At 33.1% G+C, this 72089-nt stretch overlaps 3 protein-coding genes across 4 annotated transcripts; 2 read left to right on the top strand and 1 right to left on the bottom strand.

Annotated features, from left to right (window-relative positions):
- Nucleotides 1-16517: 16517 nt before the first annotated feature.
- LOC120122070 (sec-independent protein translocase protein TATC, chloroplastic-like) lies at nucleotides 16518-19623 on the bottom strand. Of its 2 annotated transcripts, none has more exons than XM_039141314.1 (4): nucleotides 19349-19623; nucleotides 17993-18300; nucleotides 17199-17489; nucleotides 16518-16936 (listed from the first exon to the last, which is right to left on the bottom strand). In XM_039141314.1, exons 1-4 carry the CDS (start codon nucleotides 19593-19595, stop codon nucleotides 16727-16729), a joined length of 1056 nt encoding a protein of 351 aa, XP_038997245.1. In that variant the 5' UTR covers nucleotides 19596-19623; the 3' UTR covers nucleotides 16518-16726. The 2 variants fall into 2 exon arrangements, with proteins under 2 accessions (XP_038997245.1, XP_038997244.1); XM_039141313.1 differs by having other exon boundaries at nucleotides 17993-18306; nucleotides 19349-19622.
- Nucleotides 19624-39322: 19699 nt separating this feature from the next.
- LOC120122095 lies at nucleotides 39323-43667 on the top strand. Its single transcript, XM_039141337.1, has 7 exons — nucleotides 39323-39440; nucleotides 39723-39862; nucleotides 40370-40419; nucleotides 40497-40978; nucleotides 42462-42539; nucleotides 43263-43325; nucleotides 43557-43667. The coding sequence occupies exons 1-7, from the start codon at nucleotides 39387-39389 to the stop codon at nucleotides 43611-43613; spliced, it is 924 nt and encodes a 307-aa protein (XP_038997268.1). The 5' UTR covers nucleotides 39323-39386; the 3' UTR covers nucleotides 43614-43667.
- An 18533-nt stretch (nucleotides 43668-62200) lies between these two features.
- LOC120122207 (zinc finger protein 5-like) lies at nucleotides 62201-62810 on the top strand (the record flags this gene model as incomplete). The annotated part of the gene is made up of 1 exon (XM_039141407.1): nucleotides 62201-62810. A coding segment is annotated over one exon (432 nt), but the record flags the coding sequence as incomplete, so codon positions are not given.
- Nucleotides 62811-72089: the final 9279 nt, after the last annotated feature.

Here is a 72089-nt window from a genome sequence, read left to right as displayed (position 1 = left end):
ATTATTTGAGTTAAAGACATGATTGATCCATCTTCTACCGAAATTTCATGGCCTACAAATTGAAAATCCACACAAGCATCTTAAGGAGTTTCACATGGTTTGCTTAAGCATGAAACCAAAGGGAGTATCCAATGATCAGTTTAAACTTCGTGCTTTACCTTTTTTCCTTAGCCGACTAAGGATTGGTTATTTTACTTACCAATAGGTTTAATTGATACATGGGTTGATATTTCTCGATTGTTTCTTAACAGAATCTTTCCTGCTGCGAAAGCAAGTGAACTGAAGGGAAACATCTTAGGGATTCAACCGAAGGATGAAGAGTCATTATATAAATAATAAGAATGCTTCAAGAAATTGTGCACCAATTTTCCATAGGATGGTGTAATAGAACATACCCTTATCCATAATTTTTATGAATGATTGTTTACTATGAAGATAAAAATGATTGACACAGAAAACGGAGGAGCTATTGTGAACATGAATCTCATTGTGGTTAGAATTTAATTTCAATTATAACCTCCAAGGCTCAACAATTTCGTCTATCCAATGAACCTGCTCGATGTGTTCACGAGATAAGTACTCCCTCTATAGAGGACAAAATTGATAAATTAACCAACGTGGTTCAATGTTTTCTTGTAGACAAAACAAGTACAACAGGATTATGTGAAATTTGCGCAATATTTGATCATCATACAGATTATTGTCCAAAGCTTCAAGAATGTAGTACAGCCTACGTAGATGTTGCAGGGAATTTTTTGGGACCTCCCTATAGGCTATATGATCCCCATAGAAACACATATAATCTGGGGATGGGGGACCATTCGAACCTTAGTTTTGGGTTAAATGCTCAGTTCAATCAACCTTATCAATCGAGAGCACAGTATCAACCATAAAAATAATCCTTAGAGTCGATTGTTGAATGATTGACGCTATCCCAAAAGAAATTTTAGAATAGGACCGAAGCTCACTTTCAAGAGCTAGACAAACAAATAAGGCAACTAGCACAAGTCATGAGTTGATTGGAGTTCCAGAAGAAGCTATTGTTGCAAACTAAGTAAAATGTGAGGTAAAATGTTAGTGACATCACCATTTGAAGTGGCACTATCATCGAAACCAATGTCCTTGAAAAGGTAGGCATAAAGTCCCAAGAGAAGAAGAAAGAACTGAAAGCTCATACGAAACCTCCTACTCCATCACCTTATGTCGTATCACCTTGTTTTCTAGAAAGGTTGGTTAAGCGTGAAAAGAAAACTTAAGAAAAGAAAATACTCAACATTTTTTGAAAGGTCGATATAAACATACCCCTCATTGAAATAATCCAAAAAGTTCCGAGGTATACCTGATTTTTTAAGGATCTTTGTACGAATAAAAGAAAGCTTATCATGAATGAAAAGGTTAACTTAGGTAAAAACGTTTCTACCGTCATTCAACGTAAAATTTCACCTATGTACAAGGATCAAGGTATGTTTGCAATCCCTTGTAAGATTGGAAAGTTTGGTATAAAACATGTTATGTGTGTTTTTGGAGAATCAATTAATGTCATGCCTCTTTCGATTTATAACTTACTAAGTACTGAGCCTTTAAAGGAAACAAGTGTGATTGTCTAGCTTGTTAATAGATTTGTGGTGTATCCCGATGGAGTTCTTAAGAATGTGTTCATAAAGGTAATCTATTTGATTTTTTGGTGGATTTTTACGTCATTGACATGAAAGATGATCATTCCAATAACTTCCTTGAAATTCTGCTTGAAAGACCATTCTAAGCATAACTTAGACTAAGATCAACGTTAGGAGCAAAATTCTTACTACGGAATTTGAAGGTGAAGTAGTAAAATTCTATGTTTATAAGGCTATGAAGCATCCTAAATGTTAGCTATGTTAATATAACTGGACCTTCTGAACATAATTGTTTTGATAAGTTGTTGTTATAATTAATAAGGCAAAAAAAGTGGATGTCGCTTTTAACACTGATTCACGATCATCTGGCAAATATCTAAGTAAAATTTTATTTTGATGTCTTCTTAATCTAAATTTTTCATCTATTTTAAGGGCATCAAAATCGGAATTAAAATCGCTTTCGAAACATTTGAAGAAAACATTTTTCGATGAAGGTGATAATTTATCTATTCCAGACAAGCATATGAAGCTGAAAATATTTGAAGAAAAACCTATGAGAATGACAAAATCTACAATGATAAAAGAAAAAAATTCTATATTCATAAAATTTCTAAAAAGAATATCTAAGTTGGAAAAGCGTATAAAGTGCAAATGTCTCTCATAGAACATGTAGTTTGAATCAGGTCGTCGAGCAATCGACGTTATACAAAGCACTCTAATGGGAGGCAACCCATTTTATATTTTTTCTTCTTTTATTTTATTTTTTATTATTTTTTATATTTGTATTTCTAATTATTTATTTATTTTTGTATTTTTTTAGGTACATCAAAGATCTACCATGCTTGATCAAATTTGATTGGATGGCCATGTCATTGGTTCGTGTGGAAACTTGAAATTTATCACAAGCAGAGAACCAATCATGGTTCCCAGGGAAACTTCCATCATGTGCATTTTAGCAAAACTTTAAAACCCTTTTAACTCAATTCCAAAACTGACCCAACATGCATGAGAGATGAGAGATGAGAATCACCAAGTTGCAAAGAAGTCGAGGTTGGGTTTGAAGCACGGCGGGGGCGAGTCGTTGAAGAAGGTTGAAGGTAGTAGCTTCTTCTTCTTCCACATTTGGCTTTTTTGCTGTGATAATTACCTGAGTATTTGATTTATCTCCCATGAAAAGCTTTCTTCCTTTTACTGTCTCCTCTTCAACTGAACCAAAAAAACCAAACTTCAGTGTGTCTCAAACACTAAACAAAACCAAAGACCAAAAGGAACAAAATCTCCATGGGCTTTATGATACGACCAACATTTTGTTCAGAAAAAATCAATAATTTAGACCAGAAAATGCTTCAAAAATCATGGGTTACATCCTTATCCAGGACTTGCCTGACAGGGATTTGTTGCGTTTAGCCATTGGTCCTGAAACCTTTTTGCAGTTCCTTGTGTTCAAGGCTAAAACTTACTTGGGACTTTATTCAAGCACTTTCTCTACTCCTTTGAACCTGATCTCAAGACCAAACAACTCTAACAATTCACAAAACCCACTTCCTCCATTGTCTCCTAGTTTCATTCCATGAAATGGGTTCTTGGAATTTTCGAAGAATGCGCCTTCTTGGTCTTTTGCTAGTAGCCCAAACTCGAGTCCTTTTCTATCTTATGAAAATATTCATTCTAGGTCTCTCTTAATTCCTTCGAGGACTGGGGATAGCAACATTGATTTCATCGATGATAACCAAATGAGTGATTTTTTCTTTCTTGAATGATTCTTCATCTTCTAAGAACGAGGACTTAGTTGGTCATAAGAGGAGTTTTTCTACAAGTGAAGCATGTTTTAAGATAGCCGAAGAAGCTGTGGATTTGGTAGATTTATGGGGGGAAATTGACGAGATAATGCTTCTAAAATAAAAAATTCACGAGATAATGCAGTTGAAGGATTAATTGCTGGGATTAGATGATTTCTACAGTAAAACAATTGGTCGCCAACTGCTCCAGCAGGTCACCATGTCCTCCATGCGTGGATGTAGGTTGCTAAGTGTTCTGGGCGACCATGCACTACGTTGAAAATTTTAGCCGACTTTGGGAGTATTTTAATAGGAAAAACTAATTCCTTTGCATTGAGTAAATCAACTCAAAAGAGGATTGATTATAATTCCCTTGGCTTGTGAATTGAGGAATTAATTAATGATGACTTTGGATAGAGAACATTGGTTTCGGTGTGGCTGAAAATTGGTGTATTTTTGTCTTTACCAATAATGATTTAATAATTATTATTAATCTAATGATTTGATATTTAATTATTTAATAATGATTACTAATAATTATTTATCATAAATATTTAATGATTTGGATTTGATACTAATGATTTAGTAATGATCACTAATAATAAAATTATAAGATTTGATAATTATTTGATAATAATGTTTTAATAATGATTATTACTAATTTTAAACAAATAAAAAATGAGTTTATAATTGTTGTCTATGTCGGGATCGTTGCATCACACATTTGATGACTCTATTGTCCCGACATACGTACCAGAGTTTGCGCAGCCTCAAGCACCCATCTACTCTTCCATGTTTGAGTCGACGTATGACTTTGACCAAATGACATCTATGATGTCAAATACCAGCATTTGTCAGTCTTCGTTTCCAAGTGGGATGGAAGAGAAAACTAGTGGGATGGAAGAGCAAACTGGTGAAATGGTAGAGCATAGTGGTTGGAATATATTTACAACACCAGTTGAAATGCCCCCAATGAATGAGAATGATGGGTATCATACTCCTGAGCAACCGCAATGACCACAACGCATAAGACGTTCACCCCGACATTATCATTCAACAACACCCCGACATCGACAACAATTATAAACATATTTGTTATTTGTTTAAAATTAGTAGTAATCATTATTAAAGCATTCTTATCAAATCATTCACCGGTAACCTGAAGCGGGATCGTTGCATCGCGCATCAAATGACTCTATTGTCCCGACATACGTACCAGAGTTTGTGCAGCATCAGGCACCCATATACTCTCCCATGTTTGAGTCGACGTATGACTTTGACCAAATGACATATATGATGTCAAATACCTGTATTTGTCAGTCATCATTTCCAAGTGGGATGAAAGAGCAAACTGGTGGAATGGTAGAGCATAGTGGTTGAAATATATTTACAACACCAGTTGAAATTCCCCCAATGAATGAGGAGGATGGGTACCATACTCCTGAGCAACCGCAACGACCACAACACACCAGACGTCTGCCCCGACATTATCATTCAACAACACCCCGGCGTCAGCAACAATTATAAACTAATTTGTTATATGTTTAAAATTAGTAGTAATCATTATTAAAACATTCTTATCAAATCATTCACCGATAACCTGAAGCGGGATCTTTGCATCGCGCATCTGATGACTCTACTTTCCCGGCATACGTACCAGAGTTTGTGCAGCCTCACGCACCCATCTACTCTCCCATATTTGATTCGACGTATGACTTTGACCAAATGACATCTATGATGTCAAATACCAGTATTTGTCTGTCATCGTTTCCAAGTGGGATGGAAGAGCAAACTGGTGGAATGGTAGAGTATAGTGGTTGGAATATATTTACAACACCAGTTGAAATGCCCCCAATGAATGAAGAGGATGGGTACCATACTTCTGAGCAACCGCAACAACCACAACGAATCAGACGTCCGCCTCGACATTATCATTCAACAACACCCTAGCATCGACAACAATTATAAATTCATTTGTTATTTGTTTAAAATTAGTAGTAATCATTATTAAAACATTATTATCAAATCATTATCAAATCATTATCAAATCTTATAATTTTATTATTAGTGATCATTACTAAATCATTAATGTCAAATCCAAATCATTAAATATTTATAATAAATAATTATTAGTAATAAGTACTAAATCATATCATTACTAAATCATTAAATATAAAATTAATAAATTAATAATAATTATTAAATCGTTATTGATAAGGACACAAATACACCAATTTTCAGTTTATAATATATTTTTGTGTTTGCCACAAATCCTCATATTTTTCAACCACACCGAAACCGATGTTCTCTATCCAAAGTCATCATTAATTAATTCCTCAATTCGCAAGCCAAGGGAATTATAATCAATTCTCTTTTGAGTTGGTTTCCTCAACGCAAAGGAATTAGTTTTTCCTATTAAAATACTCCTAAAATTGGCTAAAATTTTCAATGCAGCAGCAACGCAGTGCATGGTCGCCCAGAACACTTGGCGACCTACATCCACGCATGGAGGACATGGTGACCTGCACAGGTCACCCGCAGCAGCTGGCGACCAATTGTTTTACTGTAGAAATCACCCTATCTCAGTAATTAATCCTTCAACTGTATTATCTCGTGAATTTTTTATTTTGAAAGCATTATCTCGTCAATTTTGCCTTTTATGGGTGGTTACAAGCTTGTCTTATTTTACTAAAGAAATTGCACTACCTAAAACACTTTTTTATGAGAGATAAATCAAATACTCAGGTAATTATCATAGTAAAAAAGCAGAATGTGGAAAAAGAAGAAGCTGCCACCTTCAACCTCCTTCAACAATCTTGCCCCCGTCATGCTTTAAACCCAACCTCGACGTCTTTGTAGATTGGTAATTGCTATCTCCCATCCCTCATGCATGTTGGGTCGATTTTGGAATCGGATTTTGAAGTTGAAGATGGTATCTTTGAAGAAGAAGAGAGAAGGAAGAAAAAGATACAGAAAAAGAAGAAGATGCCACATCAGAAAAGTTAACGGGGTTAAGTGCCACATCAGAAAAGTTAACGGGGTTAAGTGCCACATCAACAAAAACTAATGGGAGATAATGGTAAGAACTAAAATGAAAATAAACTATAAGTTCGATGACTGTCTTGCAAGTTTCAAAAGTTGGGTGACCAAAATGTAAGCGCCTTAAAAGTTTGGTGACTATTTTATATTTTACCATTTATTTAATTCTTTAAATGCCACCTTTTGACTATATGTTCAAACCTTTTCTCATCTTTTCATATAACCTAAGCCTCATCTTTTCTCATCTACAACTTTTTCCAATTAAAATTCTATTATATTTTTCTTTACAAAAACCCCCACCTAATAACCCCTCATGCTCCTCTAAATTAACAAAACCCAAATCCCTTTATACCCTATCAACTGCTCGACAAACTCCTATTCTTCATTTTTTTTTTATTATCCCTTCCCCACTAAATACCAAATCACCGTAGCTTTCTCACAACCTTTGGCTCCCATAGCTGTCATTTTTCATCAGATCTGTCACCACCAATCGTCGCTCAACTTTTATTTCTATCTTTGTCGTTCTTGAACGTTTACAAGCCACCACGGTCCAAATGCAAAACCAAGGCACCAAAAATATCTCTCTTTGGCTAACTGTGAATATCGTTATCCACTGCTCCGTCATATCCAATGCTTACTATCGGAACAGAAAATTTTGAGGTAAATAAGGAGCTTAGTTTTATTACTCCAATACCGATGTACTACCTTTTGGCTTTGCAAGAAACTTTGGCATTAATTCGTACTCTAAATGCTTCTCTTTTGAGCAGTCGACTCTAGTCGAGCACTCATCACGCATAACAACTCCCCTTCGCAACCATTTAAGTTAAGCTCAATCATCGATAGACACAGGGAATATCTTTGTTTGTCCCTTCTCTTATGCTTTAAATTTTTAAATTTTTAGATTGGGGCAATTCGCTTTAAGTGAGGGGTAGAGAATTAAATCAAAGTTTTCCTTGAATATTAATATACATGGAATTTAGTATGCTTCAGTTGGGTATGTTGAGTTTTCTGTTGAACATCCTTAGTTTTGTTGAATATCTTAGAATGCTATGCTTGTTTGGGAGCACACTTTTTTTTTGTTTGAATTAGAATACATGATAGTGGATGACATGGTTGATGTTTTTCTTGAATTTTTTTCTAATATCCCATGAGTTTATTGGTTGAAATACACTTGACTTAATGCATGTTACACATTTCGGTAAGATTTGAGCCTAAAAGAGCATTTCATTACATTTTCACTCATATTCTTGTTTGATTGAGTGTATCAAACTTGGCATCGATATTCTAGATCATGTATTTAAATTCATGTTGAAACTACATTAGAAACACATTGTATATGATCAATGATGCTTTATTGTTCTTTACCTTGTTTCATAAGGATTCGTCCATATAGTAACATTTGAGTTGATTATCTTCACTCATACGAATAGATTTTTTTTCATTTATCCCCTAATGTGGAGAGTGATCCTTGATTAGGGTTGAATCCAAAGAGAAAAAAAATATTTATGCTCAAATGGGGACATCAATGGATAATATTCTCTTTTTGTGAAGGTATAACGAAAGAATGTCGTTCATCATTTCATACACAAAAGTTCTTGTGAAAGAGATATCCCAAGGGGGATAGATGTTCAAAATTAATCTTTTATTTAGTAAAAATAAGTCATTAATTCATGATGATTTTTTTTAATTTCTCTCATTCTCTTTTTTTAATTTGTTTTTTTCTTCTTCTTTTTTGTCCCTTTTTCTCCAATTACTCAATCTTATCCACATAAGACCGGTGAATGATGCCCCCAACTTGCTTTTTCTTGTGTGAAGATTCACACATGAACAATATCATGCATTCAATGTCTTTGGGTTTTATTGTGAAAGAAGAATATTGGTTCTATGTCTATGAAGACGATGATGCGACTTCGAAGTCGTGTCTGTGGGGAGTAAAATATTATGTTAAGGATGACTGCTCCTTAAAATGTAAGGGTATGAATTTAATGCCTCAAGGAAAGGATAATATCATGTTAAGGATTAAGGTTGTGTGTTTTGATGTTGGAAAAAATGATTTCAAGTGAAAAAAATCAAGAGATTATGTTTTTGGCCTATGGAAAGGATACGAAAGGTCCAATCTCATTATTTATCAATGGTCTATAATCTTGATCCTCAAAAGAGCACTTTATTATCTTACTTTCAAAGATCCTTCAAGTTTTCAAATTTCTTTCATTATTAATAGCCTAGAAGGTAGTGTCTATTCATCCATTGCAAACATCAAAACATTTTAAAACATTTTAGGAAATTTGAAAGAATGCATGAAAAACACGTTCAAACAAAATGGATTTTTTTCATGCAAGTGCATAATAGCTTTGTGATGGATGAATATTGACTTCTCTTGGATTTTCCCCATTATCCATTAAATGTCCATGCATCAAAATCCACTAAACTTTTGACCTTGCAGTTCAATGCCTCACAATTCTTGGTGTCATCAAAATCTTCAAGATAAAGAAGATCATGAGTTGCATGATTAAAATCACTGGATGAAATTCCTTCAAGAATTATTTCGGTTTTTTTTTCATGATTAATCCATGCAAAGATGCTTAATATCATGTGAAATGCAAATATACAAGTGCAAATGCAAATGCAGATTGCAAATATGAAAATGTGATATAAATATAGAATGCAAAAGATGCTAACCCAAAAAAGTGACCACCATAGAATAACTTCCATTAAAATATGGAGGCTTCATTAAATCAGACAATCAAAATTTTTATCTTATCATGCTACCTTCTTCCTGTGGTTTGATGTTAAACTCGAAAATAATGTTGCTTAAATCCTCCTGTATTGGATGATGCGACTCGTCTTATTCTCAAATCATTTACAGTTTGTCAAAATCTTGAGATATCCACTTCTTTGAGGTTTCCAAGGGGAATGGTCTTCATTTATTTGTGAAGAGTCTTCTTGAGTTCTTTCATTAGTTGCATTTCTTCGTGGATCCTCGAAGTATCGTCGATCATCTTAAATTCGACTATCTGATTGAGAAACCCTTGCTTTATTATGAAAACCTTCTACTTTATTCAATCACTTGCTAGTTAACACCTTTGTATCATGTGATTAAAATGAAAAATGCAAGTAAGAAAGAAAAACAAAATAATAAAAAAAAGTTAGTACCAATAAAAAAAAGTAAGAATTGTTATAAAAAAAATAAATCATACCCATGTTGTCTACCCAACATGATACCCCCATATGATTTCTACCTCCAAGCTTTATTTGCAAAAATAAACCCTAAACATATTATTTCTAGTTCGCATGCTTTTTCTTGTAAAAGTAAAGCGAATAAGTAAGGGTTAAAGTCAGTTTCTCCATTGTTTACACCTATTTGGATATCATATATGGTTTCAACATGGCCTCGAATCGGGTGAAATTACTATGGTTCATTACATGCATGGTTTTGGCCCTAAGGTCAAAGGTACTCGAAATATCTTTTCGGTACCCCTTTGGACTTGCCAAACCTTTGATCCTCACCCATCACAGGCTTATAGAGACCAAGTTAAATTTGAAGGGATGCACTTCCCTATGCCTGACACAGAGAAACATTTCTCACTAAGGCATGGAGAGTGGACCTCAAAGGTTACTTGCTAGGTGATAACTCCATAAAAAGACTCTATTTTTAGACTTTTTACTTAAGTTATTGCTCGTCTAAAGTAGGTGGTCATAGCATATTAGTTTCATTTAGTTGCATTTAGGTTATAATTGCATGTGGTGAATAAGTTTTGTCTAGACAAGATTTATTTGGTTTGATTGATGATGCTAAGGAGAAAGAGCTTGTGTGGATTGTGTGTGTGCAGGAATTTACTTAGGGGGAACATTTCATTCGTGACAATATATTTCGCGAGGGCCAGTGGAACACAGAAGACAAAGACAGCGAGGAGCAAATTTATCTCACCAAGTCAAGATTTATCTTGCAAGTTTGAAGCGGAGTTGACGAAGTGCTTATGTCACCTGCCAGTTGTACGACCAACCTCACGTGCAATCAAGCCCCCAAGATTCTGACAACATCCAACCGCCTTTCCATTTTTAGCTTGGACAAGAAAACACGGGTATTTAGGGAGTCTTTGATTACGTAAAACCCTAGGATATTTCCCTTTTTAAATACCCAGTCACAGCCGCCAAAAAGAGGAGGCAAGGAAATAAGAAGAGCTTTAACTGAAGCGTGGAGTGAGTGACTGCAATTATTTTCCACCGTTCTCTAAATTGACTGTCCTTGGTGTCCTCCATAGCCAGGCTATAGTAGAGCGGTGGTCAGGCCTCTTGAGAGGCTGGCCGCCAAGGCAGACACGATGCTGGTCAGAGATGTCATGACAGAGCCGCCTGTTTGGGAGTCGTTCTTCCTTTGTTCTTAATTTCTTTACTTTACTTTGGGGTTGTATTAAATGATGATAACTTTGGATGACTTTTTGGCAACACCATGAACTTCTTTACTTGGTGTTAGTTTCTGTATTGCCAAGACAATTATTTTATAGTTTATGAATGACGCATTATGATTATGCTCATGTATGTTTTGTTCATTGTTTAAATATTTTTCCTTGACACTATAAGAGCTTCGAGTGATTACATGGGTCTAGGTAAAACATGTCTAGACATTGTAAGAGCTTTGAGAGATTATCATTTGTCTAGAAATTGATTGTTAGATTCGAGAGAATTAAGATAGATCTACGTGAACAATGGAATGGATCCGAAATGGTGATGTTCTAACTTGCCTACCTTAGAGATAAGGAGAGGGTTTCAATCAACTAAAAGGGATAGATGCTTGAGTAGGATAGACAATGATTATAGTTTATGCTGAGGGGTATTGCTACAACAACAGTCTGACAAACCAAGGGTTGTAGTTAATGCTGAGTAGTATTGCCACAACAACCGTCTAAGAATACTGAGTAATCCTGTTAGGCAGTTTAAGCATATCATAACAAATCATTCCAGACTTAGAATAATTTATTGTCGTAGAAAAAGACTAACCTAAGTGCTCTATGAAAAGTCTGAATATGTGAGGTTGTTTTGAATATATTTGAATCAACGATTGTCTTTGCCTTGTTTATTTTAATTCGTTAGTTCTGCACATTTACTTTGCCTCGACCAACTTGTCTACAACCATACTTTTTAATATTTTATTACTTTAACATTCATATAATACATTGCTAATTGTTTTTCTATTTTGACAAGAATTCGGGAACTAGCTCGTGAGAACTAGTTCTAGTTGTGGTGAAACCTAAAAATCCCTACCAATCCCTGAGGAGACAATAACTCACTTACCCTTTATTACTTGATTCAACTCTGTATACTTGCACAGATTTGCTTGCCTTAGCATATACATTTACAAGCGATTACTAGGCCATAAAGGTTTCGCTTTCACCCTCACTTAAAAGGGACAACTCAAGTATAGAGCTTATGTTATGCAATGCATATGTTGTGTGTGAGGAGAAACCTACCAACCTTTGACAAATAAAATCTAATTCTTGAAAAGTTTCTCAAAATTTCTTAAAAGTTTGGAAACCAATGAAATGCACACATCAGTACAACTATTTACAAGAGTAAAAAATGAAAACAATCAAGAGATGAAGTTAAAAAACACAAACACTCAAGGGATCATGGATTAAATTAAATTGAATTCTTAATTTTCATTGCAAAGATAATAAATAATCAAATAACAGCCTGACTGTCTAAAAATCCCCAGCAGAGTCGCCAAACTGTCATAAAGTTATAAAAATTAAAAAATAATTTTTGGGTTCGTTATAACTAAAATTGGGTTTTCCTTATAAAATTAAAAATATGGTTCCATGGAGTCGCTATCAATATTTATTTAGGGTGTGATTAGATCACCCAACAAAATTTGTTATTTTAATAAAAATTAATTTTAAAAAATATTAAAACGAATTTTAGGTCTACTTTCCAAAAAAATGAGTTCGGAAGTCAATTACGTGTGGGAAATGATTAACACCCCCACAATGACCAAAAATCGATTCCTAGTAGATTAATTATTGTCATTGAATTGAAATTTATGAATTCAAATATTCATTTAATTAATGATCCCTTTTTAGTTAATAAATACAATGTTGTTTATCCGTTTAAAATTTTAGAGATAAAAGTTAACAATTAGTTGCGTTTAACTAGAGAAAGTTAACCACTTAAAATAAAGTAAAGTGGTATCCCTCTTATTTCCAACTAAAGTAGGGAATTATCAATATTTCTTCTCAAAAAGTTTAGGTTAAATTGGTAACACTTCAACACTTCATACCAAAAGGAAACACCACCTAATATAAGGTAGAGTGGCATTTTCCCTTTTTTGGAAAGAAATAAGAAATTTCATAATTGAACGTTGTATTTATCTACCTAAGGTTATGCAACAAAAAAATATTTTATTTAAAAAATATCAAGCCTTTAAGATAGGTATGGAATGCTCAAATATTTATAAATACCGAGTCTAAACCATTAAATAGGGTCGAGTGGCTCATCCTCACTAGATCTAAATACAAGAATATTTCTCTTCCTACCCGCTTGGTTAATTTTAAGAAGTCGTTGTTTTTAAATGGTTCCACTAGAGGGTGCTTGTTCATTTTAAATTACTGAATTAAACTACTCATGTGGTCATGTGGATTAGGATAACTCTCTTCAATAATTTAAAATAAACAAGCATTTCGTTTTAATTCATTATTGAAAAGGTTGAGTAATGCCAATGGGACTATCATGCTTAATAATTAAATAATATGGCATGCAATCAATAAATAAGCTTCATAGAAAAATTGGTTACAAAGTTTAAAGAAAACAATTTAAGGAAACAATTTAATTAACATGCTAGGATTGTAAGATAAAATTATAAATAATTTAAAGTAAACAATGATAAATTAAAGTTTAGGACCAAATTAAAGAAAATATCTGAATTATTTACCTTTGAGTTTTTTATTATAAGAAAAAATTAGGATTTTAAAAAAATAATTTGAGTTTAATATGTAAAAGAAAGGCAAAAGGTCACCAATACCAAAATAGAAGTGATAATGTAAAATATACACAAAAATATATGATTAATTAACATTGAAATTTAATAAGGAATAAAAGGAATAAATATACAAAATTTAAAACGCACTTGAGATAAATATGAAAAATAGTCATATATATATATATATTAGAAAGACTTAGAAACTAATTTAAAGTAAAAGGAATGTTAAGTTAAAAAAAAGAAGGTATAATAAACTTAAATAAAAGTGTTCAACCAATAAATTAATGACAACAAAAATAAATTAGAAAAAAACTAAAATTAAGAAACTTGATTTAAGTGAAGAATAAAATTAAAGAAATCAACACAAATTAAGGAAGATGATTAAAAATGAAAGAGAATGAGATTAAAAAAAAGAAGAAAAATAAAAGGAACATGTGGTGGTAATTTAGAATGAAAAAAATTAAATAAATTAATAAAAAGGGTAAGTTTGAGGCAAAATTTTAAAAGAAGGTTAAATTGAATGTATTTAAAAATTAAGAAACGTAATTAAGGGAAAAATTTAATCAAAATTGAAATAAAGTTTTTAAAAGCTTTCTTCTTTTAAGATTTATCGTCGATTTTCAACGAGAAACCTGAAAGAATATCTTATGTCAAAAGACATATTTGATAGTATTTTTCTTTTTCATCGGTTTTCTCTCATTTGATAGGAAAAAAGTCTGACAAAAGTAAAAATAAAAATAAGCAAAGAAAAAAGAATCACCTTTTGGGGAAAAAAAAAGATTTCTTCTATTGCTTATATCTTTCAAATTACAGTTCTGAGTGTGACTCTCTCCTCTGTTTTTTCTCTCTTTTTTATTTTTTCTTTTCCTCTTTTTTTCCCAATATTTCTGTGTGTGTTTTAAAGAGATGAAAAATACTTTTATTTATAGTTGAGGCTCCAAACATTCAATGGTCTAGATTATTTACATCAACGGCTAAGATGTGTCCAAATAATACAAGATCTTCTTATATAAGAAAATAACACCTAATATTATCTAATCACATCAATTAGCATATTCTTTTTCATTAATAGGAGATCATGTTGAGTATGGAAAAATTCTTCCGATATCATGATGACACTTTCCTTTCTATCATGGTCAATATGAACGGGCTCTCTTACATTTAGATAAATTTGGAGCACGGACAAAAGTTGAGTATTACATCGCACGATGGCATTTAGAAAATCATTTGGTCCCTTAATGCATCCAAGTGTTTACGTGACTTGTTGTGCGAGGTAACCTTCTCATTAATGCTGAAAGAGTTGGTTGTCATATGACTCTAGATAATCAATGTGTCATTTCTAAACGTGATTCATAAAATATTCTTCTTGTTTTAAGGGAATGCCCTAGAGCGAGCCTGATTTTATTAAGAAAGAAGACTATCAGTTCAAGTATGCGCTTTGTGGAGTAGATTCTGTTGGAAAGAGATTAAATTTAATTGATGGATTTAATATTTATATTAAATTTATATTCTTTTTTTATTATTGTAAATTAAATATATTATTTAATTTAAATATTAGTAGGATATTTATTCTTTTATTATGTCAATTTAAAAAGGTACTTGTTATCTTTTTAACTTTGAATATTAAAGATAATTATATATTTTTGTATATTTCAAATTAAAATAATATCTATTTAAGTTTGAATCGTAAAACGAGTTTTATCTTTTGAATATTTCATATTAAAAGATATTATTATATGTTTAAAGTTGAATCTTAAAAGTTATCTGGTTTGATTAAATCTCTATTGAAAATTCCCTATAAATAGTGTGTGAACTTGTTAATTTTTTCACACCTCATAATTCAAGAGCTTTTTCTTCTCTTGAAAAATATTTTCTCTCCTTAAAAAATATTCTTTTCCTCTCCTTCGAAAATATTCTTTTCCTCCTTAGTTTTTCCGGGATAGTCGAAGGCAATGATCATAAGTAAACTGTTCATAAGTTGTTATATCGTGAGAGACAACCAACGAACTCGAGTACCCAAGGAGTAGCCGAAAATTTGTCTCAAGTAAACTGTGTAGCGACAAGCATCAATTAATTCCAATCTCAACTGATCAAAATAAAAAGAGTATTTTTCTTTCTATTTAATTTTTATTTACTTTATGAAGTTTAACTTCTTTGTTTGATTTTCAAAGGTTTGATTATGTCTGAGATTATTAATTCAGTCAGTAATCTTAAGACAGTAAATTTGTTTGTTCTCTTTAATTTTTATAATGATATTTATTTATTCATTAAAATTTTCTATATCATTCTTGGATTAGTATGCAATCATTTTCTAACAGATTCATGAAACACGGTAGAATTTTAGATTGTGTGCTCCACCAGTACTGGAACGAGCTACTGTTGCTAAAATGGTTGGATTAAAACCAACACGGATGGTGCAATAGATATTGAGGAAGAACATGTCGCAATAGGAAGTGTGTTTAGAACGGACCTTGGTGATTGGATTTGCTTTTCTGGATGCTCTTCGGCATGCATAGGGACTTGGTTATCGGAGTATAGAAATCAGCTTCTAATATTCATGGATGTCCTATATGTTGTGATTGAAGGACTGATGCTGTGAGATTGGGGTATAACGTGTGTGTTTTAAAACCATTAAAAATATATTATAGGGGTGTAACACGTGTTTTTTTCCTTCTTTAAAGTGGTAAGAAATTACAAAATAGAGTGTCTAAATTACTCGTAATCTCCAACCAAATTCCTAAATTAAAAGCAGTTGCACTAAGTATTTAAATTTATGATTTTCAAATTCATAGTTTCACATGCAATTTGGATTGAAGTATAATTTAAGAAACTATTAACTCTTGGTAACCAAATAATATGCTAGGTATATAACTTTAAAAAAAATGGATAAGTTATATAAATTGAGTCGTGAGCTTTCTTCCATGTCAAAATTATAAAGATATAAATTAAAAAAGATTTTAAACAGATACTATCTTATAATCATCTCACACTATGAAAAACAAATCGTGGAGACTTGAGGAATGAAAGCTGCTTAACCAACTGGCAGCTCAACGGAATGAACTAGGAGCTTGTCCCTCAACCTATTGACGCTAGCTGCCTTTGGACAAAATATCAGATAGAACTAATGATATACAAGGGCAAGTGATGGAGACTTTTCAGACATACAAGGAAGAAAATTCTACAATAGTGATACAGAATTGGTACAAATAATTTATAGCCTGATCTTTTATGACTACTTTTTAACAAAATACAAAACGAACATGCTTGTGATACACTGGCCGGTGGACTGATCCCAACCAAAGTTTTGAATCGCAAAGTGATCACCGTCCAGTGAGCTTAACAACCCATGCTCCACCCAAGTAAAGACCCAAAAGTGGCGTTGCCAGAAGCATCTGAGTAAGAGGGTCTGTTGATGGTGTCAATACAGCTGCAGCAATAACCGCGCCAACCACTACATATCTCCAAATGGAAAGCATCTGGTCCCCCGACACAAGACCAAGTTGCCCGAGAAGAAATTGTATAACAGGAACCTGCAGGATGAACCAAATGGAGCGAACTAAGCTTCTAGGTAAACGTCCATTCTCAGCATGAGACGGTATCAGTTTAGGTTCCCCTAAAAACTTGATTGAAGAAATCTAAATGTTTTTACTTTAAAGAAATTTGTCTTGCATTTCCAAGTGAATCACCTGGTAGAAATCTCTTAAAGGGGAAAAAGATGTGAACTTCAGAACATAGAAATATGCATGGTGGCTAATTTCTAGTCATGTGTTGCCACAATAAAGTAGGAAATACCTGGAAAGACAAGCCTGTGCTGAACATGAGCACCAGTACAAACTCAAAATACTGATCAATGGACCACAAAGACTCTACAACCCCTTCGGCATAAGTAACAAAGAAATTTAAGGCTGCTGGAGTCAAAACCAAGTAGGAAAAAGCAAGACCAGCATAGAAAAGAACCGAAGAGCCCAACACAATAGGCCCCAGAAATCTTCTCTCTGCTCGGGTCAAACCTGGAAGAACAAAGGCTATGATCTCATACAGAATTACAGGGCTTCCTAAAAGAAGGCCACAGTATCCTGAAACCTGCAGAACATGAAAAAAATTAATTGTTATGAGCTGTCTGACTTTTTTTCTCATTTCTTTCTTTGAACTCCGTCCTTCTTTCTCACTCTCTCTTCCCCACAACTATTTTTGCTCTTTTGTAAGTTTTATTGCTGCAATGTAATGATCAATTAGTTTGTTATCTAATCAAAGTTGCAAATGTTAATTCTGCGAGCAAGCTGCAGGTTAGAGTTATCAACATTCTTCCAGGTATAACACTGCACAGAAATTAACTCTTCACTTGATCCGAAACTTCTAAAGCTTTCCTTAATATGATAGCTGATAGCACATCATTCCAAAGGTATCTCCTATGGTACTGTAGTACTTGGTTCCAAAAACAAATATATAAATATGAAATAGAGCAAAAGAGGGAAGTTAGAACTTAGAACGGGAACCCAATCCATAATTTAGCCCGTTACTATATACATTGCAACCAATAACTTGCATTCATATCCTGAAAGCAAAAAGAAATAATTCAATCTAACCTTTAAAGTTGTGAAGAAAAACTCGCCAGGAGCTAGTTGCAGAAATCGTACACCCTGTGTTTTAACAGGAGCTTCAAGAAATACTATCAGTTCTTTTGAAAATGCAAAGCATCCAAGGATAGCAGCACCAACAGCCAATACAGACACAAATATCCTCTGCCTTAACTCTTCAAGATGATCAAATATATTCATTTCTTTATCATCTGGGAGAAGATCTTTATCAGGATAAAGAAAATTATAAAGTGCACTTCCATCATTATTCTGCTCCGACTTTTGTGCTGTTTCTTCTGCTGAGATACCAGCCACATCTATACCAGAATCAAAGAAAAGATGTCAAGATATTACCTATAAGCATGAATTCTATTTATTGAATGCCTTTAACAAAAAACTGTGATGGCAGTAAAGCATTTTCTACAAGATACTCAGAAACATTTGTGCTAGAAGTAGTTTCCTTAACTAATTTTTTTAAGGACAAATGAAGCACTGTATTATAAATTCCCAAGGTATAATCATTGATTTATTCCCTCTTGCATTTGGAATTACTAAAGAACCACCAAAATACACTCCCATCCCATTAGTGTCACCTTCTATGCTTCAAATATCAAATATGAGGTGGTGTTTTACATATTTACCACTTGGCGGATGGACTTTATCCAGACCTTTTTCATGGGGAAAAAAAAACTAGAGAACTGTCATCACCTACAAAAACTTCACTCATTTCCCACAACATTCTCGTATGATTGCACCTAAGTTGGTCATAATCCCTAATTTAATGACCAAAGCCTCGTCCAAGCACATAACATCAATTAACTCTTCCTCTCCCATCGATAGCCCCTATGCTGAAACAGACCTCGTCACTAGAATGTTATAATATAAATGATCTAATCCATGAGCATTAGCAGTTAATATTCATCCAAAAGTTTAAACTGGACCCTCTAATATTTCGAGGAACAAAAGAATATATATTATATGCTTGATAGATTAAATCATCTAACAACGTGATTCTGGTCAAACTAAGTTTTCAAGGAAATATTTTCCCCTAACACCGACTTTCTCTGCAACATATATTTCAAATTAAAATCTCCCATTCATTAATAACCACACATTTAAACTCCATAACATGAAGCACTATCCCTCTATATATATATATATATATATATATATATATATATATATATATATATATATATATATATATATCTGGATAATCATTTAAAATAAATATCTAACTTGAGCTCGAATATTCAATTTTGTTTAAACAGGAATCAAGCTAAAAAAAACAAGTAAAACTAAGCTTTAAAAGAGCAACCGATTAGAATTTTTTTAAAAATAAAATAGATTGGATTTGATTGATACCGGGTCTAACTTCGGACTCAGAGGCGCTGCTGGTTTTGACATCGTCATCAACGGCAGCGAAACAAACGACTGTACCAAAACCTTTCGTGCTCCGCGAAGAACCGAATTCCAGCCTCCCTCTCCTTGAATGCCTGAATTTGAGAGAGGTAAACTCGACCTGAGCCTTGGTTGGCTCGACGAGCTTGAAGAAGCTTCTGTTGAGCCGCAAATGGGATATTAGAGCAGCGCTGGTGCTTGTGCTTCCCATCGTCTGCTTTACCTTTGTTCTGTTTCTTTGGCTAATATTTCTCCTCTTTTCCGTAGATATTTTGTTTTCTAATTTCTAACTTACGCACTTCCCGTTCCATTCACAATAAATTTTAGAATAAACTAATTATGTTTTTCTTTTGATCAATAATACTTTTAAAATTATATTTAATTTTACACTAATCAAACAATTTTAAGTAATTAAAGTGAGTTATTATTTCAAATATAAACAATTTCAAGTTTAAACACCAACTACAATATAATATTTAAGTGTTAATTGTCAAATGATTACAAATATTTTTAACATATATTAACATTGGAATCATATTAGATCAATAAAAAGAATATATTTAATATTTTTTTTTTTTAATTTTATAACTAATGTTACATAATATATACGGGTAAACGGAATAAGCAAAACAAAGGCGTTCTAGGTTTGATCCATATGATTTAGAATGGTTGTAAACATAAACATAAACATAGATTTCTGCCCTGTTTTAAGCATTCAATCCCCCACCATGGGGGAAGTATTGGGTTGTGGATATACAATTACATGTCACATGATTTTTCTGCCACAAGCGGCCGAGGCATGGAGAAGTAGGCGTTAGAGTAGGATAAAGTTAGTGTAAGATGAAATATTAAAAAACAGTAAATTAAAAATGTCTCTAAACTATTTTGGATTTTTTTTAAAATATACTTAGTATTTTATCTAAAATTCAAGGATTAAAATAAGCATGATTAATAATTTATCAAAAATTTAAGGATTAAAATAAAAATTAAATCTTTTTACTAACGTGTCACGTCGTCAAACTCACAGTAACTAGTGTCTCGGTAGCTAAATCTTAATAAAACGATAATGTAAGTGACCAAAACTTGTATTTTTAATCGAGTGATCATCTGTTTATAAAATCGAAATAAAAAGTGACCAACTATGTACTTTACCCTATATATATTTAATTTTTTATATTTTTTATTATCATTAATCTAGTGATTAAATACATAATTTGGGTCTTAATTATTATTATCATTTAAAATTTTATTTAAAATTACGATTTGATTGCATTTTGATTATCTACCTATTATTTTTTAAAAACTATACTTAAAGTTATATTTTGATTTCGTTTTGGTTACCATCGTTAAAAATTTAACAATGATACTGATGTGTTACCATAAGTTAACTATTGCGTGTGTGGGTGTACTATAATATGTCACGCAAACTGTGCAAGTATACACAATCAAACAAGTAATATAGTAGTGAGTGAGTATTGTCTCTACAAGGATTGGAGATATTTCCAAGTTACGTTTATGCACTAACACTATAAATTCTAATATATATATATATAGTGGTATGAACAATTGATGGAATGGTGTGGCAAAATAGCAAGTGTGGAGTGTAAAATGCTATAACAAACAGAGACCTAAAGTAAAAATATGTTATGGCCATCAAAATTGAGAATCTAGGTATGAAATAAGATAACCTAACTGTTGAGTTAATCGATCGACGAAATAACCAAGAGGGGGTAAATTGGCAATTAAAAATTTGGTGGAAGCTTTGACAGAAAATTGAAAAGATTTGCACAGTGATTTAGAGTGGTTCGACTTTTTCCACCAAAGTCTACGTCCACTACCTTTGCTATCCACACTAAGGATTTTCCACAAATTCACTAATTTGTCTTTCTTTTGAGGACAAAGAGTAACCTTACAACTCCCTCAAGAATTATACCCCAAATTCTTGAGAACACTCTCTCCCAAAGAGAAAATTACAAATTCCACAAACTTACAGAAAAATATCACAAGGCAAGAACAAAGAAAGAACACTCAAGAATGAATACAATTTAGCACAAATGGTGTTCTTGAAAGTAAAATGAATATTGACGGGAAAATAGGCTTTAAATGCTCAAACAATAAGTTTAAGGCTTTCTCTTTGATTCTCTAGCTTCTCTTCTTAATTCATGTTGATCAATGGCTTCATAACTTGTTTAAATACACCTTGAATCAATTCTTAACGTTTGAGATCATTGGTGAAGTCAATAGAGTTGTTATGGTGTGATTACCATTTAAAAAATCTATTGGGAGCGTAGGTGTATCGATACATCTTCAAAGTGTATCGGTACACTCAGTGTAAAATTCAAATATTTCGACTGTTATTTGAGCAAGTGTATTGGTACATCCCAGGGGTATCGGTACACTAATTGCATTCGATGTTTCTCAGAGCCTGGAGTGTATTAGTACATCGACTATGTATCGATTCCTTTATTCCATTCGAAATATGGGTGTATCGGTACATCCGAGGAGTGTATCGATACCTCCATTGTAAAACTCATTTTTGGCTCGATTAAGGTTCAAAATGCTTTGTAAAAAAATTTCAAAAATATTTTAAGATTAAAAAAACAATTTTACACTTAAATAAGGATTAAAATTGACATTCGAAAACTTGGAGTAATATTTTTTATATATAATTTTGAATCGAATATAAAATCTTAAAATTCAATAGTACTTTATTTGTTATATTGAAACATCAAAATGTATTCAACAATCTCCCCCTTTTTGATATAACAAAACATTTTAGTAATTTTAAGATTTTCTTTTTGAAAATCATTTTTGAAATAAAATTTTGAAAAATTGATTTATATAGATATAGCTTAAGCTGCTAAGATCACAATAAAGAGAATTGTTAGCCATTAGTCCATAAACAATATTCAATAATGTGTATTGGTAATTGGTCATAATTTGTCTAAAATGTAAATGATGCAAAAATTAATGAAATCAATATAAACATGAAGTTCAAATTAAACATTCAAACCATTCAAACAAACATATCCAAAACACACAAATCCAAAACATTCAAAATGTTTTAACAATAAGTTCAAATTCAACCTATGAAAACTAACCAAGGTAAGGTTTAGTCATCCATTGGTGGGTCGGGAGGAGGAAAATGTGCTCGTAGAGCAACCATTTCTAGTGTAAGAGCATTGAGTCTTTCGTTCATTGCTTGATGGTTAGCTCGCATCTCCCGTTGGTTCTCCAATTATTGAGCCCTCATAGTGATTAAGTGTGACTTTATGGATGCAAACCTCATATCAAATGTCTCCATGAACGATCGAAAATATAGAGGCATTTGACTATCTTGCTAAAACGACTCATCCTCGACTATGTTAACGGGATCGTCGATATCCCGTTGGATTTCTTCAAGTTCTGGATCATCAGTAGCCGGTGCTGCAGCAGCTCGTGAAGAGCTAGCACCCGGTGTTTTCGGGGTTAAACAAACCCATTGATCTTTATCTCCAGACCATCCTAATTTACGCAAGGTTTTAAGATTTATTTGGCTTTTAAGAGGGATGGCAACATCAAGTTGGACCTTAAGCTTGGATTTGATAAACAAATTGCTAAGAAAACAATCGTAAACTAAAGTTTCTATGTGTTTAGTCGGAACGTTGTTTACGATTTCTACTAGTTCAACAAAAATAATTTGTGGCAAATTTTTTTTCTTATTATGATGGACATAACGTATGCACCATAAATCTAAAGCTCTAAGAGTGGAGTACCTACCTCCAGATGGTCTAAACCACCAAGATATGATCAAGTGAAGAAAGCGATCGTGGTGATCTGACAGCGTACTCGCACTAGCCTTGGCTCTATAATGAGTAGCCATAATTTCTCTTTCGTTATCTAAACCAAAGGTGTTAGCGATTGTGTTGGGGTCAATATAAACGTATTGGCCTAAGAGTTAAGACCGAAAACTTACAGTGGTAGTTTGAGACTTGTTTTGGACACAAACCGCATTGAAATAGAAAATGTGGACGAGTTGGTGATAAACGGCAGGTTGAAGCTGAAAACGTTTATCAAATTTCAAAGATTTAAGAGTAGAAATATGTTTAAATTTCATAACGATCATAGCTTGAATAGAAGGGATACGTTCTTCCCGAATGTTATACGACTCAAATAGGTCAACAAACCTAGTGTAGAGATTTTCCCGACAGCCAGGTTTATTAAAACAAGAATTTCGAATAGTCATTTCGAGATCATTTGGGTTTGGATTGGGAGGTCGGTTTGAAGGTTGGTTTGACCGACTAGACGAAATCCTAAGTCCTTCAGAATGAGACATGGTTTAAATTGGAATGGGAATAAAGATACTTGCAATTTGAAAACACATGTATGCAACAATATCAATACCAAAACTCAATTTGAAAACGATGTTTGAAAAATCATAATATGAATAGTTTTCATTAAAACAACATAATTAAATCAAAAACAACACTTTTAAAATAAAATCATATTTTTTTATTTCGAAAATTTTAAAAAATTTAGAAAATCTTGTGTTTTTTTATGAAATTTGTTGTAGATTCTTTTTCTAAACCAAAATCTATCAAATGCCTTATATCTATTTCGAACTATAACTAACTAAAACTAGTCTTATGTTCAAAAATCAATAAAATAATGGTTTTAGAAAAATTACCTTGAAAATTCGGATTTGAGTGGAATGTGATGTTTGCATGATTTTGATGATGCTAGTAGGATTAAGAGTTGAAAATCGAGTGAAATATGACTTAAATACGTTGATTTTAGAAAAAATAGAGATTGGGTGAGAGAGAGGGACGAACAGTGAGTGTTTTTTAGTGTGGAAGGGTTTGGCAAAATTATAATTTAAGGATTTAAAGCCAAAACCCGACGAGTGTATCGGTACACCCTTGATGGGTATCGATGCACATTCAAGGAATATATCTGTACACATTCAAGGTGTATCGATACATAACAAGGGGGTATCGATACCTAGGTATCTATACACTTTGCACAAAAATGTCAAAAATCTGCTTTTAAGCACTTAGAATGCTAAATTAATCAGCTCTAGTGATATTAACAACTCATTTATCGAAAATTAACTATGTTCAATCAATCAAATCTACCCTTAAATTTTATTTGAACATATTATTAATTTTCACTAAAGATCATAAACTCCCCCTAACTATTAGCATAGAATGCATTCAAAAATATTATTTTTATAAGCATTTTTCATTTTCTAATTAAATGTGCTAAAATTATTTTAAACACTAAGTCAAGGAAGGTTGGTTTAACCTAATTCTCTCCTAAGTGTCCAAAATCTTTTTTTATCTAAAGGTTTTGTAAAAATGTCAACTATTTGATGCAAAGTATCTACAAATTCTAGAACTACATCTCCTTTAGTGACATGATCTCTAATGAAATGATGTTTTATTTCAATGTGTTTAGTTCTAGAGTGTTTGATGGGATTTATATTGAGACAAATAGAACTAGTATTGTCAAACTTGATAGGTATGGTAGAAACTTCAATTCAATAGTCTAAAAGTTGTTGTTTCATCAATAAAACCTGTGCGCAACAACTACCGGCTGAAATGTATTTCGCTTCAGTGGTAGATAATGCAACACTATTTTGTTTCTTTGAAAACCAAAAAATCACCATATTTCCTAGGAATTGACAAGTATCGGAGGTGCTTTTCCTACCTATTTTGCATCCTCCATAATCCGCATCAGAGAAGGCATGAAAGCCAAAGCTAGAGTCTCTAAGATACCAAAGTCCTAAACTATGAATGTCCTTAAGGTATCTAAAGATTCTCTTAATGGCTTGTAGATGTAATTCCTTAGGGCATGATTGAAATCTAGCACATAAGCAAACACTAAATATAATGTCTGGTTTACTTGCAGTTAGATAAAGCAAAGAACTAATCATTGACATATATAATTTAACATCTACACATTTACCTCCTTCATCTTTGTCAAGCTTTGTAGATGAGCTCATTGGAGTGGCTTAGGGTTTGACATTTTCCAATCTAAACTTTTTGAGCATATCCTTGATGTATTTTTCTTGATTGATGAAGATGCCATCTTTTCTTTGCTTTATTTGGAGCCCCAAGAAAAATGAAAGCTCCCCCGTCATGCTCATCTCGAATTCACCTTGCATTAGCTTAGAAAATTCTTGGCAAAGAGCATCATTAGTATAATCAAATATTATATCATCAACATAAATTTGAACTACTAAAAATCTTTACCTTTTCGTTTTAAAAACAATGTAGTGTCAACCTTCCCTTTTGAAAAACATTTTTCTATTAAAAAGTTTGACAATCTTTCATACCAAGCTCTAGGAGCTTGTTTTAAACCATATAAAGCTTTTGTAAATTTAAAAACATGATTTGGAAATTTTGAATCTTCAAAACCATGAGGTTGTTCCACATACACTGCTTATTTTATAAAAACATTTAAAAATGCACTTTTAATATCCATTTGATATAATTTAAATTCATTGAAACATGTAAATGCTAATAACATTCTAATTTCTTCCATCATAGCTACAGGAGCATATGTTTCATCAAAATCTATACCTTCTTCTTGAGTATAGCCTTGAGCAACAAGTCTAGCATTGTTCCTCACAATATTATCACTTTTATCAAGTTTATTCCTAAATACTTATTTAGTACATGCAGTAAATTTATTACTAGGCCTTTCAACTAATGTCCATATTTTACTTTTTTCAAACTGATTTAACTCTTCTTGCATAGCCATAATCCAGTTTTCATCATTTAATGCTTCTTGGATATTCTTATGCTCTATGCATGAGATAAATGAAACATAATTACATAAGTTCCTAATAGAAGATCAAGTAGTTACCCCTTTGGATGGATCACCTAAAATCTCACCATCCTTGACATAGTTGTATTCCCTTGGGTAAGTGACTTCACTTTCTTCAATGGTCAGATTCTTGAAAGCATCTTGAATTTCCTCATCTTTCAATTCTTCCTTTGATGATGGTTCTCCAACGTCATGTGCGTTTACAATACCTACGTCATCATCAATACCAGATTCCTTCATCGGAATGGGATTATCATCGAAAACAACATGTATAAACTCTTCTACCACTAAAGTTCTTTTATTAAATACTCGATAAGCTTTAGAATTTAAGGAATAACCCATAAAGATTCCTTCATCACTTTTAGCATCAAATTTGCCAAGGTTGTCTTTACCGTTGTTTAAAACAAAACATTTTGCATCTAAAAGGATGAAAATAACTAATGTTAGGCTTTTATTTTTGAAAATTTCATATGGAGTTTTCTTTAAAATAGGCTTAATCATTACTCGGTTTATAACATAACAAGCGGTATTAGTGGCTTCCGCCCAAAAATATTTTGGCAAATTATTTTCACAAAGCATGGTTCTAGCCATTTTTTCTAAAGTTTAATTTTTTCTCTCAACAACTTCATTTTGTTGAGGGGTTCTATGTGCTGAAAAATTATGGCTAATTCTATTAGAATTACAAAAATCATTAAATCCAAGATTTTCAAATTCTGTACCATGATCACTCCTAACACTTGAAATGGAGTAACATTTTTCATTTTGGATTACTTTTGAAAACGTGATGAAATTTTCTAATGCTTCATCTTTAGTACTCAAAAATAAAACCCAAGTATATCTAGAATATTCATCTACCAAGATGAATGCATATTGCTTTACACCCAAGCTAGTAGTCCTAATTGGCCCAAAAAGATCTATATGGATCAATTGTAATACTCTACTAGTTTATACATCATTAATGGATTTAAATGAAGCTATTTTATGTTTTCCTTTAGCACATGCATCACAGATTTGATCTTTATCAAATTTTAGCTTTGGAAATCCTCTCTCTTTCTTCAAGGGTGGTGAACCCTCGCGTATCTGTTCAAGATCTTGGTGAATTTCAATTCGCTTCCCATCAAATTCTTCTCAAGGCTCTTTGGGTATTTTGTATCTCTTTCTTCTGATCTATATATCATATTCTCTATAGATTCATCACAGTTTCTCACAAATATCAAATCTGTTCTAGTTCATCACTGTTCTGTTTTTATCTATATTTTTATTTTTTGCTATTAGATGTACTTCTTCATCGTCATCGTTGTTATTATTATTATTAGATCTGGTTGTTTCTCTACTGTTGCTGATCCGTGGAGAAACGGTGAAATACGTTGAACTGTTTTTCCTTTTTTACTTACGTTTGATCTTATGTTTACGCTTGATTCATTAGATCTTATTGGTGTTTACTGCTTTTGATTTATAATCGACGGTGTGAAAATCTGTTTGGTTTTATTAACGCTCATTTTTGCAGTTGAAATAATTCTTCAGATCCACCGACTTTCTTTTAATATTTTTTTTCTAACAAGCTTAAGCTATGCGAACCAATATTTTTGTTTATTTGTTTGTAATGTTGAATATTATCTGTTGAAATCTTGGCGTAACTATGTTATAGGTTTAGTTGCATTGTTATTTGTTGGGTAGCTAAGAAAAAGTGAAGGAAGTGGGAAGGAGAAAAGATCTCCCATATTTGGTTTTTTTATTCAATTTGGTTTTAAAGGATTGAAAGAGATACCTTACCTGAGCGTCGGTTACTGTGAGTGTGCAACTCCTGTCTTCTTTGGAATCCTTTTTCATAGTTCCTCATAGCTTCGGCTATAAATGATTACTTGAGGTCATGTCCTTTTAGATCCCATAGGGCGTATAGGGGGAGGGCTCGACAGAGTGATGTCAAGGAGACTAGACTTAGAGTTTGTTCGTTGATTGTAGGCACATTAAATGCTAAGCTGTTGGAGCTGACCGATATACTTAGTAATAAGAAAATTGATTTTGCATGTATTCAGGAAACTAAGTGGAAAGGGGCTCACGCCAGAGAGTGTAATGGGTAGAAGTTGTGGTATTCAGGTGTTGATAACGCTAGAAATGGGGTGGGTATCTTGGTATCCTCTAGGCTCAAGGAAAATGTAGTTGAAGTTTATAGATACCAGGATAAGATCATGATGATTAAGGTTATTATAGAAGTGGAAGTGGTGAATGTCCTTTCAGTGTATGCCCCATACGTTCGCCTAGGGGAAGGGGAAAAACGTTGCTTTTGGGATCAGTTAGATGATGTACTTAGGAGCATTCCGGAGGACCAAAGCATTTTTATAGGGGGAGACTTCAATGGCCATATAGGTAGTGCAACCGATGGGTATGACGGTGTTCATGGGGGTTTCAGTTTTGGTAGTAGGAACGAGGAGGGGCGTACGTTGCTTGAATTTTCTACTGCACACGATATGGTGGTCACTAACTCCTTCTTTAACAAGAGAGATGTGAACTTGGTTACGTTCCATAGCGGGGGACATTATACCTAAATTGACTATATCCTGGTTCGAAATTGGGATCGATGGGCTTGCATTGACTGTAAGGTGTTCCCGGAAGAGGCATGTGCATCACAACACAGATTATTGGTTTTGGTGTTCTTTGTTTGCCACAGGCGGAGCACTCATAGGAGGGTTAAACTTGGTAAACCTAGGATCCTTTGGAAGAACTTACATGGAGCGACAACTGATGACTTTAAGAGTAAGGTTTTGTCTAATACAAGTTTTGGAACTAAAAACTCAAATAATGCAGATATGTTATGGAAAAATATGGAAAATACCCTCAGGGAGGTGGGCAAAAACACCCTTGGGTTGTCGTCAGGGAAGGTCAAGGAACATAAAGAATCATGGTGGTGGAACGTCGAAGTCCAAACTAAGGTGAAGACAAAGCAAACTTGCTTCAAGGAGTTTCTACAATGCAATGACGACGAAGCAAGATCAAGAGCTAAGCAAAGATACAAGGAGGTAAAGCGGGAAGCCAAGAAAATAGTGGCTAAAGCAAAGGATAAGGCATACGAGGAAATGTACAAGAGATTAGACACCAAGGAAGGACAAAATGGCATCTTCAGGCTTGCAAAATCCAGGGAAAATAGGAAAAATGATCTAGGTAGCATTAGGTTTATTAAGGACAACAATGGTGTTCTTTCAGTGAAAGATCATGATATTAAAAGGGTTTGGGGTAGTTACTTCTTTGGCTTATTTAATGACGTTACCTCTCCCTGTATAGATAGTACCGTTGATAGCTCAGTCGACCATTATACTATGGCAAATGACTGCCCTACAAGTAGGATTGGGTTTGAGGAAGTCAAAATGGCTCTAAGAAAGATAGGGAGGGAAAAAGCTGTCGGTCCAGATCCAATTCCTATCACTGTGTGGTTGGCCCTAGGAGAAGAGGGAGTTAAGTGGTTGACCAACATCTTTAATATTATTTTAGAGACTGCCAAGATGCCAGAGGAGCGGAGAGAGTTTACAGTGATACCAATCTATAAGAATAAAGGAGATCCCCAACATTGTGGCAACTACAAAGGTATTAAACTACTTAGCCATACCATGAAACTATGGGAAAATGTGATAGAGGCTAGGTTGAGACATGTTACTAGGGTTTCGGAAAACCAATTTGGCTTTATGCCAGACAGGTCTACTACGGAGGTGATTCATCTACTTCGACGACTTATGGAGAAATATAGGGAAAAATAGAGATCTTCACATGGCGTTCATTGACCTTGAGAAGGCGTATGATAGCGTTCCCCACGATACGATCTGAAAGACCTTGGAAAAGAGACAGATCTCAACTGCTTATATCCGGGCGATTCGTGATATGTACTGTAGATCTACTACATACGTCAGGACTACAGTTGGCGACACCGAGGCATTCCTGGTGAAAATCAGACTCCACCAGGGGTCGGCTCTTAGCCCTTACATCTTCGCCTTGATTACGGACGACATCTATTGTGCGACACCAGACGGTGTTCCATGGTGTATGCTTTTCGCTGACGACATTGTCCTAGTTGCTGAAACAAAAACTGAGCTGAATAGTAGACTGGCTACCTGGAAGATTGCTTTGGAAGAAAAAGGTCTAAGGATCAATATTGAAAAGACAGAGTATTTATGTTCAAACTTTAGTGGGAACCAAAACGATGAAGATGTACAAGTATGCATAAAAGGACACGTTCTCTCCTCAAATGATTGTTTCAAGTACCTAGGGTATATGATACATAAAGATAGGGGTCTAGATGATGACGTTACACACCGTATAAAGGAGGGATGGCTAAAGTGGAGGGCTGTTACTGGAGTTTTGTGTGACAAGAAAGTACCTCTAAAACTTAAGGAAAAATTTTATAGAATGACAATAAGACCAGCGCTGCTGTATGGATCAGAATGCTGGGTAATCAATAAGGATCACGTAAGAAGGATGGAGGCCGCAGAAATGAGAATGCTTCGATGGGCATGTGGTAGGACTCTATCGGACATGACACCAAACTCTACTACTAGGAGGTCCTTGGGGGTGGTGCCTGTATCCGAAAAATTGAGGGATGGAAGACTACGGTGGTTTGGGCATGTCCTTAGGCGACAACCGTCGGAAGCGGTCAGGAGGGTAGAGTCAATTACAGTCGATGGTGCCAGAAGGAGGGGACGACCAAGACGGAAGTGGGAAGACTGCTTGCGATCTGATTTGAAGGATTTAGCTCTTACCGAGGATATGACCTCTGATAGGAAAGTATGGAGACTTAAGACCAGGGTAGTCGAGTAGTTACGGGTCACAGTCATACGGTGTAACTCCTCTGTCCTCTTTTTAATGCCTTTGTAGTAATTCTCATGACTTCTACATTTTACGTTTCTTTCATTAGAATTTATGAAGGCTTAGAACTAAGGTAGCGGAGTGGTGTTGCCTTAATTTAGGTTTGAACCCATTTGACTTTATTCCTTCTTGTAGCTTGCTATCGTTAACTTCTGTGTAGCCTTCTTTTCAGGTTTCTTCTTTTTAAATTTAGCCAGGTCTTACGTTTCTGTCTATATGCAGATATTTGTACGTAGGGATTTATTTGCAGGGATTACTCCCCATTACAGACACGCATATGAAGAATGTTCAACTATGTATATATATTTATTTACTTATACATGCATTGCATTTTATCTTTATTTTTAATTTTTCTGACTGCCGGAGGTCTTCCACGGAAGCTGCTCTCAACCTTGCGTTTAGGGCCAGCCTACTACCCTACCTCCCCTTACACTATTATATTTGGGAATAAGGTTTTGTTGTTGTTGTTGTTGTTGTAAATGTACCATGTATATGTTTCCTATTCTATGACCAATAAGCATAATCCGATTAGATGCAATGTCAATGACTTTACAACCATTTGATTCAAACAAGACATTGTATCCTTTATCGCATAATTGACTAATACTCAATAGATTATGCTTTAACCCATTCACATATTAAACTTTTTCTATTTGTATGGAAGAGGTATTACCTATAGTACCTATACATTCAATGTAACCTTTTGAGTTGTCACCAAAGGTTACCACTCCTCCATTTTTATCATTAAGCTCTATAAACTGGCTCTTGTCTCCGGTCATGTGTCTTGAGAATCCACTATCAAGGAACCATGAGTTTGAACTTGTATTTTGTGCCTTGTAGCAATGCTCATTTTCCTATAAACATAGATTAATTTTTGATTTTTGGTACCCAAATTCTTTTGGGTCCATATTTATTAGTTCCTAAAATCCTAGTCCCATTGGGTATCAATTTGTGTCGGATATCCTTATCTTTAGTAGTAATGAGTTATTTAAGAACCCATATACTTCTAACAATTTTACCATTAGAGGTTCTTCGGGGACCTCTATGATTGTAGTTTTTAAAGCTTTTTCTAATATAGTTGGATTTTGAATTTTCTCATTTTTCAAAACGTTTTGTTCCAGCTATATCAAAAGAAGCTTTAAGATCATCAAATTCTTTTTGATGATCATCGTTGACTCTTGAAATTAAATTGTGCAAATCAGAATTTTTCTTTTCAAAATCTTTGATTTTGATTTGCAATTCATTAATTTTACTTTCAAGATCATTATTAGTCTTGAATATGAGATTATTTTCATTTTTTAATTTTGAAATATCTTTCTTGTATTTCAAAAATAATTTCTCATAATCTGAATCCAACCCAGTATATTCCTCTAATAACTCATCAAAAGAATAATCTTTTAAATCAAATGAGTTAGAGGTTACCTAAGAATCTTCCCCGGCGGCCATCAAGCACATGTTCACTACTTCTTGTTCCTCTTCATTTAATGATTCATCATCATCACTCGAAGTAGCCACGTGTGCCTTGTGCTTCTTCTTCAAAAGACCATTCTTCTTCAAATTTGGGCAATCATAATTCATATGCCCAGGCTTTTTGTATTCGTAGCATATGATTGGGTTCTTCTCTTTTGGTTCATTTTTGAAGCCTTCATTTCTTTTGAATTTTCTTACTTTTTTTGAGCTTCGTTAATTTTCTGAACCGTTTGGCAAATAACATTATCTCTTCATCGTCGTCATCACCATCAAAATTACTCTCATCTTTTGTGGATTTGAGAGTAACTCCAACGTTTTTCTTTTTCTCCGTCTCTTTCTTTGTCCCATCTTTCTTCTCGAGGTCTACCTCATCTTGAATCATCATTTCATGAGTGAGAAGAGAACCCATGAGTTCATCGAGAGTTAAAGACTTTAAGTCTTTAGCTTCGATAATCACCATCTTATTTGATTGCCAAGCTTTTAGAAGAGAATAAATTATCTTCCTTACAAGCTTCTCGTTGGGATTTACTTCTCCAAACACTTTAAGGCCATTAATAATCATGGAGAATCTATCCATCATAGCTTTGATGTCTTCATCTGGTTTCATCCTGAAATTTTCATAGTTATGAGTAAGAAGACTAATTTTGGATTCTTTTACCTCGTTGGTGCCTTCATGAGTGACTTGTAGTTTATCACATATCTCCTTGGTGGTTGTACAAGATGAAACTCTGTCGTATTTATCTGGTCCAAGAGCACAAAATATAATATGGATAGCCTTTGAGTTGAGCTGGAACATTCTCGTCTCTTCTTCACTCCACATATTTGAATCTGTGGATGGTTCAGAGTATCTGTTCATCACGATTTTCTAAGCTCCCATGTCACTTGCTTGAATGAATTACCTCATCCTATTCTCCCAATAAGCATAATTAGCTCTATTGAAGAAAGGATGCTTGTTGATTGGCTGAGAATCAATAATGAAGTCGAAGTTTGAATTGGAGGCCATTGATGACTTGAATATCGATATAACTCTTCCCGAATCGACTCAAGAGGTGGTAAAACCTTCAAATTAGTGTAGCTCCGATACCAATTATTGAGTTAATTGATCGAAGAAATAGCCAAGAAGGAGATGAATTGATAATTAAAATTTTGGTGGAAGCTTTAACAGAAAATTGAAAAAATTTGCATAGCTATTTAGAGTGGTTCGACTTTCTCAACCAAAGTCTACGTCAAATACCTTAGCTATCCTCACTAAGGATTTCCACAAATTCACTAATTTGTCTTTCTTTTGAGGACAAAGAGTAACCTTACAACTCCCTCAAGAATTATACCCAAATTCTTGAGAACACTCGCTCCCAAAGAGAAAATTACAAGTTCTGCCAAGATACAAAAAAACCTCACAAGGCAAGATGTTTGCACAATTCTAGAACAAAGAAAGAACACTCAAGAATGAATACAATTGATCACAAATGGTGTTCTTGAAAGCAAAATGAATATTGAATGGAAAAGAGGTTTGAAATGCTCAAACAATAAGTTTAAGGCTTTCTTTTTGATTCTCTAGCTTCTCTTTTTAATTCTTGTTGATCAATGGCTTCAGAACTTGTTTAAATAAACCTTGGATCAATTCTGAATGTTGGAGATCATTGGTGAAGTCAATAGAGTCGTTATGGTGTGATTACCATTTAAAAAATCTGTTGGGAGCGTAGGTGTATCGATACATCTTCAAAGTGTATCGATACACTCAGTGTAAAATTCAAATATTTCAACTGTTATTTGACCAAGTGTATCGGTACATCCCAGAGGTATCAGTACACTAATTTCATTTGATGTTTCTCAGAGCTTGGAGTGTATCGGTACATTGACTATGTATCAATTCCCTTATTCCATTCGAAATAGGGGTATATCGGTACATCCAAGGAGTATATCGATACCTCCCTTGTAAAATTAATTTTTGGCTTGATTAATGTTCGAAATATTTTGCAAAAATTGTTTCAAAATATTTTAAGATGAAAACACAATTTTACACTTAAGTAAGGATTAAAATTGACATTTGAAAACTTGGAGTAATATTTTTGATATATAATTTTGAATCGAATATAAAATCTTAAAATTCAATAGTACTTTATTTGTTATATCGAAACATCAAAATGTTTTCAACACTAACAACCTCACATAATTAAGTTATAATGGGGATAAATGGTAGGGTTACTAAAAAATCTTATGTCTTGTCTTCTAGAATAGTTCATGCCTTTTATGCAATACTGCTCGACGGAGTTTGCTAAAAGTGTTACTAGGCTATCTTTAGTAAGGAACCTGGTAGTAAAATGTTATGGTAATGCCTCTTAGCGTTAACTGCAGCAACATCCTATCGACTATGTCCTACTTTTAGTCGTTGAAATCCTCTCCTTATCTCTAAGGTGGATTAGGGTTTTGCTGCCTAGCTCGGCCCTATTGCTCGCATTGATCTCACTTAACTCTCTCGATATTAGGCATCAAACTTAGAAAATGGCTAACTCTGGAAAGCTCTTATAATCCTAATTAAAAAAAATACAATGAACAAAGAAAATATATAACATGAAAATATAAACCATTCATTTCAACAAACACATAATAATCCAAAATAACCCATACCAAATAAGTTAGTTCATGATGGGACACAAATCATCCACTAAAATAATTCATTCCATTATAAACCACAAGTAGGGGTGAGCAAAACTCGACTCGACTCAAAAAAGCAATTTTTCGACTCGATTCGAAAAAACTTGACTCGAAATGACTTCGAGTTGTAATTTTATAAACTCGACTGGACTTAAAAAAATTTCAAGTTCAAATCGATTTGTAAAATACAACTCAAATAACTCAAAATTTTTAGTAATTAGTGGATGGATTTTTAAGTTTGAGTCGAGTCTCATAATTATATATGATATATATATATCACATATGAAAGAAATATACATGTATTGTATTTTTTTTTATAAAAAAACACAAAAGAATGTATTGTTATATATATATATATATGATCATAAAAAACAATTTAAATTGAAATGAAATAATATCATAATATTATAAAGAGAAAATAACCTCATTGACCAAAAATGCCTTATAATATACGATTTTAACCAACTTTTTTTGGATTTGCCAAAATGACCAACTAAATCGCAATGCGATCGATAATTCGCAACGCGATCTCTGGCATCGCAAATCAGTTTCCAGATTCGCAACGCGAACTTCGACTATCGCAATGCGAACTTGGACTATCGCAATGCGAACTTGGACTATCGCAATGCGAATATGTAAATCGCAATGCGATAGTCGACTATCTCAATGCGAACTTCGACTATCGCATTGCGATTTACATATTCGTATTGCGATAGTCCAAGTTCGCATTGCGATAGTCGAAGTTCGCATTGCGATAGTCCAAGTTCACATTGCGATAGTCCAAAATCGCAACGACTGGTGGTATTGCATCTGTTTCTTAATAATTTTCTCTAAAAAGATAGTATTCACGTGGACGAGTCGAAGACACGTATTACCACGACCACGACCCGACCCGACCCGACCCGAGACGAGACGGACGGCGGCGGCGGCGGCGCGCGAGAGTCCCCCTTGTTCTCTATCACTCAACAAGGAAGTGGGAAAGCCAAGCCTTAAATACCATTCCCAATAGTGTTTCCAATATTATGTGGGATTGAGCATTACCAACACTTGTTTCTAATACAATGTGATTATTCAGGAAACAATTAACAATCATGCACCTTAAAACAACTGAATCAGTAACTAATTGCATTAGTATTATACGATTAAATATGTCATAATTAAATGTTAATCTACAATCAATCGCGATTATTGCAATTTTAAGCAAAATATTCAAAAATAATATCACTATTTAAGGATCAATCCCACATAGTATTGGAAACAAGTGTTGGTAATGCTCAATCCCACATAGTATTGGAAACACTATTGGGAATGGTATTTAAGGCTTGGCTTTCCCACTTCCTTGTTGAGTGATAGAGAACAAGGGGGACTCTCGCGCGCCGTTGCCGCTGCCGTCCGACTCGTCTCGTCTCGTCTCGGGTCGGGTCGGGTCGGGGTCGTGGTCGTGGTCGTGGTAATACGTGTCTTCGACATGTCCGCGCGAATACTATCTTTTTAAAGAAAATTCTTAAGAAACAAATGCAATACCGTCGTTGCGATTTTGGACTATCGCAACGAATTTGGAATAAATCGCAACGCGAACTTCGACTATCGCAACGAATTTGGAATAAATCGCAACGCGAACTTGGAATAAATTGCAACGAATTTAGAATAAATCGCAATGCGAACTTTGACTATCGCAACGAACTTGGAATAAATCGCAACGCGAACTTGGACTATCGCAATACGAATATGTAAATCGCAATGCGATAGTCGAAGTTCGCGTTGCGAATCTGAAAACTGATTTGCGATACCGGAGATCGCGTTGCGAATTATCGATCGCATTGCGATTTAGTTGGTCATTTTGGAAAATCCAAAAAGAGTTGGTTAAAATCGTATATTATAAGGCATTTTTGGTCACTGAGGTTATTTTCTCTATTATAAATAATGATAATTAAATTTGAACACAAACTTGAAAATTCGACTAGACTCGACTCAACTCAAAAACAAATTTAAGTCAACTCCTAGTTGGAAAATAAGACTCGTTAACTTGAATAACTCAAAAATTTTGACCCGACTCGATCGAACGCTCACTCCTACCCACAAGAGAAATAAAATGAAAGCACAGAGGAAAGAAGAAACTCTCAAACACGCGAGCTATCGTGAGTTTCCTTGAACCACCACGAACAACCTTAGCAAGCTAGCTTCTCTCAAAGGCCTAGCTTGTTATTCCCTTGAAGTTTGGCTATGGAGGACACCACGAAAGGAGGAAGAAAATGAAATAAAATGGAGAATTTTGTAGCCTTCTTTTCCTGTCTCTCTTATCTCATATTCCCAAAAGCTCTATTTAATTATAGGTAACATTCCCTTCACATGAAGGGACAGGTAAGACTGGCAGTGGGAATCACACGGGCAGCTGGTAGGAGGGATCACGTGTAGGCTGGACAGTTAGCATCTTTCATAAAAATATCTTCAGCTCTTTTGTCCTTTTTTTACGCCTAGAAATTTCGTCTAAAATACTACAATATTCTTCCAATGTCTCCTCGATCAGTATGCTACAACGAATCTCCTCACTATTTTTTGGCTCATTCATCTGCACATCATCAACAAAACACAACCTTCCCCATTAAGCATCACTAATTTTCAAAATAAAATGATGTAGCAAAACAATACCACCACTTGCAACTATATAGGTCTAAATGCAACTATATGCATCTAAATGTACTTTAAAACAATCAATAACCAAAGTGAAAAGGCACAAAACATAACTCTTTTACGGGTTATCATTATGTCAAATATTCATTAAAAAAATAAAAAAAATTATCTCATTATTATTAAAAAATTAAAAATATCACGTAAACACTTTTATTAATTTTTTATATATAGATGATCAAAATGAAATTAAACATAATATTATATATGTTTTTTTAAAATGGTTAAATGGTTCAAATTGTCCAAATATTATATTAAATAAAATTGGTTATTAGACGGATACATAGCTAAAAAAAATTGTTTCGAGGTGTCAAATATAGAAACTATATGAAAAAATTTAAGGGTGAAAGTTGTGTTTTTAAATTTTTATTGTTAAATATATTTTTTTAAAAAGTGATGTCAATTTCTTTTTTAAAGGGTGTCAAATCTTTTCTAAGATATATATATATATATATATATATATATATATATATATATTTTAATACAAAAACAAGTATATAAAGAATGCATCGAAAAGTATTTTAATGTTTAAAAAAACATTTTAATGTTTAAAATAATTTGTTAAAAATAGGTGCATAAAGTTTTATTAATTATATTTTTAGGAGCATTCCATTAAAAAAAATTAAGTGACACGTGTTACGTTTATATATTTTTAAAAATAAATATTATTTAAAATTATTTTTTTTAAATCTGGACATGATACGTGTTACTTAACAATTTTTTTAACGGTAGGCACCTAAAGTGTAGCAGATAAAACTTTAGACACCTATTTTTAACGAAAATTTTTTTAAACACCAAAAATTAGTTTTGAATGTAGTTTAGACACTTATTATATATATATATGGACAAAAAAATTAAAAGCTTTTGGGGTGTCAAGTGGATTTAGAGTGTTTGAAAAAAATTCTTTGTTGGAATAGACTATCTACTATTGTGTTTCACTTAGTGTTTTTTAAAATACGTATGAATCACTCGACTTCTTTTATCTTATTACTCTGTTAGGCTTAACGTTCAAAATTCATGCAACATGAGGAATATGTCATGTTTTCTCGACGTTTTCCCTCATCTACTATTTATTTCACACTGAATGAGAAAATAATCTCTTGAACATCTCGAGTCATTTTTTTCTTTACCATATTATCTTATCAAATTTACCTAGTTAAATAACCAAACCAAAATTAAAATAATAATTGAGTGATTAAAATAACATCATTTACCCTTTAAATTTTGTAGAATAAGATTTAAAATAAATTATAATTGATTAAGTGGTAAATAGTTTGATACCGTTTAAGTAAAACATCGAATGTGAATTTTTGTGTATATATAAAATTAGATGTACGATATGAATCGGTCTGAATTAACGAGTGTGAAGCCTTAAAATCGAAAAAACCCCCTCAAATAATAGGGCAAAATAGTTGATGGACGTCCCATATTCGTTATTCTTAAAACGGCGGCCTTTACTTGTTTATCTTTCAGAATTCATTACCGAAAGAACCGTGTAATCGATCTTTAACTTGTCTAGGGTTTCTTCATGGCAGAAGCCTCGCGGGGTCGTGTTACTATTACTCTCGGTCGTACTGGCCAGGTATTTTTTTTACTTTATTTATTCTTAATATTTATTCCTTTTTTCTTTTAGTAATTTTTGGTGATTTTGCTTAATTGTTTGCCTGGTTGCTGGTCAAATTTAGGATATATGCTGAGCATAAATTTTATCCAATTTCATTTAGAACTATTTACTGTTGCTTGGTAGATTTCTCCTTATTATTCATTAAAGTATTTAAGCTTTTTCTTCCCAAAAAATATTGTTGGTGTAGTTCCCCTAATTCTTTTGTTGGCTTGTTGAACTTTATTGATTATGTTGGTGTAGGTGAAATGGGCTGGACATACATCCAGTGGTGATTTTTCTGATTCTCATCATGTTTCTGGAAGTAAGCGGTCTGTAAGGGATGGGTTGGGTAGCAATGTAGATGGTTCTTTGTTGCAAGGAAGTCAGCTGAACAACAAACGGTACGCTTTTAAGAATTTTGCTGTTTTATCAACATTTCTAAATCTTAGTTTGCTACATTGGTGCCTGTGCAATGTCAATTTAAGTAGTTTTCTGTATTTCCTTGTGGACGATAGTGATAATGTTGTATTGTAGCATATGGAGCTTGCAAATTATACCGCATAGTTTAGGGATTCTTTTAGACTAAAACAATGTATTCAATTATATGGGTTGCCTGGACTTGACACTGCCTAGTAGACATTAATGTGTTTAGTTTCCTTTTTCGTTCAACATTATTTGTAATAATATGGAATTCAGGAAAGCATCCTGTTTCCACTTCAACTGTTGGATATTTGTTTGATAAGGATTCTCTAAAACAAAATAAATCGCAGCTCTATAGGCCATGAAAAGTAATTCATTGCCCTGCCTCTGGCTTTTATTTTCTATGTTTGTAAACTTTCGCCCTATTAGCTTATCAGTGAAGTTTACTTGTGTAAAAAAGTTATTGTGCTGGTTTGACTTTTCCACAGACAAAGAATTGATGGTTATACTACAAGCTTGAATGCCAATGGCTTGAATGGTAACAAACTTATGCCTCTGTGTTGCAAAATCTTTGTTATCCTGGTCTATGAACTGTGTTACAAAACTTTTCCACAGACAAAATCTTCGCTCAACTTATGCCTTATGGGACACATCAAATGCCTGATTCTAGGGAGCGAATACCTGAACCGAGGGAGAGAGTGCCAGACTCTAGAGAAACTAGCATCCCGGGCAGAATTCCTTCCACAAGAAGTGCAAACGATTTTCCTCGTGTTTCCACTTCAAGAAGTCCATATTCTCGTTGGACTTTAGATCATTTAAGACAGTGCTCTCCAGATAGAGTAATGGGTACTTCTAGGGGTATCTCCCCAAAAAATGCTGGAGAGATTCAGAGAAGGCAAGTAAACAAGACATATGATGATGTCAGAGCAGTTTCATACATGGGAAAAGATATTTTTGATGCTCCAGGGCCCGTGAGTACAACATCTTTTGTTACGAAGTCTAGATTGCCAACCACTTCAGCAAAGCCCATTCCACTAGGCCCCCAAATTCCAGTTCCAATTCCTCCAAGTAGTATTGTACAAAAACCTTCCTTTGCGGTACATACGATTTGCCACCTACTTTCTGTTCTAGTAGTGAAATGGTGCAACTATCGTGGTTTACATCTATTTTTCTGATTATATTTTCTTGTGAACATCTGCTTATGTTCATGAATTCAGCTTGTTTCTTACCGTATAACTCATGGTGTACTTGGTATATACTTTACCATGTTTTCATCATTCAAACGGTCCAAAAAATTTGTTAATCTTATTCTCAGACCACTATGCTAGGAAAGTCAAGACTCAAAATATCTCTATCTGAGGTAGATAAGAATCTAGTAACTTGTTGAGTGTTCAATGTTGTTTGCCTTATAGCTCGTGCATAAAAACTAGTATTTGTGTGGTCCCAAATAATTTCTTTAAAATAGTTGTGTACCTTGATTTATAAAATGGCATTTAGGGTGTGTTTGTTTGGATGTAATTGGTTTTTTGGAAATTGAATTCTGAAAATGAATTACTGAAATTTGAAATTCTGGAAAATGAATTACATTTATGGAAAACGTTTTCCGGAAAATGTTTTTCGTAAAACGAATTCTATTTTTTTGAAAAAAATCTGGAAAACGTTTTACGATGTTTGAAAGATGTTTAAACATTTTTTCTACTAGTTGATGAGTTTTTTAAAAATTATTTATTACAAATATTAAATACAATAAATAATATTATTTATCATAAAACTTAATATTATTATTTTTAAAATATTAAAATATTTATTTATTATTAAATATTATTTTATAATGTTATTAATAAAAATATTAATATTGGTATATTTATTGAAATAAAAATATTATAAATTATTATTAATTATTTATTAAAGTAATAGGGTATATTATATTTTAAAAAATTAATTAGTATTTAAATTTCTTTATTAAAATATTATAGATTATTATATTAATATAAATATAAATAATTATTCATTATTAATAATTAATAATATTATTCATTATTAATAATTTAATAATATATTTCTATGAAATTAATAATAGTATAAATTTATTAATAATTTATTATATATTATTAAATAAAAAATATAATATCTTATATTATTATAATATAATTGATTATTTTATTATAATATTAAAAATATAATATTATATTATTAGAAATATTAATAAATAGATTTTTAATATTTTAAAAATTAATATTTTGATTAAAATGATATTAAAATATTTTACTAATATTAAATTCATAAAATAAAATTATTTTGAGTATTTATTCTTTGAAGTGAAAAGTTTGGAAAATGACTTACGAAAAATCAGACCGTAAGTCATTTTTCAGAAAACACAGGAAATTCTGTTGACCAAAAAAAGGTTTTACGTTGACCAACCAGTTTTCCTCTAACCAAACACTGAAAAACATTTTCCGGAAAACGAATTACGTGAAACAAACACGGGATTTCAAGGAAAACCAATCCCCAAACAAACAGACCCTTAGATGGATTTTCTTACTATTCTTTTCCCCTTCATTTTGGGTGGCTGCTGTATAGGGTGTTGAGCAACAAACTGTTGAAGGCTTGCTGCATTCACTGGGGCTGGGAAAGTATGGGATTACTTTCAAGGAAGAAGTAAGTAATCTAGATCCTTAGTTTCTAAGGATAAATTGTTTTCTTTTTTGAAAGATAAAAGGTGTTCTGAGATGCTTTGGAAGACTATTCAGCTATGAAAAAGATGTGTATTCATTTGCTATGTTATTTCTTCTTAGGAATTTGTTGCTTGCTATGTTTTTTTCTTCATAGATTACATCTTATCATGTAGCCATCTTTATGAGTTCCTCTTATATTTAGAAGATAAAAAAGGATGATTCATGTGCCCTCAATTCCCTCCCCATTCCCGATCAACAGCCCTCTCCCTAAAGAGACAGAAAGGGGTGGAGGATTTTAATTAAGTAGTAGAAGGACAACAAAAAATGTTTATATGTGGGTACTATGCTACATAGATGTAGGTACATATTTTATCGATGTTACTTTAAATAAAATACAAAAATACTCTAATAAATCTCGGAAATGTTTGGTCTGTTTGAAATGGTTGCAATATTTGTTAATGTTGTCAAACTTGTGAATGTCTTATAAACCAATGCTAAGTATCTTCAAGACATTTGGTTTCTAATGTTTCTAAACGGATTGTTGTATGTAGAAAAATATCTTGAAGTTGCTGCAATTGTTCAAATTGCTTAAGTTACTGAAATATCATGGACCTATATTTTGATCCTGATTTGAAAATTGCTTGTTTTGTGTTTTGATCTGTATTCTCCATGTTCAGCTGATCTGTCGATATGATATTTAACTCAGGTGGACATGACTGCACTGAAGCAGATGGGGGAAAATGACCTTAAAGAGCTAGGAATACCTATGGTTCTTTTTCTGTACCTGTATTATTAATTGTTAAAATTTTGTTCTTCGTTTTCATAACTGGTGCTGAAACGAATAACTGATTGGCATATAGACACGTATAATTCTGATGATAAGTATCAGACTTTCTTCATGAGCTTCAATTTAGTTGAATTCTGGGTCTTTTACTTGAATTCTGATCAATATGATGTAGGCAATGAATGATTTTGAATGGTGTCCCTGTTTGATTTGCAGGGCCCTAGGAAAAAGATTCTTCTTGCTCTCTTGCCCCGTCCCAAAAGGCAGCCATGATTTTTCCCTTCTTCATACTCCAAGGGTATCTCTCTTTCCGAGTTAAGAAGTGACTCCTTTCTTTCATGTGTTCAAGGCTGATCAAAATATTTGAATGCGGTGGGCAAGAAATTTTAAAGATGCCCAGAAAGTTTTCATTTTGCCTGGGTGTTGATTGTTCTTTTATTATCAATGTATTCCGCGTTTCTCTTACATGGTTTTATTATTGTTATTATTATTTCTACTTTTCAAATCGTCATTTTAAAAATAAAAGTAGCAATTAATTCGAGCCAAAAGAAATTGGTCCAGTTTTCATGCATATATTTCTGACTCGTAATTCATAAGAAAACAATGTCAGTTTTATTAGATAATAGTTGCGCATGATAAGCATATAAGATTTCGGCCGCCTTTGATCCTAATAGTAATTTAGATAAGCTTATGGTCAAAGTTAGCTGCAATATTTTCTAACTGCCTTGGTTGTTCTTTGTCCTCCTACGAAAAGCCATGTGCTGTACCTTAGTTTATTTTGGTCAATATTGTACTGCTGTGTTTTCTTTGAATCCTACGAAAGCCATGTGCTGTACCTTAGTTTATTTTGGTCAATATTGTACTGCTGTGTTTTCTTTGAATGTAATATTTAACATCCAATCCGTAATTGATAGACTAGAAGTTCACTGAATTGATAGGGAAGCTTTATTTTGTTAAAATATTGGTTAGATTTTGATGTTTTTAATTGATGAGCTTTTAAGTTATGGATTTTATCCTTCTGTATTATAAAAATAAAAAATCAATCTCTCTATTTAAAAATAAATAAATTAGAATTTCAATATTACGATAAATGAAAATGTAGTTCAATTGGATAATAAAAATTAGTAATTCAATAATTAATGTAAGAGATTAAAAAGAAAAGAGCAGTTTAAGTTCATGCGCGTATTTTTCATAAAATATTGAAATCAAATTCTAATAAATTAAAGTTGATAAACTAATTACAGAATAAAGAGATAAAATTCATAACCAAAACACATTTAATCTATTAATTTCTATAAAAAGTGTCAACTAACTAAATACATTTTACATTATTATTTAATTAGTATTTAAAAACTACTTTATTCAATAAATCCATTTAAAATTCTCTTTTAAAAAACGTCGCTTCTACGTTGTCTTTGCCATTATTAAAGTGGTCTATGCAGTTGAACTTTGAGTATATCTTATTCTTTCTTTTCCTCAAAATAATTATCATGCTTGTCCTTGCTTCTATGATAAAATTAACATGTTTTGAAATATGTGTACGAATGAAACATCAGAAATCTTAAAAATCAAGGCCACCTTGTTTTGTTAGGTGCTTGCATGTATCTTTTCCATTGGTTTACCGTTCTCACATTATGATTTTAAGGCTTAAACTAAAAATAGGTACTCAAATTATGCTTTTTTTTAAGTACTTATTTTTTTTTTATCAAACTAAGTTATTAAACTATTATAGGTAATCACTTCAAGTATTTAAACTATTTTTGGGTCAAAATAATTCCTTAAATCACGACTATTTTTTTTTTTTTGCTTTAAGCTTCTAATTTTTTTTTTCAAAATAAGTACCTAATTTTGTGTGAAGTGTCAACATCTTACTGGTCAAAAATTATTTTTCTAATTAAAAAAATGATAAGACTTAAAATGTTTAAAAATAATAATTTAAGTATTTAATTTGATCAAAAAATAGTTTAGATACTTAAAACAAAGAAAATACATAGTTGAGTACATATTTTTACTTTGACTGATTTTTGTTGTCTTTTTTTATAAAAAAATGTGCCTCATTAAAAAGCCATTCTATCAACACAAAATTGAGGTCCTATAAAGGAAAGAGTAGAAACTCATATCGTTTGTTACATATGTTGCGATAAAATTTGGATAAATCGAATCAAAGAAAAAGGCTCAATGGTGTGAGAGGGCTCACCTAACTAAAATATGAGCCACTCTATTGGCCTCCCTACGAACAAAAACCACCCTACAACTAACAAATTAATTACACCAGTCACATATAGAACACAAAAAACAAGCCTATAGTAGACTCATCTACTTCTACAACATAAAACTTATTCACAATCATAAAAGAAACCAGTTAAAAAATAACGTATTTCTAATCCTGTTTCGGGGTCAAATTCACCGTCGCTTTTATATTTATGTTTATTTTAATATTACCGTTGGATTTTTTTTACAATTTTTATAATATTTTAATAGTTATAATCGATGGATTGTGAGTATTCTAAAAATAATTAATAGATTAAAGATATTAGTTATATGAACTTATTAATTCACTTCATGTTTAAAAGAGTTCAAACAATTATGTCTATAAGGTGTGTGTTGTCAATGACTATGAAAGATTTTTAACAACTGATTACCTTATAATCATCCCAGATTATTAAAAAAAATATATTAGTTACATTTATTAGTTCATAAAGATATATATTTTGTTAGTAAAGAGTAAATACATTTGATCGGTTAGTCATCCTGCTCATCTTTGTTTCCATTTATTCCTTTAGGTCATATGCCACTAAGAGCACCCCTTTGTTCTCTTACAACCTCTCTTTCTCTCCCTTCCCCTCTCCTGTGGGTAAGATTAGAATTAAGATTTATATATATGAATAAAGAGATCATAGTTAAAATGGCAAATTTACCTCTCTCAGACATGTAACTACACAATTATATGCCAGCTAACATCGATAACATTCATGTACAAATCTTGTCTTCAATAACTCAATTAGTACATGCGTAGAAAACTATACTTAATCACTTTAAAACCCCATATATAAACAATTTGTGATTTTTATTTTTAAAAAATCACATTATTTATATGTAGAATTTTGAAGTGTTTAAAAATAGTTTATATATATATATATATTTATTGACTGATTGAAAACAAAATCTATATATATATACATATACGTCATTATAGATCGACTTATGCTTATTTAATTACCTGTCTTTAATATATATTGTGTAATATTTCTTTTTAAATGAACTCGGTATGATTTTCATTTATTATTTTTCATTTTAACTATGAACCACATTAAAAAAAATATTATCAAATGACCAATCACGTAAAAAAAATCACATCTACGTGGAAACGCCCATCAACGCCATAAGTTCATCCCTGGTGAAATGATAATAAAAGTTGGGCTAAATTATATCATTGATCACTGAACTATTTTGTTCTTTTATTTTTATCATTGATCTTTCGATTTTGTTAAATAGACTACTTAATTATTTAAATGATGTCAATTAAGTCACTTGCCCTTAATTAAGGATGGCAAACGGGTGGAGTGGGTGCGGATACCTCTTCCCCTATCTTAATATCCACCTAATATTTTTGTATCCACCATCTGCCCACCATCCACGACATGTAAATTGTTAAATTCATAACCGTCCTCGCGAATACATTCTCAAATCTATCCCCACAACCACTACCCAACTGGATACCCATCAGTCATCTCGTACCCGTCTGTACCCGCCTATATCCACATAACAACAACCTCATAAATTACATAAGAAGAAAACATAAAGCAAACATGATCATTAAAAAACATAATAAAATAAATGAAGGATTAACTGAGTTAAAGATTAACATAGATTTCAAAATAAACCAATGTCTTAGTACATAAAATACCATAATAAAAGACATAATTAAAGTGTAGAAACATAAATAACAAACATCGTCATAAAAATGTTTATACCCTAACATTTGGTTAAATTACAAGTCATGTTCTATAAAGTCTTGAGATTTACAGAATAGTATCTAGAATTATACCTAAATTCATAATGATCCAAAAATTATATGGTGGATAGTGAGCGGATGGATGCAGAGCGAAGTGATGCGGGGCAGACAGATGCAGGATGGGTAAGGTGTAACACCCCCAACCCGTATCCGACCTGGATCCGAGTCCGAGGTGTCACATTGAGTTTTCAAACTTTTTCTTCTTTAAAAAATGACTAAAATAAAATTCATAGTTTAAGAAAATGATTGATTTCCATTCATTTAAAATCAATTTAGTTTTACAAAACATATCAGAGCTTATACAATTTATATCTTTAGACTACATGCCAACTACACTCTATATAACAAAATACATATACTCAACTACAATTCTGATCTGATCTGTGGAAAAGAGGATCTGACATATCTTGCTCCACTTCGCTTCTCTTCTAGCTTTCCGGAACCTACGTGTGAAACACTCACACACTAAGTCTATGACTTAGTGAGGCATTAAAACTTATAAGAGAAACTCTAGCTATTTAAACATGCATGAACATATCATCTCATGATGCCACACAAGACAATATAACATTAAATATAATGTAATGTACACATATACATATACATATCACACATTGTTTCCATCACAATCCTTATTATCATTTATATCTTATAATCATATCCTCTTATACGTAACCTTTTTTAATCAACACATGATTCATTTAACCAAGCAATACACACATCATCGTATAAATCATATAATACAATTCTTATCACAAAAACATATACAACATATGTTATCTCTTTGTTAGCCCATGTACATATGTGAGAACTAAAGATATTTGAGTACATTGAGGTTGTGCACTATGTTGTCACCACAGCTTGTTTGGGGTCCCACTAGGGGCATGTGAAATTTGTCCCGAATGACCTATGTATGTCCCGAAGGACCTCTGTATGTCCTGAAGGACCTATGAACCCTCGACTCTTGGCATGCCAACTATACCCTAGCTCTCACAACACATAACATGGGCATTAGTTTTTACACTTATCACATAGTACTTTCACATAGCTCTTTATCTCATTCTCATATGATCACATAATCATGTAGTTCACTTCCATATATTTCACACATACATGTAATCAAGTAGTTTATTTTTCGTGTAATTCATGTCATTTCTCATATGATTTCATTTTCATATCTCACATACTTCAATATCCTTAGACTTATTTTACTTTATTACATTAAAGCATAGACATGTAGTCTTATGTGCTCTACCAATACTATCTATTCATATAATCTCATTTTTCCTTATAAGTAAATACTACTTATTTTATTTCACTTCTCATTTATTCACCTAATTATTTATATCAATTCACATGGTTTATTACACAACTTATATCACATTTTCATGTATTACACATATCTTGTCACATATCTTATATCTCATCATATCATTACTTATGAGAACACGTCAACACATATCATCATGCATTCACACAAATCATGACAAACACATGCTTATATCTATGAACTCATACATTCTACTATAGGAAATAGACTCATCGCAATTCATATTTCCATTAACACCAGATACCAATAGTATGCATTGACCTGACCTCACTAGTCAATACCGTTCTCTTATCTTTTCTTCAATGCCCAATACTTGTCGACTAATATGGACTTGCTTTCGATTGATATCTACATAGTCATACATTATACATATCAGTATTCTTCTTGGTGTACTCAATTCTTTCATTTCTTAAACTAAAAGAAAGATTAATTCCATTTCCTTTATAAGTGTATCGGTACATACTATAATGTATCGGTACATTCCTTAACGTGTGTATCGATACACTACCTATGTATCGATACCCAAATTACATTCGAAAGATTTCCTTTTCAATGGGGTATCGACACACTCCTTAATGTATCGGTACACTCTGAACGTCTTCCCAGATTTTACTCTTGATGTATCTGTACCTATTGAATGTGTACCGATACACCTTGCCCATATTTTCCTTTTTGAGCCCAAAAATTCACTCAAACCTACTTAATTCTTCTTCCTTAACCTTCTTTTAACCCTTGAGACTTAACTATACTTACACAAATCAACTTATTTCATTTTAGCTCATTATAACATCCCATATCCCACAAACATGCTTGGATTCAGTAATTAAACCAATAAATCAATATGTTCCAAATTCATTTCTATCATTCCGAATTTCTTAGTTTAGCTGGTAACAAGTCAATTTTCACTTCAAAACTTATTTACTAACCCAATCTCAATAATTCTTTTAAAAGTTCTTTTCCTTCAATCTCACATAACTTAATCCTCTTTAAGTTTTAAGCAATCTTAAACTTTCCTTAAGCTTTTCTATCACCCCAAGAATCAAAATCAACTTAGAAATGAAAGAATTAACCAAATTGTTGAGTTAATCGATTGACGGAATCGGCCAAGAGGGGGTGAATTGGCAATAAAAATTTTGGTGGAAGCTTTTACAGAAAATTGAAAGAAATTGCACAGCGATTTAGAGTGGTTCGACTTTATCAACCAAAGTCTACGTCCACTACCTTAGCTATCCACACTAAGGATTTTCTAACAAATTCACTAATTTGTTCTTTCTTTTGAGGCCAAAGAGATAACCTTACAACACCCTCAAGAATATACCCCAATTATTGAGAACACTCTTTTCTCAAAGAGAAATACAAATTTGCAAACTTACAAGAAAAACCTCACAAGGAAAATATGTTTGCACAATTTTAGAATAAAGAAAGAACACTCAAGAATAAATACAATTGAGCACAATAAGTGTTCTTGAAAGCAAAATGAATATTGAATGAAAAATAGGCTTGAAATGCTCAAACTTGAGGTTTGATGCTTTCTCTTTGATTCTCTCTTAATTCTAATTGCTTGATGTTTCTTGTTATTGATCAATGGCTTCTAAGCTTGCTTAAATATACCTTGAATCACTTCTGAATTTTGGGGATATTAGAGAGATAATATAGCCATTTTAGTGTGAAACAATTAATAAACAACTTGAAGCGTGGGGGGAATCAGTACCCCCTATGGGGAATCGGTTCCCTAAGTGTAAAATTCAAATATTTCGACCGTTATACAAGGGGGAATCGGTATCCCCTGGGGGGGGGAATCGGTTCCCTCCGAGCATACTGGAATTCTCGGAGCCAAACCATTCAAGGGGGAATCGGTACCCCCTTGGGGGGGAATCGGTTCCCTCTGAGCAATCTGGAATTTTTGGCTTTGAAATGGTTCGAAAACTTTGTAAAATTATTTTGAGATTGTTTTAAGATTAAAACTTAATTTTACACTTGAGTAAGGATTAAAATGATCTTTGAAAGATTTGGAGTATGTTTTGATATTCGAATAGTTATATCGAATATACTTAGAAAATCATTTGGAAAAATCTTAAAATTCATTTAACTTAATTTGTTATATCGAAATATCAAATGTTTTCAACAATCTCCCCTTTTGATATAACAAAACATTTTAGTAATTTTAAGATTTTGAAATCAAGTTTTGATCAAGTTTTGAAATTACTCCCCCTTACTTTAACACTTCTCCCATTTATCATTTAAAACACTTTTAACTTCTCCCCCTTTTTGTTAAATCAAAAAGACATTTTAAAGATTAAACAAGGTTTTGAATCATTTAGCAATTGATTATATAATATAAGCTGCTAAGATCACAAGCAAGAGAAACGTTAGCCATTAGTTTCATAATCAATATTCATATTAATGTGACATGGAAAAATTGTCATATATCTAACATGAAGTAAATGATGCAATAATGAATAAATTTAATCACACCAAATAGATAAGTTCTCACCATTCATAAATCCAAACAAATTCAAAATCAATCAATCCACAAATTCAAATATTCCAAAATTCAAAATGTTAAACAATAAGTTTGGAGTTCAAAGCAAAACATAGAATCACATATCAGGATCAAGAGGAGGAAAACGAGCTCGCATAGCGGCTATTTCGTGAGTGAGGTCATTAATATGCGCATTGGTTGCCTCATTGTTTGCACACATCTCCCGAAGAATTTCTAATTGTTGAGCTCCCCTTGTGGATAAGTGGGACTCTATAGAAGTAAAGCGCGAATCCATGGTAGCATATCGGAAATCGAATGTCTCCATAAGGATTGAAATAGGAGGCATTTGATGCGTTTGTTGTGCTTGCTCCTCGGGCTTCTCCTCGGGCTGCTCAGGCTCATCTTTGGCTTCATCGATGTCTCGCATTAATTGCTCAAGCTCGAGATCTTCGTCAGCTTCGGGTGGAGCTTGTGAAGAACTAGCTAAGGGGAAAAACGACATCTAGACTGACTCTAAGCCCGCTTTGGAAAACAGATTACTCAAAATGCAACCGTAAACAAGAGATGAACAGAGTTTCTTGTTAGGAACAAGATTTACGGTTTCAACAATTTCAGCAAAAATAATCTGAGGTAGGTTAATTTTAATATTGTTTTCGAAACAATGTAACCACCAAAGATCTAAGGCTCTAAGTAGAATAATGACATCGGATGTCGAAACCACCAAGAAATCAGATGAAGAAAATGTTCATGTAGTCTAAGACACTCGCACTATCTTCTTTTTTTAACGAGATCCTAAACCCTATTTTTCATTTGAAACCATCATTATCTAATCCGAATGTATTGTATGTAAGCCAAGTCAATATAAGAATTGTCCTAGGAGGTAGGAACGAATTCCTATGTTCGGTTTCATTTGGTTTTTAACACAAACGCATTAGAATAGAAATACGAACAGTGATGGTAAACAATGGGTTCAAGGTAAAAGAGTTTTTCAAATTTACACTCTTGTAAAAGAGGAAGATATTTAAAATTAATAGCTAACATAGCTTGACGAGAAGGAATACGTTCTTCCCGGATTTTGTAAGAGTCGAAATATTGATAATACCAAAAACGATGATTTCTAGGACAATGATGATTGAAACACGAATTTTGGATAGTCAAGTTGGGATCAATGGGATTAGGATTAGGAATTAGATTTTGAGGATTTGTAAGTGGATTTGGTTGACGGTGTGAGCGCCTAGATGATGACCTAGCACGTTTAGGATTGGACATGGTTTAGGAAATCAGAATAGAATGGATAACCTGCAATTTAAAACACATGTATGTAATCATCATCCAAAACTCAATTGAGTCCTCAATATTTCAAGGTTCTCTAAATCAATCCTAATGGGCAAAGTTTTTGAAAACTTTTGAAAACTTTTGAAAAATACGGTTTTGAGAAACAATATATGTATAGTTTTCATAACAACAACATAATTTAATCAAAACACAATAATTTGAAAATTAACAATTTTTTTGAATTTCGAAAATTTAAAAAAAAAAAATTGGAAAATTCTTGTGTTTTTGATGAAATTAGTTGTAATATCTAGTTTCTAATCACTAAACAATCAATTAAAACTAGTCCTATGTTCAAAATCAATTAAATAGTGAGTTTAGAAAATTTTACCTTGAATGATGAGATTAAGTGGATTTTGATGTTGTTTGCACGATTTTAATGATGATTGCAAGTTTAGGAGATGATATTGGAAGTGAATTCCGATTAAAATCGATGATTTGAGGCAAGAATGGAGATAGGGAGAGAGTTTGGTGGCAAGGAAGAAAATATAGGGTTTTTGAGGATTTTGAAGAGTTCTGCCCGTGTATAACCAGAACCCCAGGGGGTATCGATTCCCCTATGGGGGGAACCGGTTCCCCTTCAAAGGGGGAATCGGTTCCCTCATGGGGGGATCGATTCCCTCTGCACCAAAATGCTAAAATCTGATTTTAAACACCCAAAATGCTAAATTAATTTCCTCTAGTGGTATTGGCAACTCATATATTGAAAATTAATCATTTCAAACAATTAAATTAATCTTTAAACAATATTTGAACATAAAATTAATTTTTCATCAAGAATCATAAACTCCCCTAACTAATAGCATGATGCAATCAAAAATTACTATTATAAGCATTTTTCATTTATTCTTAAAAATGTTAAAATTATTTTTAAACACTAAGTGAAGATAGGTTGGTCAAACCTAATTCTCTCCTAAGTGTCCAAAATCTTTCTTTATCTAAGAGTTTTGTAAAGATGTCCTCTAATTGGTGCAAAGTATCAACTAATTCTAGAACTACATCTTCTTTAGTGATATGGTCTCTAATAAAGTGATGTCTTATTTCAATGTGCTTAGTTCTAGAGTGTTGAATGGGATTTTTAGTGAGACAAATAGCACTAGTATTGTCACACTTGATAGGAATGGTTCCTACTTCAATTCCATAATCAAAAAGTTGTTGTTTCATCCATAAAACTTGTGCACAGCAACTACCAGTTGAAATGTATTCGACTTCAGTGGTAGATAATGCAACACAATTTTGTTTCTTTGAAAACCAAGAAATTAGCATATTTCCAAGGAATTGGAAAGTACCGGAGGTGTTTTTCCTATCTAATTTACATCCTCCATAATCCGTATCAGAAAAAGCATGCAAGCTAAAGCTAGAGTCTCTAGGATACCAAAGTCCTAAACTAGGAGTGTCCATAAGGTATCTAAAGATTCTCTTACCAGCTAGTAAATGTGATTCCTTAGGACATGATTGAAATCTAGCACATAAGCAAACACTAAACATAATGTCTGGTCTACTTGCAGTTAGATAAAGTAGAGATCCAATCATTGACCTATATAATTTAACATCTACACATTTACCTTCTTCATCTAAGTCAAGCTTTGTTGAAGAGCTCATTGGAGTGTCATGCGGTTTACATTTTCCAGTCCAAACTTCTTGAGCATATATTTGACGTACTTAGCTTGATTGATGAATATGCCATCTTTTCTTTGCTTGATTTGGAGTCCCAAGAAAATGAGAGCTCCCCATCATGCTCATCTCAAACTCACTTTGCATTAGCTTAGAAAATTCTTGGCAAAGAACATCAATAGTAGAACCAAATATTATATCATCAACATAAATTTGAACTACTAATTAATCTTTACCTTTATGCTTCAAAAACAATGTAGTGTCAACCTTCCCTTTTGAAAAACCTTTTTCAATTAAAAAATTTGACAATATTTCATACCAAGCTCTAGGAGCTTGCTTTAAATTGTCAATTTTAAAACATGATCCGGAAAATTTGAATCTTCAAAACCTGGAGGTTGTTCCACCTACACTTCTTCTTTTATAAAACCATTTAAAAATGCACTTTTAACATCCATTTAATATAATTTAAATTCATTGAAACATGCAAATGCTAATAACATTCTAATTGCTTCCATCCTAGCTATGGGAGCGTATGTTTCATCATAGTCTATGCCTTCTTCTTGATTATAGCCTTGAGCACAGTCTAGCCTTGTTTCTCACTATATTACCCTCTCATCAAGCTTATTCCTAAATACCCATCTAGTACCTACAGTAGATTTATTACTAGGCCTTTCAACTAATGTCCATACTTTACTTCTCTCAAATTGATTTAGTTCTTCTTGCATAGCCATAATCCAATGTTTATCATTTAATGCTTCTTTAATATTCTTAGGCTCTATGCATGAGATAAATGCAACATAATTACAAATATTTCTAAGAGAAGATCGAGTGTTACCCTTTGGATGGATCACCTATAATTTCACCATCCTTGACATAGTTGTACTCTCTTGGATAAGATACTTCCCTTTCTTCAATGGTTGGATTCTCAAGAGGATTATGAGTTTCCTCATTTTTCATTTCTTCCTTTGATGATGGTTATCGAACATCATGTCTAACGTCATTTGTATTTATAACACCTACATCATCATTCACACAAGAATCCTTCCTCGGAAGGGGATTATCATCGAAAACAACATGTATAGACTCTTCTACAACTAAAGTTCTTTTTTAAATAACATAAGCTTTAGAATTTAAGGAATACCCAGAAAAATTCCTTCATCACTTTTAGCATCAAATTTGCCAAGGTTTCTTTACCATTGTTTAAAACAAAAAATTTACATCCAAAGGATGAAAATAACTAATGTTAGGCTTTTTATTTTGAAAATTCATATGGAGTTTTCTTTAAAATTGGCCTAATCATTACTCGATTTACCATATAACAAGCGGTATTTGTGGCTTCGCCCAAAATATTTTGCAAATATTTTCAAAGCATGGTTCTAATCATTTCTTCTAAAGTTCGATTTTTCCTCTCAACAAATCCATTTTGTTGAGGGGTTCTAGGTGCTGAAAAATTATGGCAATACCGTTAGAGTTACAAAATTCAGTAAATCCAGATTTTCAAATTCAGTTCCATGATCACTCCAACACTAGTTATAGAGTAACCTTTTTCATTTTGATTACTTTGAAAACGTGATGAATTGTTCTAATGCTTCATCTTAGTACTTAAAAATAGAACCCAAGTATATCTAGAATAGTCATCTACCAAGACAAACATATTGTTTTCCACCCAAGCTAGTAGTTCTAGTTGGCCCAAAAAGATCTAAATGGATCAATTGTAAACTCTACTAGTTTGATACATCATTATGGATTTAAAAGAAACTCGCTTTTGTTTTCCTTTAGCCAAGCATCACAGATTTTATCATTATCAAATTTAAGCTTAGGCAACCTCTTACTAGGTCTCCTTGAATTAACATTGCAAAACACTTATACTAGCATGTCCTAGTCTCCTATGCCAAACCACTATCATGCTCATCCTTAGCAACTAGGCATAATTAGTCATATCAAAAGAATCTAAATGCACCATGTATAGTATCCTATTTTATGACCAACAAGCATAATCCGATTAGATCCAATGTCAATGACTTTACAACCATTAATTTCAAATAAGACATTGAATCCTTTATCGCATAATTGACTTATACTCAATAGATTATGTTTTAATCCATTCACATATAAAACATTTTTTATTTGTATGGAAGAGGTATTACGTATTGTACCAATACCTTCAATATGACCTTTTGAATTGTCTCCAAAAGTCACTTCTCCTCCATTTTTGGCGTTAAGCTCAATGAACCGGCTTTTGTCTCCGGTCATGTGTCTTGAGCATCCACTATCAAGGTACCATGAATTTGAATTTGTTTCCCGTGCCTTGTAGCAATGCTCCTTTCCCTACAAACATATATTAATTTTTCATTTTTGGTGCCCAAATTCTTTTGGGTCCATATTCATTAGTTTCCAAAATCCTAGTCCCCTTAGGTATCCATTTGTGTATGATATCTTTATCTTTAGTAGTAATGAGTTTTTTAGGAACCCACATACTTCTAACGATTTTCCATTAGAGGTTCTTTGGGACCTCTATGATTGTAGTTTCTAAAACTTTTTCTAACAAAGTTGGATTTTGAATTTCCACCATTTTCAAAATGTTTTGTTCTAACTTTATCAAAAGAAGTTTTAAGATCATCAATTTTCTTTTGATGATCATCATTGATCTTTGAAAGTAAATTTTGCAAATCTAAATTTTTCTTTTCAAACTCTTCTAGTTTGATTTGCAAATCTTTGATTTTACTTTCAAGATCGTTGTTGGTTTTGGATATGAGTTTGTTTTCATTTTTCAATTTTGAAACATCATTTTTATATTTTAAAATAATTTCTCATAATCCGAACCCATTATATCTCTAATAACTCATCATAGGATAATCATCAAATCGGATGAGTTAGAGGTTACCTTAATCTTCCCCGAATACCATCAAGCACAAGTTAGCTACTTCTTGTTCCTCTTCATCGGAACTTTATTCATCGCTCCATGTAGCCACATAAGCCTTGTGCTTATTCTTTGATTGACCCTTTTTCTTAATGTGGCAATCATATTTGACATGCCCGGCTTTTTGCATCATAGCAAATGATTGGGTCTCTCTTTCGTTCATTTTGAGGCCTTCATTTCGTTTGAATTTTCTTCTCGATAAGGTCTCATATTTTTCTGAACCGTTTGGCAAACAATGCCATTTCCTCGTCATCATCATCATCATTCGAATCACTCTCTCTTTTATGGATTTGAGAGCACTCCAATGTTTTTCTTCTTCTCCTTCTCCTTTGGTCTCTCGTCAATCTGTCGAGGTCCACCTCATCTTCGAGCATCATTTCATGAGTGAGGAGTGACCCAATTAGCTCTTCAGAGTAAGGACGTTAAGTCCTTAGACTCGATGATGCCGTCTTCTTTGATTGCCACGATTTGGGAGGGAGTAGACTAACTTCCTCACAGGCTTTTCATTTGAAATGATCTCTCCATATGATTGAGACCATTGACAATCGTTGAAAATCTATCCGTCATAGCTTTGATATCTTCATTGGTTTCATCTTGAAATTTTCATAGTTATGCGTTAGAATACTAATTTTAGATTTCTTTACCTCATCAATACCTTCATGAGTGACTTGAAGTTTGTCCATATTTCTTTGGCGTTGTACACGATGAAACTCTTCCGTATTCATCTGGTCCAAGAGCACAAAAAATGATATGGATGGCTTGGAGTTGAGCTGGAACATTCTTGTCTCCCTTCACTCCATAACCTTGGATGAGTGAGAGGTTTAATGTATCCTTCTTCTACAGCATTCCATGCTCATGTCACTTGCTTGAATGAAGTACATCATTCTATTCTTCCAATAGGCATAGTTAGCTCCATTGAAGAAAGGAGGCTTGTTGACGGCATCGAATCGAGACCGGAGTCGAAGTTTGAAGCGAGGCCATGATGACTTTGATTATCGATATAACTCTTCCGAATCGACTCAGAGGTGATTAAACCTTCAAATGAGTTAGGCTCTGATGCCAATTGTTGAGTTAATCGATTGACGGAATCGGCCAAGGGGGTGAATTGGCAATAAAATTTGGTGGAAGCTTTTATAGAAAATTAAAAGAAATTGCACAGCGATTTAGAGTGGTTGACTTTATCAACCAAAGTCTACGTCCACTACCTTAGCTATCCACACTAAGGATTTTCCAAAAATTCACTAATTTGTTCTTTCTTTGAGGCCAAAGAGATAACCTTACAACACCCTCAAGAATATACCCCAATTCTTGATAACTCTTTTCTCAAAGAGAATACAAATTTGCAAACTTACAAGAAAAACCTCACAAGGAAAATATGTTTGCACAATTCTAGAATAAAGAAAGAACGCTCAAGAATAAATACAATTGAGCACAATAAGTGTTCTTGAAGCAAAATGAATATTGAATGAAAAATAGGCTTGAAATGCTCAAACTTGAGGTTTGATGCTTTCTCTTTGATTCTCTCTTGATTCTAATGCTTGTGTTTTTGATGATCAATGGCTTCTAAGCTTGCTTAAATACACCTTGAATCACTTCTGAACGTTGGGGATGATTAGAGAAGATAATATAGCCGTTTTAGTGTGAAAACAATTAATAAAACAGCTTGGAGCGTGGGGGGAATCGGTACCCCCTATGGGGAATCGGTTCCCTAAGTGTAAAATTCAAATATTTCGACCGTTATATAAGGGGGAATCGGTTCCCTCCGAGCATATTGGAATTCTCGGAGCCAAACCATTCAAGGGGGAATCGGTTCCCTCTGAGCAATCTGGAATTTTTGGCTTTGAAATGGTTCGAAATACTTTGTAAAATTATTTTGAGATTATTTTAAGATTAAAACTTAATTTTACACTTGATTAAGGATTAAAAATGATCTTTGAAAGATTTGGAGTAATGTTTTGATATTCGAATAGTTATATCGAATATACTTAGAAAATCATTTGGAAAAACCTTAAAATTTATTTAACTTAATTTGTTATATCGAAATATCAAAATGTTTTCAACACAAATTACCTTAGCTATGGTGTCACAGTGGAGAGGAGGAAGAAAAAGAAGCAAGGTTCTAGATTCCTCTTTTCTTTTCCCTCATTCCCCACGTGATTTTCCTTTATAAATGGAAAATAAAAAAGCTTTCTTATAAAATGACCATTATACACTTATTACTTTCAAACTTTACCATTAAATATTTTACAAACTATTTCCCAATTAAATCCCTGAACTTTTAAATCTTTCGAAATTAGACCTCAAAGTTTCAAAACTTCCATTTTAGTAACTAGCCCTTATTTAGGGATATTACATAAGGTCTCTAATCCATCACCACCCACTGCGGGTATGACTTTTTACATCTACACCCGCCCACTACCCACTAAACTTATACCCATCCCCGCCCCAATTGGAGCGAGTGCGATGCAAAATCCATGAAATTGTACGCGTTTATCATCCCTACCCTTAATATTTAATAGAAGTGATGATGTGACAGTTAATAAAATTGCTATAATTATAAATTTAGTCCTCAATACTTATATATTATATTAATTTGGTCCTAATTTTAATTAGTTTAATAAATTTAATCCTCTAATCATGTGGTGAGACGTATCACCATGTGATTGAAGGACTTTTTTTATAATCTAAAATTATTTAATTTAATAATTTTTTCCACTCAGATGGTGAAACATGTCACCATCTGGTTGGAGGAAGAACATGTTACAAAGAAAAATTAAAAAGGGATTGGTTGGACTCGAACCTCGGTGAGAAGGGAAAAATGGGGTATTTTGGCCCAATAAGCCATGCGGGTAAAACAAATTATACCATTAGGCCATCTCCAAAATTATTTTGGAATCTACGACAAATGCTACAGTGCAGAAAAAACTCGTCATACTAACATGACGAGTTTGCCTAAATAATATTTTTTATTTAAATTTGTCACGTCGAAGTGATGAGTTCCAATAAATTAGAATTTTTATTAGATTTTGTGACGTCGGAGTGAAAAGTTTCAATAAAAAGTATTATATTAGAACTCGTCATACCCACCTTACGAGTTCCAAATCACTGTAACAAATGTGGTAGTTTCCACTGACTCAACGACAAATTGGCACGCGTTGCTCCCTTCTCATCCAGGTTCAAGTCACCTTAAGTTGTTTTTAAATCCTTCTTATAACATGTTCTTCCTCCGACCCATGTTTAAGTCTCCCCAAGTGGTTTTTAAATCTTTCTTTATAACATGTTCTTTCTTGAACCAGATGATAACATGTGTCACTATTGGAGTGGAGGAAAAAGATTAAATAAATTTAGATTATAAAAAATCCTTCAATCTCATGGTGACACGTGTCACCATATGATTAGATGATTAAATTTATTAAACTAATTAAAATTAGGACCAAATTACTATAATATATGAGTATTGGGGAACAAATGTATAATTATATCAGTTTTATTAACTCCCACGTCAACACTTCTGTTAAATATTAATGACAAATGGCTTGATTGACATCATTTAAATAGTTAAATGGTGACTGACAAAATTGAAAGATCGGTAGTAAAAGTAAAAGGCTTAAATAGTTTAGTGGTTAGTGATATAATTTACCCTAATAGTTATTGATGTAAGCTTAGTCAATAGGGGCATTGTTTATGGGTGATGGTAGATAGGGGCCGCGGAACACCTTTGGATCCTATGTATCTCAAAGCAGTTGGTAAATGAAATGAAATATTAAGCCAAATCAATCAATTAACTTAAAATCAAACCAACTCACCATAATGCTTCATGACATGACAGCATGCCTCCTTGGAATTCTTCACCTAAAACCAGTAAACTGTTTTTATATAAAATAAAAATCTTATCAAAGCTATATATAGAGACTTTGAATTCACAGCATAATATAGTTCATATCCCAAAAGTTACCAAGTCTGGTCCAACACGTGCTTTGATTATGTATAATATTATATTACTTCATTGCTTGATTCACCTTAAAAAAATATTTATTTGTGGTTTAAATAGGTTAGGTCTTTTATAATTTTCAAAATTTGAACTTAATCTTTAAATTTTCATCTTACGATATTAAGTCCATAAACCATTAAACTTATATCTCAAAGAAAGGCAAATATAAGTTTTTTCTTTACAATTTTTATTAATTTATCCCTTATATTTTGGGTGGAGGGGAAAACTGCATAGAAGCTTCACCTAGTGCTGAATAATCTCACTTTCACGACAACTCGGAATTGATTAAGCATATTTATTTGGCGACATGTGGTGGATATATATATATATATTAATTAAGGGTTTATTATATTTTAATTTGGAAAAGCTTACGCACATTGCTAATTACGTATGGTCAATCCACTGACTGAATGAATGTTGGTTTAATATAATAATCTTATGAATTTGAGGGATTTTAAAGTACAGTTGCAAAGTTTAGAATTAAGCCCCTTCTTTCTTTGAATTTTCTAAATCAGAGATTAGTTTAATAATAGCTTTAAATAATCTTCTCCGAAGAGGAATATTTTTCTTTTAAAAAATTCAAAGTGCTACCATTATTGATTGTCTTTTTATCTATTTCAAACAAATTCTTTGTTACAAAGTTAGCACATTTTATCTCCTCTAATTTAAACTAAATCGTCTAACTTATGGTGATTACAAGGTAATCTGTTCAGAATCTCTTTTAGTCATTGACAACAAACACACACCCGCAGAGGCAGTTGATTGAACCCAAAACTTTTAGGAAAAATAATATTTCTTTAACTATTAAAGTCACTTGATGAATTGAAATGTCTTCAGATTATTTAATTTATTGATGATACATAAAATTATATCATATAGTCCTGATCTTTTAATTATAATAAAAAGGAAGATCATATATTGCTTACGACTTTTCTACTTGTCTGCCGTTATTTTATTCTTGTTTTTCTAGGATGTTCATCTGTACTAATTAATTTATTCATGGCATTGAATTGTAGGAGACCGTAGAATCACTATATAAAGGAAACCCTATACCAGGAATTCATAGTATAAAGACATTTAGTGCCATTTGAATACATGTAAACATAGAGATGGCAAAAGATGCTACAGTGGTGCTTCTAACACAATCGAGAGTGAAAATGGCTATTCTCAAGCTGATCCCGTGGCGAGAAGAAGCTCAAGCTGTTCGGTTTCGAGCTTAGCTCGAGTAAGAACGATTTTGGTGACGGCGGCGAAAGCGCGAATTCGAGTACGGATGAGAGGAAGTTTGAGTGTAAATACTGCTCCAAGGAATTCTCAAACTCACAGGCGCTGGGAGGGCATCAGAATGCTCACAAGAAAGAGAGAATGAAGAAGAAAAGATTGCTGGTTGAGGCCAAGAGAGCAGCTATCATCTACACTTATCTTCATCCTTTGCAAAACAGCTTTGGCTTTAGCTACCAACACTCTTCTCCCCATCACTTAAATCTTTATCAAGAATCACAAATTAGTTTCCAGCAAAATTCACCGGTGTTCACCATAACACCAGCTGCCAAACCATCAAAGCAAAGGTGTAAATACTTGGATCTTCAGTTGGATCTCAGCTTGTAATCCTCTCTGGAAAACAGACACTCAGTTCAATTTTATTTGTAAAACTATGAATCTTGAGTTGGTCACACCAAGGTACTACTAGCCCAATACCACTGCATTTGTATGTTATCTTGTAGCACAGCAGCAATTTCATCCATTTGGTCGTTTGAAACTGAAAAGAAAAATGTAAAAACACACATGGAGGATGAGAATCTAGCCATTCCAGGCAAGGATGGACCTAGGGGGCACTGGGGGTGTGCAGTCTACCTCTAGAAATTTCGATTTTTCTTATATTTTATATGTTTTTTATTAATTATTTAATTTCACATCCCTTTCATTTTAAATAAATTTCTTAAGTTCACACTCTATGACATAAATTCTTGCATCCATCCCTGTTCTCAGGTAATTTGGATAATTGGGAAGGTATTCTTGTTTGTGTATATTTTGGTTACGATGTTCAAGGAAGATGAAATAGCCATTCCCAAATGCATTACGTCTCATACTTCCTTCAAACGACTTAGTAAGAAGATGAAAAGGAAAAATATTACACTGCGAGTCAGTACCTGTAAAGCATACACTGCGAGTTAGTACCTGTAAAGCATACACTGCGAGTTAGCACCTCTAAAGCAAGGACGATGTTATACTATATAAATGAGTACCTAATAGATTTTGTTTTTGCCAAAATTGTATTGGAAGAGCATGCTATGCAACGCAAATAACATACTCCTCTATTAATTAATGCAATCTGAACAAGCACATTCAGTCGGTTAGTCAAACTGTTCATTTTTGTTCTTCCATATTCCTTACTCATAAGTTCTAGACCCACTAGGACCACTTCCTTTTCTTCCCTTAGAATCCTCTCTCTTCCCCTCTCTTAAAATTAAGATTATATTTAAAATTTATATATATAAAAAACACTATTGAGAGCTTGAGCAAGTACATTTGACTAGTTAGTCAAACTGCTTCTCTTTGTTCATCTATATTCCTTTAGATTATGAGTTTTAGATTCACCACAAATACCCCCCTTTTCTCATAGAGCCCTTCTTCCCCTCTCCTCTAAGTGGAAATATGATTTGATTTAAAATTTATAAAAAAAGGAAAATTAATGACAACATACTGTAAGGCCACAAAAAAGTTTGTTCCATCCCAATTCTATTCAATATAAGAAAATGTGTGTTGGTGTTTAGAGTGATGGTATCTCACATTGGGAGGAAATATCCCTATTGAAGGGTATTTAAAGAGTCTCCTTTTCCCTCCTTTGTTGAATGCGGATAAGACATCTATCTCGCAGGCGCACGCCGTCGTCGCCTGTCCGGGGCGGGTTTACTCTTGTGTTATCTAAAAGAAATGAAATTTTTAATTTTGGTTAATGAAGTTAATATTTATTCTTAATGATTTCTTATCCCAGAGTTTGGGTGGTCCATTTAAAATGAACTTGAAGAAATTCATCTTATTTTTTGTGAGAATGAGCTGTTGAAAAAGCTCTTAATTATTCATAGCTCAATTTTGGGTGGTTTATGTTGAAATAAACTTGATGAAATTACCTACGTAAGTGAGAAGGATTAGCCACCTTTTATTAAAAACATTGGACTATTTTTCTAGTACACTTACTATAATCCTGAGGAAGGATGGCTACTCATATACATACATACTTGTATATACACTTTTTAGACACATCGAGAACTTCAGTTGATGAAGGGGTTAGCCATGTGTTATGATTTCACTATAATCTTAGAAAGTTCAAGATTCGTTCACTTATTTAAGAGAAAAATTAATCATTATCATTATGTTCTAGTTCCAGATACGTTCACTAGTACTTAAGCAGTTAATCTCGTTATTCCTCTTCTCCAGTTTTAAACTTAATACCTTTATTTTTTAAAGAATTCTTTTGTATTAGTGGGGGAATATTGGTAACGCTCATGGGCATAATATCCCACATTGGAGGAAATTTCCCTTGTGAAGGGTATTTAAAGAGTCTGTTATTCCCGCCTTTGTTGAATGTGGATAAGACATCTTGTAAGCAAGCGCCACCGTCGCCCGTCTAGTTAGCTCGGGTCTGATCAAGTCGTAATACATGTCTTTAACACGTCCATGTGCATTCTTTTCTTTTTAGAGAAAATTCGTAAGAATTTACTCTTGTGTGATCTAAAAGAAATGAAAGGTTTTAATTTTTGTTTTATATACCAATAAATACTTTTAAATATGGAAGGTCTATTTTTTTAACAACATTATTTCTGTTAATTAAATCGTTGTAATTGACAACTAATTAGAGAGAAGCTATATGGCTAGGGATGGGCATGGGTCAGGTTTTTGGTCCACCCGACCTGACCCGAAACAAAGAATCCTCCACCCGAGATTTGTCCCGACTTGACCCACCAAAACAAGATTCCACCCGACCCAAACCCAACCTGATATACAACTTAAAAACCCGACCAGACCCGACCCGAAATAATAAAAAAATTGTTATTTTTCAATAAAAACAGTGACTTAATTGAAAAAATAACATATAGAGGGGTATTATTGTAATTATTCCTAAATATATAAGGTAAAATTATATTATTTTCGGGTCGGTATTTTTCACCATAAACCCGAACTCGTCCCGACCCGACCCGAATATCGGATCAAAAACTCGACCCGACCTGTACCCGATTTTTTTTTTAAAATCTGACCCGATTGGGTCGAGTCGAGTTGAAACCCGTCGGTTTTGGGTCCATACATCCCAATATATGGACTATCTAAATAGTTTTACAGCCTTATACGACTATTTAATTGTAACAGTTACAAGCACTTAATCACAATCTTAATCTCTGCTAATTAAATAGTTGTTTCCACAGCTATTTTGACTTTGTACCTGGACAGTTTTGAGGGCTGATTTATTTTGGTCACAACAGAGAAATTACAACTACTAAATTAGTTATTTTCGGAAAGAATTAAAATAAGATCTTATTATATATTTTAATTTGATGTTTCCCCTATTTGAGTCCTATAAACAACTGATTCATTTCAGCATTTCAAATCATCCAAAACACTATGTTTTATACTTTCTAAGTTCTTCGCCATCTTTACATTTTCTGAAGCCTTTTGTTTTTATTTCCGGTGCTAAGAGAAGAGCAATACCATCGCAATCCACTCTGATCTTTGGGTGTATGATTATCAGAGATACCGTGTTAACCTCAGGAGACAAACGCCTACTGCATTGATTACACATATCAAGGTAAAATAATTTCGAAGGCAGTTGTTACATACCACGGCATGATTTATTCTTGTTGTTTACTTTATTGTTATAATTATCCAATCAGTGCTAATGGTTCATTTTTTTGCAGTATTTATTACCAACAATTTAGAAACGATTTGTTAATTGCAAAATGTCAAACATTGTGACTAAGCTTGTTCTTGACCTATCTAAGCTCAATGCTCTTGATGAGACCAATTACTGAAGGTTGTCTCAGCGGATAATAATTTTCTTCGAACAACATGATATTGATTATGTGTTGCTCAAGCCGACGCTCCATCCCATGTCATCATCTTTAGACGTTGCTTTCAATATTGTCGAAGGTGACGCTACACCCATTCCTACTAGTGAATTCCTTTCATCCGTAGCTAATGATGTCATTTCTCAGACATCTTTGGAGAAATGCAAGAAGAACAACAAGACGGTTCCTGGCTTTCTTCTAAGTAACATGTCAAACAAACTTTTTAATATGTTTCTTAAGGATAAAAGTGCTAAGGTTATATGGGACATGCTGGAGAAGAAGTACGTAGCTGATGATGCTAGGATAAAGAAGTACATCATCGGCGAGTGGCTCAAGTTCTAGATGTTCGACGACAAACCAATCATGGATCAAGTCCTTGATTATGAGAAGTTGGCTTCAGACATTTTAGCCCAAGGCATGAAGATGTGCAAAGTCCTTTGAGTAATTTCCTTATTGAAAAACTGCTCAAGTCCTAGACCGACTATAACAACTCACTAAAACACAAGAAGAGGGTGTTCACAAATGAAGAGCTAGTGAGCAAAATGAAGATAAAAGAAGCCAACTGAATTAAGGATAAAATGACTTCTTCTAGTAATATTTCTTTTAAGTCTAATCTTGTTGAATCTTGGTCTGCCTCAGGGTCCAAGTTTAATAAGTTCAAATAACGAGGTGGCTAGAAATATAGGTCAAAGCTTAGAAATATGTCAACTTCAAGAAGCCCTCGAAGATAAGACTCTTCCAAAGACCTTCAATTTTTATGTGTGCGGACAGGCCGAACACAAAGCTTATCATTTTCAACAAAGACCAGACTGCCAAATGAGAATAAACCACAACTAGACATTGTTGAGAATACTGATGATGTCATAGAAACGTTGGTTTCTAAAGTTAACCTGGTAGTGAACAATGCTGAGTGGATCGTAGAAACTGGTGCTTTCAGATATTTCTATGTAAAATGGGAATTGTTCACTGAGTTTGAGGAAGTGAGGAATGAATAACAAGTGTATACGAGGAACTCTAGCAGCTATTTAGTGCTTGACAAAGGGAATCTTTTACTAAAGTTGACCTATGGTAAAACCTTAGCTTTAAATAATGTTCTATATGTACTTTTCCTATGTAGAAATTTGATTAGTCACGGGTTATTGAATAAGGAATGCATTAAACTAGTTTATGAAGTAGATAAACATATACTTTCTCGTAATGGTGATTATGTAGGGAAGGGTAATCTAAGTGGAGGTTTATTTGTAATCAAAATTCAGTTTAATGAAAGTAATAAAACAACCACTTCTATTTATATTGCTCAGACTCTTGATATGTGGCATGTTAGATTAAGACTTGCAAATATTCATTCTCTTAAGAAACTAATTAAAGTGAATTTACTTTATAATTTAGACAAGAATAACTTTAACAAATGTGGGATTTGAATATAAGCCAAACATACTAAACCTTCTTTCAAAACAATTTCTAAGAGAAAGACTTAACTGTTAGAAATAATTCACACTAATCTAACAAACTTTAGAAACTCTAAGAGTAAGGAAGGTAAACACTACTATGTAACCTTTGTAGATGAATTTTCAAGATATATAAAGGTATATCTCCTTATAACTAAAGATGAAGCTAAGAACTTCTTCCTTATTTATAAGGCAGAATTTGAAATCAGCTTGATAGGAGAATAAAATGGCATAGGTCCAATAGAGGTAGTGAATATTGATATAATTTCCTTAAGAGGTGTGTGAGAAGAATAAAATTATTAATGAAAACTCTGCCCCCTATTTTCCTCTACAAAATAGGATAGCTGAGAGGAAAAATAGAAACTTAAAGAAGACGATGTCTCTTTACTTTTAAGTTATGGGTTATTCGATAACATGTGGAAGGAAGCCATTCTATTTGCAATCCACATTCTAAATTGAGTACCTCATAAGAAATTAGACTATTCCCAATACGAGTAGTGGAAATGTTATGACCTAATTTACAATACCTGAAAGTGTGGGTGTGTCTAGAAAAATTAGGTTTGCCTAACTTTAAGAAGTCCATCGTCGATCTCAAAACCATTGATGCAATGTTAATCATGTATGCTTCAAACAGTACCTCATACATATTCAAATATCTGCGTGACTTCTCTATTTGTGAATTTAAGGATGATGTGTTATTTGAAGATAACTTTCCTTTAAAGAAACCTAGATTAAGTACTGAAACATAAGTAGAAAATTGTACCTCAACTTCTTCTATTCCTGTCTAGGATTCTGTAGAGATAGAATTAGAACCTAGAATAAGTAAAAGACAAAGGGTAACTACTAACTTTGGTCTAGATTTCCTAACTTCCTTTATTTTTGAAATAAGTGTTGTAGACACCATTTTTGTTTCTATAGCTCAGACTTTCCTTTTAGATGAGGATCCAAAGTTGTATGATGAAGCTATAAGTTCTACTGATGCAAGTTTATGGAGAACCACAATAAATAAAGAACTAAAGTCAATAATATATAATCACTCGTGGAAGTTAGTAGATTTGTCTATAGGGTGTAGACCAATCAGTTCTAAGTGAGTTTTTAGAAAGAAACTTAGACCAGATGGGTCGATCTAGAGATATAAGGTGAGGCAAGTAGTCAAAGGGTTCACTTAGAAGTTTGGTGTAGACTTTTTTGAAACATACCATCTTATCGCGAAAATCTCAACGATTCATGCTTTGTTTGCGATAGCGTCCATTCATAAATTGTACATACATCAGATGGATGTAAATACTTCATTTTTAATAGAGTTCTAGACAAAGAGATATATATGGAATAACCACCAGGTTTTGAAACACCTGGCTTGGAAGACAAAGTGTGTAGACATAAAAAGTCACTTTTTGGCCTTAAACAAGCTCCACACAGAAATTTCACAAAACTATTATGAGCTTCAGCTTATTATAAATGGAGCAGATGCATGAGTGTATTTGAAAATGTTTGGGATTGATTGCATCATCATAAGTCTGTGTATGTTGATGACAAGTTATTATTCAATACTAACATTGAATCCATCAACAAAACTAAATATTTCTTGTCCACCAAATTTGGGATGAAAGATTTATGAGAGGTTGATGTAATCATAGGAGTTATGGTTACCAAAACCGATAAGAGATTTCTTTAAATCAAACACACCATATTGAGATTGTGTTAAAGTAATTAGATAGTATTGATGTCACCCCTGTCAGAACTCCTTATGACTATAGTATATGTCTCCTTAAAAATAAAAGAAGTAGTGTTTCCTAACAGGAGTATGCTGAAGAACATTGAGTCATTTTTCTAGTACACTTTCTAGTATATGACTCCTTAAAAATAAAGGATTAACCACCTTCTATGAAAAACTTTAGGTCATTTTTCTAGTACACTTACTATAATCCTGAAGAAAGATGGCTACTCATATATACACACTTGTATATACCTTTTATAGACACATCGAGGACTTTAGTGAATGAAGGGGCTTGCTATATGTTATGAGTTCACTCTAGTCTTAGAAAGTGCAAGATTAGTTCACTTATCTAAGAGAAGAATTACTCATTATCATTATGTACTAGTTCCAGATACGTTCACTAGTGCTTAAGAAACTAATCTCGCTATTGTTCTTTTCAAGTTTTAAACTCAAAACCTTATTTTTCAAAGAATTCTTCCGCATTAGTGAGGGAATGTTGGTAATGTTTATGGGCATAATATCTCACACTGAGAGGACATATCCCTTGTGAAGGGTATTTAAAGAGTCTCATTTTCCCTCATTTATTGAATGTGGATAAGACATCTCCATCGCACGTGCGTGTCGTCGTCGTCTGTCCGGTTGGGTCAGGCCGAGTCTTGGTCCTGGTAATACGTGTCTTTGACACGTTCACGCACGTTCTATTCTTTTTATAGAAAATTCATAAGAATTTACTCATGTTATCTAAAAGAAATGAAAGGTTTTAATTTTGATTTTATAGAACAAATAAATATTTTTAAATACGAAAAGTTTGTTTATTTTTAGCAACATTATTTATGTTAATTAAATTATTTTAATTGACAACTAATTAGAGAGAAGCTGTCTGGATTGATAAGGATGTAACTAGATAGTTTTACAGCTTTATATGGCTATTTAATTGTAACAACTACATGCACTTACTCACAGTCTTAATCTCTGTTGATTATATAGTTGTTTCAATAAATATTTTGAGTTTGTACCTGGATAATTTTGAGGGTTGATTCATTCAGTCACAAGAGAACTACAACTATTAAATTGGCTATTTTTGGAAAGAATTAAAATAATATTTTTATTACAAATTTTAATTTGATGTTTTTACTCCCATTTGAATCCTATAAATAGCTGATTTATTTCAGCATTTCAAATTATCCAAAACACAATATGTTTTATTCTTTCTAAGCTTTCTGTCCTCTTTACATTTTCTAAAGCCTTCCATTTTATTTCTAGTGGTAAGAGAAGAACAATATCATCGCAATCCACTTCGATCTTTGGGTGTACGATTATCGGAGATATCGTGTTAACCTCAGGGACAACCGCCTACTTCAATGATTACACACATTGAGATAAAATCATTTCTAAGGCTGTAGTTGCATACCACAATATAATTTATTTTTATTGTTTATTTTATTATATAATTATCCAAATAAGTGCTAACGGTTCGTTTTTGTAGTATTTAATACCAAAATTGTAAAAAGCATACCTGAGGCACAAAAGCGTAGAGGCTCACTGAACGAGGCTTTTTTAACACTGAAACGAGGCACGTAGCCTAGCGCAGCGAAGCTCTGAGGTGAGGCTCAGTCGAGGAGTAATTGAGGCACGATGTGGGCTTAAAACTTGTAATTATTACTTCAGGGTCGTCTCTCCTATGGGCCGACCCCATAAAACCCTCAATCGACTATCAATCGGCCTTCTAATCCACACATACTAACCTATCGATCGGCCGCTTCCTTCTTTTCTTCGAATGGCGATTGCGACATTGAACAAGACAACAACAACACTTCGATTAATCGATTCACACATTCAATTATTCCCGTAAGTGATTCTGTTCTTTGATTGTATACAGTTATTTGTATGTGTCTGTTCTTGTTTTTTCTTTTCTTTTCTAAGTATGCAGTTATTCGTGCGTATGTGTCTGTTCTTGGTAATCACAGTTTCTCTTATTTAATTTTCTGTTTTCATTTTTCTGGCTTCTAGGACAATATTGCAGCTGTTAATCATCAATATTTTTCTTTTGGAACATCTGGATTGACATTATGACTTCTGAAAAGCATTCATCAACTTCTTCAAAGCAAGATATAGCTTGGAAGTATTGCATTGACATGGGCAAAGGTAAAGTAAAATGTATGTTTTGTGATAAAATCACTTCCGGAGGTATTTATAGGGGTAAACAACATATAGTGGGTGGATACCGGAATAGTAAAAGATGTCTAAAATGTCCAGCTCATGTACATGAGGATATTAGAGAATACATGGAGAAAAAATGTCAAAATAAAAAAGAAGCGGAAGTTTTATATGATTTTGATGTTGTAGACAACTTTGATGATGTGACCATAATACTAGAAGAAAGAACGTTGCTAGTTCAAGCTCGAAAGGAAAGGAAAAAGCTAGACCACACCTTGTAGATGGAGATGATGAAGTTGTTATGCTAGAGGAGAGTGACACTGAAGAAGAAAACATTGGGGATTGTGAGACGAATGAGGAGGAAGATGATGACATACCACTTGAAGATGATGATGAGGATGAGTTTGATGTTTGATGATGATTATCAGTGACTTTATTTGATGTTTTGTTTATGCATGTTAGATGTTTTTGTTAAACTTAGTACTTGATTATGCTTGTTGATAGCTTTTATGACGTTAGGTTGGTATTTTGAGTTTTAGAATGAACTCTATTGAAGCCTAATATTGGGTATCTATGATATTTGAGTTTCATTGCATTAATATATACATGTATTACAATTTTTTGGATATCATGCGCCTCGCCTTCGTGAATCCCGTGCCTTTCATGCACCTCGAGCCTCAAGG

The sequence above is a fragment of the Hibiscus syriacus genome, unplaced genomic scaffold (assembly GCF_006381635.1).
Source record: "Hibiscus syriacus cultivar Baekdansim isolate YM2019G1 unplaced genomic scaffold, ASM638163v2 tig00110384_pilon, whole genome shotgun sequence".
Classification (NCBI taxonomy): Eukaryota; Viridiplantae; Streptophyta; class Magnoliopsida; order Malvales; family Malvaceae; genus Hibiscus; species Hibiscus syriacus.
This window is presented reverse-complemented; position numbering and strand designations above follow the sequence as displayed.

Excerpts from the sequence above, each read along its gene's own strand:
- LOC120122095 (XM_039141337.1), top strand. The coding sequence starts at position 39,387 with ATGGCAGAAGCCTCGCGGGGTCGTGTTACTATTACTCTCGGTCGTACT. Across the intron at positions 39,863-40,369 it reads AGTCAGCTGAACAACAAACG|ACAAAGAATTGATGGTTATA; the intron begins GTACGCTTTTAA and ends ACTTTTCCACAG. Across the intron at positions 42,540-43,262 it reads GGATTACTTTCAAGGAAGAA|GTGGACATGACTGCACTGAA; the intron begins GTAAGTAATCTA and ends TATTTAACTCAG.
- LOC120122070 (XM_039141313.1), bottom strand. The coding sequence starts at position 19,595 with ATGGGAAGCACAAGCACCAGCGCTGCTCTAATATCCCATTTGCGGCTC. Across the intron at positions 17,490-17,992 it reads TTTTCTTCACAACTTTAAAG|GTTTCAGGATACTGTGGCCT; the intron begins GTTAGATTGAAT and ends CATGTTCTGCAG. Across the intron at positions 16,937-17,198 it reads GCACAGGCTTGTCTTTCCAG|GTTCCTGTTATACAATTTCT; the intron begins GTATTTCCTACT and ends TTCATCCTGCAG.